This window comes from Dermochelys coriacea, chromosome 1 (assembly GCF_009764565.3).
Source record: "Dermochelys coriacea isolate rDerCor1 chromosome 1, rDerCor1.pri.v4, whole genome shotgun sequence".
NCBI lineage: Eukaryota > Metazoa > Chordata > Testudines > Dermochelyidae > Dermochelys > Dermochelys coriacea.
Window position 1 is genome coordinate 104,530,576 of NC_050068.2, and position 72,089 is coordinate 104,602,664.

Below are 72,089 nucleotides of genomic sequence, written 5' to 3' on the forward strand. Positions count from 1 at the left end.
TCCAATACTACCTCTTTGTTCACCAGTTCAGTAAATCTACTGTACTGAAGGAGCTCAAGCAAATTAATCATGTCCCTTACGAGTTATACACTATACTTTTAAATGACTCATAATCCTATCTCATTTGCTTCCATCCAAAACATTTCTCCCAACTGTAGTCAGTCTTTTAAGTCAGTAGATCTGAATATTCCCTTGATCATTTCTTAAATACTTCAAGAAAAATACATTAAGCCACTTCTGTTACTTCCTTACCCTTAGTGAGTTATCAAAAATCTCTACCAGGGCTTTTCTGTTTCCCTGAATATTCCACAGTGCAATTTATCTGAGCTCAGTGCTTTGTCATCCTTTAATTATTCTAATTTTATAAGCATTTTATATGATCTGGAGCTCATAAAACTCCTGTTGTATTTCACTTTCCCAGAAAATATATTCCAGACTTTGGGTTATGCCCTACAGCTGCTCTCATGAACACTGAGGCAAAGAATTCATTCATGCTAAATTACCTTCTAGAGATGTGCAGAGTTAGTCATACCACTCAGAAGAACTCCAACATTCATAATTCTGCCAGTTCTCCAAAATATGCTAAATTGCTGAATCAACTTCTTTGTCAATATATTTTGAAGTCATGGAAAAAGCAGTCAAACTTGATCCAAGGCTGGTTTTGAGTACAGATTCTAATATTTTGCACAGCTCTACCTGTGGCTGTCAAACTTTAGCACAACCACTTTATCATGACTATCTGTTCATTTTCACTCATAACCAAGGTCCTATAAAACTGAATACAAATTAAATAACCTCAATGAGTCATGAGGAAGTTACTGGAGAAACTCTATTATCACCATTGCAAGTATCCAAATCTTCATCCCTCCAAAAACCCCATCCAGTATTTACTGTGGTGTTCCGTGCCTGATAGGATTAGCCACTGGAGCCAGTGGCTATTGACCCTGCCATGTAACAGCATTAACAGCCTTTTGTAATCCCAACCCGTCTCAACTAATGGGAGCCAAGAAATTAAACCCAATCTCTTACTAGAACTCCTGTGTGTGTCACCTTCTTATTAATGGTGCTGGGACAGTTTTTGGAGTGGGGGAGCTGAGCTGCACATACACCCCTTATCCCTGTCCATGCCCCTTACCGCCCCCTACAGCTGGGTTTGGGTGGCCGGGACCCTGGGGCCAGCGGCCATGTGGGACCTTGCATGTGGGGCTGGCAGCAGGGACCCTGGGTAGTGGGGGCACGGGGACACTGGGTGCAAAACCTGGGGGCTCTGCAGCAGCCCCCGCACTCCTTCTTCCTGCACCTACGTCTCTTATTACCTCTCCTCCTGCCCACTGTTAAAATGGTAAATTTGCTAACAAATCTCCAACATGTGCTCAGTCTTCTCCCTGCTTCTGAATCAACCTGCAATCCTCCTCATTGTATATAACAGAACCACATTTTAATCCCAAATTACTGAAACTTGAACAAACAAACAAACAGAAAAATCACAGGAAGGAAAAATCCATGGTTTTCACAATAATGTACTCAGATGGGCCATACCTGGAACATCCATACCTAAAGTGTCATGGAAAACACTTCTATATAAGAGAGAGGACTTGTGCTACAGAGCAAAATAATTTATTAATATCACCCCTTTTCACGTAGGAGATAATAAAAATATAAGAAGCAAAGGGTAAATAAAAAGAAGATAATGGACAGTGCCAACATTTATTCCAAACTACAGAATATGTAGAAACAATACAAGTGGCTTATAAAACAAAAAAAAGAGCCTACTGGGGGCGGGGGGGGACTTGTTCTGATGTTAGTTTTCCTCTGCTCAGTGCTTTGCCTGGTTTTCATACCTGGAGCTTTGCCTTAAACAAAACTAAAAGAAAGAATTAACATATTGCTTAATGACATACATAGTTCACTATATACTAGTGAGGACAATTTATATAATCCTATTATTCTTATGGGACCATTAAAATGCTTATAAAGTAATAGAAGAATGGAGGGAGGAATTATTTCACATAAAAATAGCCCCAAACTTAAAAAGAAAAACCTTTGATGTAAGCTTCTGTGATATAATCAGCCTATTCATATGGTAGTGGATGGATTAGAGAGGAAAAGGTTAGCTTTTAAATATTAAATAACAGGGCTTTATATGAAGTGTGTGATCATGGGGTTCACACACTTTTAAAACCACACCTGCAATTTTTCCATGACTACAGGTGAGGCAAATCCTGTTCAGCAATAAGGCCAGTTAATTCCATGCTGAATCAGTTGCCCATACATTTAATGGTACTAAAGATTTATTTTTACAGCTCAGCTGCAGAACCATGTGGGTAGAAGCAGGAGTCAGTTAAGTTGAGTGGGAGCCTGCAGCTCTCTCCCTACTCACCTTCCCTAAGGTTGCTGACTAGGTGGCCCAATTTTCCCTCTTTTCATCTCTCTAGCTGCATCTATTTGCTATTCAAAGACTATGTCCTGTCTCTGCTACTCTCATCTGCTGCCACCTGACAGAACCACTCTTCTGCCTGGCTCCTTCTACTGTTGCTGCCTGTGTCTGGGTAAGAGACAGGTGGTAACATTCAGCTAGAGGAGGCAAAAAAGATACCAAAAGGGAATGCAATTTTTTTCCCCCTTGGTGCAAGGTATAGGCAATCCCGCTAACCAGAAGGAAGCAGAATAGGATGCAAAAGTAGAAAGTGGATGTGGCTCAGGATGGAAAAGGGAAACTAAAGATGAAAAATAAGGGTAAGGAATGAAAACAGAGGGGCAAACTGTGATGGGAGAGAAGAGGAAACAACCCAGGCTGTGGAGCCTCTCCACCTGGCCCAAATTAATCCCCTCTCATCTATAAGACTATGGAAGAAAATATTGCCATTCCCTCCAAAATCATGATTAACCTGCTGAAAGGAAATCTTTTCAAATTCTTCTCCCACCAAGGCGATCCTCACTTACTTACTAAAAAAATGAAATAAAAAAGGCAAATAGTCATATTATCCAAGGAGAAAGAGTAAAGTAGAAAAGGAGATTTAAAAAAAAAAAAGTATAGAGAAGCCAGTCAAACTTGAGAAAGTCCATAGAATCATAGGACTGGACGGGACCTCAAGAGGTCATCTAGTCCAGTCCCCTGCAATTGTGGCAGGACTAACTATCTAGGCCATCCCTGACAGATGTTTGTCCAACCTGCTCTTAAAAATCTCCAATGATGGAGATTCCTCAACCTCCCGAGGCAATTTATTCCAATGCTTAACCACCCTGACAGTTAGGAAGTTTTTCCTAATGTCCAACCTTAACCTCCCTTACACTCTTACACTTAAGCCCATTGTTTCTTGTCCTATCCTCAGAAGTTAAGAAAACCATTTTTTCTTCCTCTTCCTTCTATCAACTTTTTACATACTTGAAAACTGTTATCATGTCCCCTCTGAGTCTTCTCTTCTCCAGACTAAACAAACCCATTTTTTTCAATCCTCCCCCATAGGTCATGTTTTCTAGACCTTTAATCATTTTTGTTGCTCTTCTCTGGACTCTCTCCAATTTGTTCACATCCTTTCTGAAAAATGGCACCCAGAACTGAACCCAATACTCCAGCTGAGGCCTAATCAGAGTGAAAGAATTACTTCTCATGTCTTGCTTACCACACTCCTGCTAATAACAGCACAGAATGATATTTGCTTCTTTTTGCAAAAGTGTTACACTGTTGACTTATATTTAGCTTGTGGTCCACTATGACCTCCAGATCCCTTTCCGCAATACTCGTTCCTAGGCAGGCATTTCTTATTTTGTATGGTTTCAGAGTAGCAGCCGTGTTAGTCTGTATTCGCAAAAAGAAAAGGAGTACTTGTGGCACCTTAGAGATTAACAAATTTATGAGAGCATAAGCTTTCGTGAGCTACAGCTCACTTCATCGGATGCATTTGGTGGAAAAAACAGAGGGGAGATTGATATACACACACAGAGAACATGAAACAATGGGTTTATCATACACACTGTAAGGAGAGTGATCACTTAAGATAAGCCATCACCAGCAGCAGGGGGGGGAAAGGAGGAAAACCTTTCATGGTGACAAGCAAGGTAGGCTATTTGCAGCAGTTAACAAGAATATCTGAGGAACAGTGGGGGGTGGGGTGGGGTAAGGGGGAGAAATAACATGGGGAAATAGTTTTACTTTGTGTAATGACTCATCCATTCCCAGTCTCTATTCAAGCCTAAGTTAATTGTATCCAGTTTGCAAATTAATTCCAATTCAGCAGTCTCTCGTTGGAGTCTGTTTTTGAAGCTTTTTTGTTGAAGGATAGCCACTCTTAGGTCTGTAATCGAGTGACCAGAGAGATTGAAGTGTTCTCCAACTGGTTTTTGAATGTTATAATTCTTGACGTCTGATTTGTGTCCATTCATTCTTTTACGTAGAGACTGTCCAGTTTGACCAATGTACATGGTAGAGGGGCATTGCTGGCACATGATGGCATATATCACATTGGTAGATGCGCAGGTGAACGAGCCTCTGATAGTGTGGCTGATGGGATTAGGCTCTATGATGATGTCCCCTGAATAGATATGTGGACAGAGTTGGCAACGGGCTTTGTTGCAAGGATAGGTTCCTGGGTTAGTGGTTCTGTTGTGTAGTGTGTGGTTGCTGGTGAGTATTTGCTTCAGATTGGGGGGCTGTCTGTAAGCAAGGACTGGTCTGTCTCCCATGATCTGTGAGAGTGATGGGTCGCCCTTCAGGATAGGTTGTAGATCCTTGATGATGCGTTGGAGAGGTTTTAGTTGGGGGCTGAAGGTGATGGCTAGTGGCGTTCTGTTATTTTCTTTGTTGGGCCTGTCCTGTAGTAGGTGACTTCTGGGTACTCTTCTGTCTCTGTCAATCTGTTTCTTCACTTCAGCAGGTGGGTATTGTAGTTGTAGGAATGCATGATAGAGATCTTGTAGGTGTTTGTCTCTGTCTGAGGGGTTGGAGCAAATGCGGTTATATCGTAGAGCTTGGCTGTAGACAATGGATCGTGTGGTATTATCTGGATGAAAGCTAGAGGCATGTAGGTAGGAATAGCGGTCAGTAGGTTTCCGATATAGGGTGGTGTTTATGTGACCATCGCTTATTTGCACCGTAGTGTCCAGGAAGTGGATCTCTTGTGTGGACTGGTCCAGGCTGAGGTTGATGGTGGGATGGAAATTGTTGAAATCACGGTGGAATTCCTCAAGGGCTTCTTTTCCATGGGTCCAGATGATGAAGAGTCATCAATGTAGTGCAAGTAGAGTAGGGGCATTAGGAGACGAGAGCTGAGGAAGCGTTGTTCTAAGTCAGCCATAAAAATGTTGGCATACTGTGGGGTTATGCGGGTACCCATCGCAGTGCCACTGACTTGAAGGTATACATTGTCCCCAAATGTGAAATAGTTATGGGTGAGGACAAAGTCACAAAGTTCAGCCACCACGTTAGCCGTGACATTATCGGGGATACTGTTCCTGATGGCTTGTAGCCCATCTTTGTGTGGAATGTTGGTGTAGAGGGCTTCTACATCCATAGGGGCTAGGAAGGTGTTTTAGGAAGATCACCAATAGACTGTAGTTTCCTCAGGAAGTCAGTGGTGTCTCGAAGATAGCTGGGAGTGCTGGTAATGTAGGGCCTGAGGAGGAAGTCTACATAGCCAGACAATCCTGCTGTCAGGGTGCCAATGCCTTTTTGTATGTGTGCAACTGATTGTTCCTTTCTACATGGAGTGTTTTGCATTTGTCCTTATTGAATTTCATCCTTTTTACTTCAGACCATTACTCCAGTTTGTCCAGATCATTTTGAATTTTAATCCTATCCTCCAAAGTACTTGCAACCCCTTCCAGCTTGGTTTCATCTGCAAACTTTATAAGTGTATTCTGTATGCCATTATCTAAATAATTGATGAAGACATTGAACAGAACTGGACCCAGATCTGATCCTTGTGGGACCCCAGTCATTATGCCCTTCCAGCCTGATTGTGAACCACTGATAACTACTATATGGGAATGGTTTTCCAACCAGTTTTACACCCACCTTATTGTAGCTCCCTCTAGGTTGCATTTCCCTAGTTTGAGAAGGTCATGTGAGACAGTATCAAAAGCTTTACTAAAGTCAAGATATACCATGTCTACCGCTTCCCCCCCCATCCACAAGGCTTGTTACCCTATCAAGGAAAGCTATCATGTTGGTTTGACATGATTTGTTTTTGACAAATCCATGCTGACTGTTACTTATTACCTTATTATCTTCTAGATGTTTGCAATTGATCACTTACTTACGTGCTCCATTATCTTTCCAGGAACAGAAGTTAAGCTGACTGGTCTGTAATTTCCTGGGTTGTCCTTATTTCCCTTTGTATAGATGAGCACTACATTTTCCCTTTTCCAGTCTTCTGTGCCCTGCTGGCTATGTTATTGTCCCAACAGGTGTCTGGGTAGTTGAAGTGCCCCATCACCACCAAGTCCTGTGCTTTGGATGATTTTGTTAGCTATTTAAAAAAAGCCTCATCCACCTCTTCTTCCTGGTTAGGTGGTCTGTAGTAGACCCCTACTATGACATCACCCTTGTTTTTTAGCCCTTTTATCCTTACCCAGAGACTTTCAATAAGTCTGTTTCCTATTTTCATAAATGATCTGGAGGATGGTGTGGATTGCACTCTCAGCAAATTTGCGGATGATACTAAACTGGGAGGAGTGGTAGATACGCTGGAGGGGAGGGATAGGATACAGAAGGACCTAGACAAATTGGAAGATTGGGCCAAAAGAAATCTAATGAGGTTCAATAAGGATAAATGCAGGGTCCTGCACTTAGGATGGAAGAATCCAATGCACCGCTACAGACTAGGGACCGAATGGCTCGGCAGCAGTTCTGCCGACCTAGGGGTGACAGTGGACGAGAAGCTGGATATGAGTCAGCAGTGTGCCCTTGTTGCCAAGAAGGCCAATGGCATTTTGGGTTGTATAAGTAGGGGCATAGCGAGCAGATCGAGGGACGTGATCGTTCCCCTCTATTCGACACTGGTGAGGCCTCATCTGGAGTACTGTGTCCAGTTTTGGGCCCCACACTACAGGAAGGATGTGGATAAATTGGAAAGAGTACAACGAAGGGCAACAAAAATGATTAGGGGTCTAGAGCACATGACTTATGAGGAGAGGCTGAGGGAGCTGGGATTGTTTAGTCTGCAGAAGAGAAGAATGAGGGGGGATTTGATAGCTGCTTTCAACTACCTGAAAGGGGGTTTCAAAGAGGATGGCTCTAGACTGTTCTCAATGGTAGCAGATGACAGAACGAGGAGTAATGGTCTCAAGTTGCAATGGGGGAGGTTTAGATTGGATATTAGGAAAAACTTTTTCACTAAGAGGGTGGTGAAACACTGGAATGCGTTACCTAGGGAGGTGGTAGAATCTCCTTCCTTAGAGGTTTTTAAGGTCAGGCTTGACAAAGCCCTGGCTGGGATGATTTAACTGGGACTTGGTCCTGCTTTGAGCAGGGGGTTGGACTAGATGACCTTCTGGGGTCCCTTCCAACCCTGATATTCTATGATTCTATGATTCTATGATTCTATTACACGTGTAACTCAAAATTCCACCTTCAGTGGAGTACACAATTTTACAAAAGTATTTGTTTTCCTACCATGATGAAGAAAAAGGGGAAAGAAACATAATGAGAACACTTAAAGTCTTACAGTAGTTTGTTCCTCTTCAGAGTACATCTAGTTCAAGGGACTGGAGTAGATAATCTATTTAGGCCCCTTCCAGTCTTATATTTCTATTATTTCTATTTCCCCCAATGCATTATTATTCATAAAGCACCATACACTGAGATGGGCCAACGCTGAAAAGTTTGGGTCCAAACCCAGTTTGAGAGTCTCCAATTTGGCAGGAGATGATCAGAGATGAATGGAAAGAAATAATCCAGTCCATAAGCACACACCACAATTTTTACAAACACACAATAGGCAGGATCCCTACATCAAGGAGATTACCATCTCAAAGCCCAACCTATAGCCTAATGAGATCAACTGGAGTTTTTCCATTGACTCCAGTAGATTCTGTGTCAGTCCCTAATGAATGAATCACAAAGGTCACATTTCCCTCTGTAATTTGTTAACTAATGAATGGTTGGGGACCCACCCCCAACGACAATATGTGGCAAATCTTCAGCTGAGGATCTGAATGAAGGGAAAATAAATTGACAAATAAAGTGGTAGGATGGAATCTCACTTGGTAAAATGAGTATTTCTTTTACTTTGTCCAAGAATTTGGCTTCTGTAAATTTTGTTATGAATGTCCATATAACTACCTTTTTTTAAAAAAAAAAAAAGGTTCAAAGAAAATATAGGACCAAACCTAAATTATTTTTCTTAAGACTCTTTTTGTTATTATAAAGCTGGTCAGAAAATGGAATTTCCATCTCATAGGAATTTCCAACATTTGAAAATGGTTTATTCTTAATTGCGAGGAAAAGAAATTTCAAAATATTGCACAGAATGGAAGTGCTGAAATATTTCAATCTGGAAACTCTGAAATGACCTTATCAAAACATTTTGTTTCAATAACATCAAAACATAACAATATAAAATACAATATTAAAAATATAATTAAAAATTATACCATAATACAAAAGTAAAAAAGAAATGAGAAATTCAAAACAAAAGATATTCCATTTAATTTTCAATAGTTTCAAAAATTTTATAGAAAATGTTGAAATTGACACATTGTCACAAAACATTTCCATTTTGTTGAAACAGAATTATCCAATTGAAAAGTATTCCTTCAAGAAATGTACACCACCCCTAGTGACTTAGCACCGTTTGCTAGTGTTACAAATTCATTTTTGAACAACTGTGCCATAAGGATTCTCATTAGCTTTAATTTTTGTTTTTAAAATAACATTTAAAAATAGAATAAGGCAAAATTATAGTGTATATAGCGTAGTAAGTCATTAAATTGTTTATGAGCCCTCTAGTGGTACTCACAGTGTTCTGTGTTTTTAGAAGCTGCAAGAAACCAGCGTGTATGCAGTTAGTCCTTCGATATTTTTATATATTTAGTAAACACAATTATTTGGGACTCAGCTATGCCCATGTGGTTTCCTCATGTTGTTTTTATTTATTAAAAAGCAAAAGGCATTAAAAAACAGATTTTGTTTTTGTTATTTCAAACCACATCAAATATCCTATTACTCCTTTCTAGAACTCAGATTAGTTCACAGTTTCTCCCATAGTGCTCCCAGAGGGCAATAACTGGCCAAAAATAAACATATTATTTATAACCACACTGTATACAGAGCATCATCACTGGTCATAGGCAGCACATCTTGCTTTGCATGGGATCTGAGTTCTAGTGCAAATCGAATGGGCCTTGGAACACAGCATGACCCTTTCAACTTTGTAAATGAAAGTCTGGTCTCCTCCTCCGTAAAGGTGGCTGCCAAATTTCATGGTTTCCATTGGGGCTGAATCCAGGATGTTCTCAAAGAAGAAACATGTTCAGAGGGGCCAGGTGAAAGTGAAGCTGCAGGGATGGGACTGTAGGGATTAACAGAGAGGAAAAGTGATAAAAAAAAACACAACACAAAACTACAGAGAAACAGAGGAATTTGGGAAGCAGGAAAAAGACTGATGGGAATGTGGGGAGCAGGAGCCAGACTGAAGGAGGTTCAGAGAAATGTGGTGCAGCAGAGAAGATGGGTAGGAGACTGAGAAGGAATTGAGGGTCAAGGGAACAGAGATAGTAGGTAAGAGACAAAAGACTGGGTGAGCATTGAGACAGGTTGAAAGTTGAGTACCTAGATATCCTGCCTAGACAGAGAGGGTGACAGAATGGCAGCTCACCACACTTGGAGGGCTAAGAGAGGGAAAGATCCCCTTTAAAAAAATGTCCTTTGAAACTATGATGATGTCACAATTTCAAGATAATCATCCCTTTGACCACTTCCTTGGTGTGCTGCAGGAATGCCTATTCAGGTCTCAGGCCTTTAGTCTTCACCTATCTATGGGCAGGTACCAATGTCCCTCGTCTTTCCAGGTCAGGGTTTTAGGTTGCAGTTCCCTGCAGTTAATTATGATTCTTCCCAGCAAGCAGATCTGAGTGAGTCCAGTCCCCAAGCTGTGCTCTCTCTCCAAGAGCTATGAACAATGTATTCCAGCAGATAAGTTAACACACAGCTCTTCCAAAGCAGAGTACATTTATTCAGGATAAAAGCATACAGAGAAAACTTATAAAACAAAAAAAAAGGGGGGAGGGGGAAGGATTTGTGCACACATTAAACATACCAGAAATAGCCCATCTTCTGCATGGGGTCCTGGTAGGCCAAGTCCTTTCCATTTTTCAGCAAGACTTGGGACTTCCCCTTGGACAAAAGGTCATGTTCATTTGCTAAATCAGAAAGAAAGCACTGAGAGTGTTTAAATTCAACCTTTATATCTCCCAAACCTTTCCCTCTTAGCCCCTTAAAAACTGGTAAAACTCATTCATATTCCCCAGGTGATCAGGCTTCAAAGGCTGGGTATCAACATAAGATTTTGCATTAACCTCAGAATTTAGCATTAATCACCCCCCTAGTGATTCCAGTCATTCTGCAGGAACCCCCACTCCCCAGTGGGCAAGGAACACACAAATACACATCACCTATATCGGTTCAAAGGGGTATGAATATTGCACAGCTCATATTGTCAGGCCCATGTCATTTTGATTGTTTTTGGTTTTGAGGTTTTCACACTTTAGAGATAAAATACTATATGGTCCCCACAGATATTGCATATGGTTGCAATATCTGTTACATGTGGATCTTAAATTTTCCCAGTAGTGAAAATACTTATGCCCAGCAATGTACTTTATAGAAATATCCTGCAGTTTCTTATCACTATTGGTAGGTAATATATTTGATGTTACAACAATATGAATAAAAATTATTATAGTATTTGATATTGTTTGAAATAAGAAACATTGACTCTTCTCTATCCTTACTTTTAAGATAATTATTAGAGCTGTCAATTAATCGCAGTCAACTCAAGCAATTAACACAAAACAAATTAATTAGATTAAAAAACTAGTCATGGTTAATTGCAGTTTTAATCATACTGTTAAACATGTAATAGGATACCAATTTAAACTTCTTATAAATATTTTGAATGTTTTTTCTACATTTTCAAATATATAGATTTCAGTCACAACACAGAATACAGTGTGCGCACTTTGTATTTTTATTACAAATATTTGCACTGTAAAAAAACAAAAACAAAATACATTGTATTTCAGTTCACCTCATACAAGTACTGTTGTGCAAACTCTTTATTATGAAAGTGCAACTTACAAATATAGAAATTTGTTTTGTATATCTGCACTCAAAAATAAAACAAACTTTTTTTAAACTTTTTTTTGTCAAACTTTAGAGCCTATGAGTCCATTCAGTCTTCCTTCTTGTTTAGCCAATCGCTAATGCAAACAAGTTTGTTTACATTTGCGGGACATACTGCTGCCTGCTTTTTATTTACAGTGTCACCTGAAAGTGAGAACAGGTGTTTGCATGGCACTGTTGTAGCTGGCATTGCAAAGTATTTATGTGACAGATATGCTAAACATTTGTACACTCCTGCATGCTATGAATTCACTGTACACTTTGTATTCTGTGTTGTAATTGAAATCAATATATTTGAAAATGTAGAAAAACATCCAAAAATATGTATAATAAATTTAAATTGGTATTCTATTATTGTTTAACTGTGTGATTAAAACTGTGATGAATCATAACTATTTTTATTCTCATGAATAATTGTAATTATTTTAAAATTGTTTGACAGCCCTTATAATTATGAATATAACAATAACAACCAATATCATTTATGCAAATTTCAAAATTATGCTATACTCGAGACAAATAAGAAGAGAAATCCTCTGCTCCCAAAAGCATACATAGCTAATGTTCTTGTCCATCATGCCCTCCTAGCTTATTGTCAGCAGAGTGTAAATCATACAGAAGAGAATGCAGGTTTGAAGCTTAAGGCCTAATTCTGATTCTATCCGCATTAGATGCAAAACTGCCATTTACCTAGGCAAGAGAAGGATTGGGTCCTCCTCCTACAGTTAGATATAGGCACTATCCTATAAACCTTACTCATATGAATAATCCTACTGAATTCAAAAGGAGTACTTTCAAAATTGAAAACATCTCATAAGTAATAATTGTAGAATCATATTCTTTTTTTTAAAAAATGATTTTAAAATGTAGAGAGCTTGGAGTCTCGACACAGTGACTAGTTTTGAAACACTAAGAAAGAATAGAAAGAGAAGAAGAACTTTTAAATCATTTCCCAGGATAATTGGAATATTCTTTATAAATATGATGTTCTTTTCTATTCTCACTACACTCTTAGAATTGTGCTGTAAGTGAATTTATTCAGATGCCAGTATCTGTTCTTGTTGTCGTCTTTGTCATGAGAACGAGATATCATATTTCTGAAGCCTGATCTATCATGTTCTAATTCTCTGCCAAATACAGTAGCATGAGAACAGAAAGTGGAGAAGTGTAAATCCATTTTCATAAAAAAAGATTGTAAATGAGAAAAAAATGGCAAAATTAATCCATTCTGATGACAACTTTAGGACTGTAATGAGAACTGAAAATGGCACAAAATTCACCCAGTCCGTGATAAAGATAATAATGAGAATAAGAAGTTCTATAAAAGGAGACAATTCTCATGAGACTTAAGATTCTATTGGCATGGCCTTCATCAGTTGCCCTAATACAGAAGAGGATCCTTGAAGTTTTGTTGTCTTTTTTAAAATAAATAAAGGAACAGCCACTTCAGTGTCTGCAAATTATGGTTTTCCAATATTTAGGGATCTGCCAGCATTTCCAGTATAAACCAATAATCCAGTGATATATGATGCATCCAAACATTTCCTACAGCATTACATTTCATACAAAGTGTCTATTTGGGAGAGATGTTTCCAGAAACTACAACCGAAAAATTGGCTAAATTTGAGCAGCTGGAATGCAAAAACCAGCAGCAGCAGCAGCCATCAGAAGTTTCGAAGCATTGTTATACACATATGATTTATAAAATCCCTGTTTTTCTTTTTTTAATGATGCTTTGCAGAACAGTGAAAATACTGTGTTCAATCCTCATATGAGCCAGAACTGTGCTCTTTGCACCCAAGGACAGAGACAATGTGACTTTATGCCACCTCCCCAAACTTAGAACCAGCCATTGACCATGTGGGTCCCTGGGCAAGCTGAGGTGATTTAAGGGATTCTCTAATTTGTACCAGTATGGAGAAGAGGGGAAGGGTTTATGTCATTGTAGTTCACTAGAACAGCACCAGAGCAGCACAAAAAGGGATTAGCAAGGGCAGAGTCTGGCTCTAGACTTTAAAAATATCTGGAAAAAATCCACAAACAAGTCCAAATACGGGTTAAAAAAATCCATTTGCAAAATAAATGGTAATATTTGTTATTCCTGGAAGTGTTAAAATTTAGAGGCCAAAGATTTAATGCACTTTCTTCAGTTCTTACAAAATGCATATGTGTATTATTATTTGTAATGACAGTAGTGCCTAGGAGTTCCAGTCATGAACCAAGGCCCCATTGTGCTTGGCGTTGGAAGCAGGAGGAGAGAAGAGTTGGAAGGGAGAGGAGTTGGAAGCAGCAGGAATGGGAGTGAAGAAGCCCAACACTAAACAAAAAGATGGTTCCTGGCCCAAAGAATTTACAGTTTAAGTATGAGACAAGAGACAACAGATGAATACAGAAAAACAATGAGGAAAATGAGACAACATTGGTTAGCATGACTGTCTGTGGTGGTACACACCTGCAGCCTCACCAAGGTCAAGCTAGATGTGGGCATCACAGAAAAAGAGTTTTAAGGATGATTTTGAAGAAGGATAAGGAGTTAGATGTGCAGGTGCTTATGGGATATACTATATATTCCTACTATATACTATATCCTGGGATATACCACACACACACACACACACACACACCTACTATATATGAGGGACAGTATGAAGAAATCATGATGGTGCTTGCTTGAAAATTTAGCAAGTGGACAGTGGAGGCTGGCATCATGGGCTGAAACAGGAGTTGACGTCTCAATAGTAAATGTGAGATAACAGGTAGGGTGGGATAGGTTATGAACGGCCTTAAAAGGAAAGACAAGCAGCTTATGTCTGATGCAATGGAGAAGAGGGAGACAGTAGAGGGATTCAAAGAGAGGGTTGACATGGTGAAAATGATGGATTAAAAATATAATTTTATCAGCAGCAGAAACGGATGTTGCAGTAATTGACAGAAGGATCAGGAGAGCCTGGATTACGGTTTTGGTTGTGTAGATAGATAAGAAAGCCTGTATCAGAGAGATATCACGTAGAAATAATTTTCAAGATTTAGATATAGCCTGGATGTGACAATCTGGAGAGAGGCCCAAGTCAAAAATGATGCCCAGGTTACAAGTCTGAGTGACAGTCAGGATGATGATGTTATCCAGAGACAGGGCATGAGGGAGAGGGAGCTGATGCATGATCCTGTAAGACACCAGATAATGTCCAGAGATGGGGAACTCAGAAACAGAGAGATCAGAGAAAGAGCAGTGCTTGGTGAAGACCAACACAAGTGAATGGCGCTTCTGAAGACCAAAGCAAGTGTATGGTCCTTTCGGTGTGTGAGAGAATTGAACCAAGACTGCTGGTCAAATGAAGACAAGAGGGTAAGGAATCATGGGCCTTCAACATAGAAGCTAAAGTCAGAGAAGATGAATGTGAGAGATTATGAGGGGAAGAAAGAGAGAGAGAGAGCGAGAGAGAGAGAGAGAAAGAGAGCCAGGAGTCAAAATCAGAGAAGAATGCCAATAGTGAGGAATTGGGTAGACAGTAGATGACAGCAACATGGAGGGGCAGAGGAGAGAACAGTTGGAAGAGGGAAGAGTTGGAAGCAGCAGGAATGGGAGAGAAGAAGCCCAACACCCCCACCTGGTCTGATAGGGCAGGGAGTGTAAGAAAAGAAGAGACCTCCAGAAGAGACAGCAGCTGCAGACAGTGTCAGATGAAGGACTCCAGGTTTCTGTGAGATATAAACAGGCAATGAATGGTTCTGATCTTTTTAGAAATGGAGTGGGTATTCTAGAAACAGCAAGAAAAGGGGAGAAAGAGGAGGGACATGAGGTTAGGAAGGGTGATATGAAAGGTGTGGGAAGAAGGCAGGGGGATTTAAAGTTGGGGCAAATGTCACCAGAAGAGAGGAGGCAAAGAAAGAAAACTTGCCCGTTTCTGGCCCAGTTCTTTTGGCCAGGGATTTATAAGGAGACAGCTAACTTTTGTGCTTCCTTCACCAACTACCAAAAGGTTATACCAAAGAGTACAGCACATGCACCCTTAGTTCCCCTGCCTTTAGAAAACACACCTTTCAAAAGGGTAGGGTTTGACACTGGGATTTTTTTTTAAAAAAAATTCATTTCAGCTACCAAAAATTGATGTAACTCTACTAGACATGCAAGTGTGATAGACTGAGAAACCTCCCTGCCACTAGGGAATTACAGTGGTCTTCACTTTCAGTCCTCACCAGTGAAAAGCACTCTGCTTTTTCAGTTTCCCACTGGAAGTCACCTCCTTTCTTCAGTGGACCCCAGGAAATTTCACATAGAGGAAAAAAGGGCCCCAATAATGTGACCTGTAGCACTATCGCAGGTTGTAAGCTTTCAATTGCTCTTATTCTTTACTGTAGATTTTTTGCTGGTACTCACAGCGCAGAAAGAACAAAAACTAAGACAACTGATACAACAGAAATACTGGAAAGAGAGATTGAGAGAGAAAGGAATACATCCTTATTGTCTGAATGACCACTAAAGTTTTCTATTAGTTCCCTGCCAGCTGAATTAGCATAAAATACAAGTCATCCATTTATCTATGCCAGGACCCAGGGCAAACCAGGACCCAAAAATGTTAATCAATCATTAGATTATCAAAGGCAGAAAAAGAAATCCAGCTACACTATTAAGAAAATTTCATACTTAGCCTAATTATGCTTAAGGTACAGGATGAATCAGTAGCCAAAGGATAGGTAGCTTAGATACTACAGGCTGTAAATTACCTGCTGGAGCAAAATCTAAGAAAAATAAATCATATTCTCACTGTCCATGGAGATTGTGAAAATCTTTTTAAAAAAGGGAAAGAGGCCTAAAAGGAGCGCAAGACTCAACTCTTATAGTTAGAAATGAAGCGGGAATATCTGGAATTTAGAAACCATAATATGACACATATGAGAGTTACAGTAAGTATTCCAACTCTGTAGGGGCTGCACATTAATTACAAACATAAGAGCAGCCATACTGGGTCAGATCAATGATCCATCAAGCCCAGTATGCTGTCTTCTGACAGTGGTCAATGCCAGATGCTTCTGAGGGAATTAAGAGAACAGGAAAATCATCAAGTGATCATCCCCTGTTGTCCAATCCCAGCATCTGGCAATCTGAGGTTTAGGGACACCCAGGTCATGCATCCTTGACCATCTTGTTTAATAGTCATTAATAGTCTATCATCCATAAATGTATCTCATTCTTTTTGGAACCCAGTTATAGTGTTGGCCTTCACAATATCTCCTGGCAATGAGTTTCACAGATTGACTGTGTGTCGAATGAAGAAGTACTTCCTTGTGTTTGTTTTAAACCTCTTGCCTGTTAATTTCAGAGGCTTCTTATGTTATGTGAAGGGGTAAATAACACTCCCTTATTCACTTTCTCCTCTCCATTCATAATTTTATAGACCTTAGCATATCCCTTCTTAGTGGTCTCTTTTCTAAAATGAATAGTCCAAGTCTTTTTAATCTCTCCTCATATGAAAGCTGTTTCCATATCTCTAACCATTTATTTGCCCTTCTCCCTTTTCCATTTCTAATATATCATTTTTAAGACAGGGCAACCAGAACTACAAGCAGTATTCAAGGTGCAGACATACCATGGATTTTTATAGTAGCATTATGATATTTACTGTTTTATTATCTATCCCTTTCTTTATTGTCTTTAACATTGTTAGTTTTTTCAACTGCCACTGCACATTGAGCAGATGTTTTCAGAGAATTAACAATGACTCCAAGATCTGTTCCTTGAGTGGAAACAACTAATTTAGACCCCATCATTCTGTATGTATAGTTGGGATTATGTTTTCCAATGTGAATTACTTTGCAGTTATTGAATTTCATCTACCATTTTGTTGCCCACTCACCAAGTTTTGTGAGATCCCTTTGTAACTCTTCATAGTCTGCTTTGGACGTAACCATCTTGAGTAAATTTTGCATCATCTACAAACTTTGCTTCCTTACTGTTTACCCCTTTTTTCATATCATTTATGAATATGTTGAACAGTACTGGTCCCAGTACAGCTCCCTGGGGGACACTACTGTTTACCTCTCTCCATTCCGAAAACTGACCATTTATTCCAACCCTTTGGTTCCTGTCTTTTAACCAGTTACCCATGAGAGAACCTTCCCTCTTATCCCTTGATTCCTTACTTTGCTTAAGAGCCTTGGTGAGAGACCTTGTCAAAGGCATTCTGAAAGGCCAAGTATATTATATTCACTGGCTCACTACTTGTCCACATGGTTGTTGATCCCCTCAAAGAATTCAAATGAATTGGTGAGGCATAATTTCCCTTTATAGAAGTCATGTGACTTCCCCAACACATTGTGCTCATCTATGTGTGTGATAACTCTATTCTTTACTAAAGTTTCAATCTATTTATCTGGTACTGAAATTAGGGTTACTGCCCTGGAATTGCAAAGATAGCCTCTGTACCCTTTTAAAAAAAATTGGTATCACATTAGCTACCCTCCAGTCATCCAGGACAGGAGATGTTTTAAGTGTTAGGTTACACACCATAGTTTGAAGTTTTGCAATTTCATATTTGAGTTTTTTCAGAATTCTTGGGTGAATACCATCTGTTCTGGATGACATATTACTGCTTAATTTATCAAATTTGCTCCAAAATCTCTTCTATTGACACATCAGTCTGGGACAGTTCCTCAGATTTGTCACCTAAAAAGAATGACTAGGTAGGGGAATCTCCTCACATCGTTTCCAGTGAAGACTAATGCAAAGAATTAATTCAGCTTTTCCACAGTGCTCCATTAGAGGAACCACTGGATGATTGAGCTGCTGATTGTTTGGCAGGCTTCCTTATGTGCTTAAACAGATTTTTGCTGTTAATTTTTGTGTGTTTTGTTAGTTGCTCTTCAAATTCTTTTACACTTGTAAAATTATACTTTTAACTTGACTTGCCAGAGTTTATGCTCCTTTCTATTTTCCTCAGTAGGATGTGACTTCAAAATTTAACTCTCGTTTTTACTCTGTTGTTTAGCCATGGGGGCATTTTTTTTGGCCCTCTTCCTAATTTTTTTTTAATTTGGGATATACATTTAATTTGAGCCTCTGTTATGGTATTTTTTAAAAGTTTTTGAAAAGCTTGCAGGCATTGTGACTATACCTTTTATTTTACATTTAACTAGCTTTCTCATTTCTGTTTAGTTCCCCTTTTTTAAGTTAAATGCTACGTGATGGTCTTCTTTTGCATTTTCCCCTCCTCCCCACAAGGATTTAATTACATTACAGTCACTATTACTGAGTTGTTCAGCTATATTCACCTCTTGGATCAGCTCATGTGCCCCACTGTGGACTAATTCAAGAATTGCCTCTCTCCTTGTGGATTCCAGAACTAGCTGCTCTAAGAAGCAGTCATTAAAGATATCTAGAAACTTTATCTCTGCATCCCATCCTGAGGTGACATGGATCTAGTCAATAAGGCGATAATTGAAATCCCCCATTATTATTGCATTTTCAATTTTTACAGCCTCTCTAATCTACCTGAGCATTTCAGTCACCATTATCATCATCTTAGTTAGATGGTTGGTGGCATATTCCTACTACTATATTTTTAATATTCCATAATGAATTTCTATTCATAGACATTTTATGATACAGATTGTTTAATTTAAGGTTTTTACTGTATTTGTCTCTATGCTTTCTTTCACATATAGTGACATTTCTCCACCAGCACAACCTTTTCTGCCATATTCTGTACCCTGGTTTTACCATGTTGCATTGATTATCATCCTTCTGCCAAGTTTCTGTTATGGCTATTATATCAATATCCTAATTTAATACCAGCCACTCAAGTTCACCCATCTTAGTATTTAAATTCACCCATGTTAGTAAGGGAGATAGCTTCTGTGGGTAGAGATCCTGAGGGGATGAACTGTAGAAGAATTCATCCCTGGGGAGAAAGCACAGGCTGGAGTTCACGTAGTCAAGTATTTTGGAATTACTTTTTTTGTTTTTTAATAAAAACTGGACCCCAGGAGGGGTGACTCTTTAATCCACTTTTTACAGAGTATCTTTTGTTTGGAACTGGGCTGGTGTTCTACTTCTAAATGTTTTACAGAAAAGGATGGCATGGCATCTGTTTCTCCTCTCACACTAGTATACATCAGGAGAAACTCAATGGAGTTGAGGTGAGAGGAGAATTAGATCTAAGGTCCCTGCTCTAAGAGTTTACAATCTAAATAGACAAAGAGCTGGGGGTGAAGAAAGAAAGAAAAGCAATATGATTGAATGGTGAAATGAACCAGCTTTTTATAGTTTCTTGTAACTGGATTTTTAATGCATAATTTGTTCACTGGCTTAAGTTATTGGGGGAGTGAGCAAAGTGAGACAGATTTCAAAGGTCTTTCTGAAGAGGTTCATTTTATGCAAAACAGATCAAAAAGCAAGACTTGTCAATTTATCCTGAATCAGGATAAAAAGTTGAAATATCTAAAACTTTTCACAGAAACAGTTCAAAAATGTTGATCCAGAAGTGTCAAAACACTTTGTTTCAGGGTTGATGTTAATCTTGCATCTGTCTGAGCCTCAGTAGTGCCTCATGAGAGTTGTTGAGGAGTACTTGTGGCACCTTAGAGACTAACACAAGTACTCCTTTTCTTTTTGCGAATACAGACTAACACGGCTGCTACTCTGAAACATGAGAGTTGTTGTTCCAGGTCCTTCATCCATCATTCTCCAGTTTTTTTCCACCAAATGCATCCGATGAAGTGAGCTGTAGCTCACGAAAGTTTATGCTCTAATAAATTTGTTAGTCTCTAAGGTGCCACAAGTACTGCTTTTCTTTTTGCGAATACAGACTAACACGGCTGCTACTCTGAAACCATTCTCCTCTCTGAACCTTGTCCCTGGCCAGACTACATCTCCTATGATTTTCTAAGGCAGATCAGCCACAAGGAGAGACTACGGTACATAATGGGAGATATAGTTGGGCCAGACAATATGGCTCATAGGAAAAATATGAATGGGCACCTGAAGGAACTGGAACTCCTGTGAAGCACCATGACAGTCCAGGCAGATGCTCAGATAAAAGAGTCAACCTGAAATGAAACGGCTTGATTTGGCTCAACCTGAAAAAAATTTAGTTTCATAGAATCATAGCAGATTAGGGTTGGAAGAGACCTCAAGAAGTCACCTAGTCCAAGCCCCTGCCCAAAGCAGGACCAATCCCAACTAAATCATGCCAGCTGGGGCTTTGTCAAACTGGGCCTTAAAAACTCCCAAGGATGGAGATTCCACCACCTCCCTAGCTAACCCATTCTAGTGCTTCACTGCCTCCTAGTGAAATAGTTTTTCATAATATCCAACCTAAACCTCCCCCACTCGTTTCCATTTTCCCACGTTTCCTTGTTTCCATTTTCCTGACTGAAAATTTTGATGAAACCCCATTTTTAAATGGAAAATTGTTTAATTTCAAAATGTTTTCATTGGACCTACTTTTAAAGAAAGGCTGAAAGAAAAAGCTATGGAAACATGCAAGGGTTTGTCTACACAGTGCATTAATCTGCACCTGAGGGATGTAAATTCTAGCTCATACTAGTGTGTCATGCACTAACTGGCCCGTATTGGGCCTTGTTGGTATGCACTAAAAATTCCCTTGTTCACATGATTGTAGTCCTGTTTCAAACTGTTATATGCAGTAGGGAACTATTAGTGCATGCACTAGACACTTCTTTGGTGCAGACTAATGAACCGTGAAGACAAGCCCCTGATTATGTCAGGAAGAATGTCTAAGGGGTATGATCTGCAGAGAAAGAAGCCTGGAAATGAGAGACTGAAAGCATGTGAAGGAGGTAATTCGTTATGTGATTTGAAGAAAGTGAAGGGAGAAAAGAGAGCTGTAGGCAGGGAAGGGAATTGACAGCTGGGCTGGGGCATGGTTGTGCAGAATCTTCAGGACAAGGGGATAAAATTTTAATCAGCTAGTGAAGGAAGACAGTAAAGTGATCTGAGGATGGACTGGATGTAATCAAATCAATAGGCAAAATAGAAGATTATTGTGGCATTTTAAGAAGATTGAATGGTGTTATCTGGGATGCCAAAAAGAGAACAATAATTGAGGAGAGAAGTAATCAGGCTCAGCCTGAAGAAGGCTAGTTAGTGGGCAAAGGAAAGGAAAGGACTGATATAGGATGAAGAGTAAGGATTTAATAGAACTGATCAAATTGTTGACTCTTTGGAGTGGGGGATGGCAGAATTTTTTTTCTTAACCAACAATGGTTTTAAAAAAAAAGTATAGAATTTAAGTGATAGCGTGATGTAGAAAGAGAAGTCAAAACGCTATGGGGCAGTAGAATTGCCTAAAATGATCAAAAGTAGGGAGGATATAAGAGGAATTTAGTTTTCAACATGCTCAGTTTGAGCTGGTGACAAGTCATCCAAGAAGAAATGTCAGAGGAACAGTAAGAAATGCAAATCTAAATGTGGCAGAAAAGATTAGGAGTTAAGTAGATTTGAGACTCAACAGTGTATAGGTCAGAGATGAAGCCATGCAATTGGATTAGATTGCCTGGGATAACATGTAGCAGAAAAGGGTCTTGAGGGTCACCAGCAAAGAGTGGAAAGGAGTACAGGACAAAGCCCCAAAGATATTCTGAGGGAGTGGTGGAAGAGGTACGAAAAGCATCAGGAAAGTACATTATTTGATGAAGAGGAAGAAGAGTAACCAAAACTGTCTTGCTAAAATAGAAGAACTGACGGTATAATTATTGTGCCCAGTTTGCAATAATCAAAGACATTAATTAAAAAAGCTACAATATAGAAAAATGTTGGACCATGTTCAAACAGAGAAATAGGATAATGCTAAATTATCTGTAGCAATTACAAAGATAATTTTATATGTAGTGAACCCAGTTGAAAACCCTAATCAGTAATATCATGGTATTCTCTTCAAAAATTCCCTACAATTCTCTGTAAAGTGTAGATACATAGGCTATGTATTTAATTATATCTGAGTAAGGGTAACTTAATATTAAGATCTGGGTGGAATTGATTAATACACTTTTGTTAACATACAGGCAAAATCCTTCACAGATTTGCCTAATGATTTTGCATCCGAAATATTTCTAAGTTTATTAGAATAAAAATAGTTCATCAAATAAAAGGAAGGTTTTTCTTCACTCAGCACACAGTCGACCTGTGGAACTCCTTGCTGAGGAGGTTGTGAAGGCTAGGACTATAACAGGGTTTAAAAGAGAACTGGATAAATTCATGGAGGTTAAGTCCATTAATGGTTATTAGCCAGGATGGGTAAGGAATGGTGTCCCTAGCCTCTGTATCAGAGGATGGAGATGGATGGCAGGAGACAGATCACTAGATCATTAGCTGTTAGGTTCACTCCCTCTAGGGCACCTGGCATTGGCCACTGTTGGCAGACAGATACTGGGCTGGATGGACCTTTGGTCTGACCCAGTATGGCCATTCTTATGTTCTAAGGGAGACTGAAAAGGATTATCATGGAAACATAAAAAATGTAGAACAACATTTTTGTGCAAAGAAGGCCCCAAAGTGACTTTAAAACGTTGCAGTTCATCACACTGCAGGGAAAAATGGAATCATGGAAAAGATATCTCCAATAGTCTCTTAGGTCCACACCAGTATTGAGGACTTGGTGACCCTGGGCTGTGGCAGAGCATAGACAATTTTCTGGATCCACCAGGCAAAACTACATGTTGGAAAGACCAGAACTGGACTATCCAGCCTGTATGAGAGTTCATAGTCCAACTGCAAAGAAATATGATTGGTAGAGGCTGAAATATATGAAATCCTACATCCACAATATTTTTGCATATAGAATTGCCCTTTTATTTGGGCCTCACTCTAATCCCTGGGTTTGATTTTTAGCTACTTTAAGAAAGTAGTCTTGAACACAAAAAACTCTGAAGGAATCTCATGGTTATTGTTGTAAACTATGTGTGTGTGGGCAGGAGGGGATGATAATTTATTTAGTAAATGGAAGCATAGATTCCAAAGCATAATTATACAGCAAGAGGTCTATGGCCATGGAATACATTGGGCTCTGACTGTATTATGAGTCTAATTTTCTGGAGCAGAGTACCAAATGTCTTGACTAGTGATCAGTCAACTTCAAGTGAGTCAGAGGCTCAGCTAAAATAAATATCCAGAATTTCAGATGGTTATCCAAAGCCCAACAAAACAACTTTACAGTGAAAAGTCAGACTTTAAATCTTGAAAGAACACACTTTCTAATGAAAAGTCCAGTGTTTGCTGGTTTCAGATTATCCAAAAAGTGGAAGAACAATGACTCTTCTCAGAATATGCATGCATCTTCAGTTTTTACACAACACCATGAAATGCAGAAGTGAGTCAAATTATTTACAAACATTATTCAAATTTCAAAACAGCTTTAATTTGGGCTCAAATTTATTTATTTTGGAGTTTTGGATGATGTTTTGGTTTGCTTCTTATTTAATCTCAACTGGTTGGCCTCAAACCACTTTATTATTGATAGCACCCTTACACACACACACACACACACACACATTTTAACTTTGAACGTATGCTTAAAAGTCCCATTGCATAAATATATTTCTGAAGCAGGAACTACAATGTAAAAGTTTATAAATATGTTCCATCAGGTCATTATATAAAACTTTTAATAGTTCATAACTATGGGGCAAATTCTTCACTCACTTTCTCCCATGCACCCCATTGACTAGAAAAGTTGTATTTATCCAGGTTAACTTTGGGTAGGTCAATGTTTATGGTGGTGCGTAGAATACAGACACTGCACAGCCAGCTAGCATGGGTATAAATATAAATATGTAGACTGTGAGGTGCTACTTATGTGAGTAGAGTAGAGACACCCGAGTACCCTAGGGTATATACCCTACATGGCTTCCTATATGCCCAAGTAGTGCCTTCGACATCTACACTGCCAGAGCCTTTCACTACCGCATGTATCTACACATTGCACTGTGGACACAGCCTGCATTTCATTGTGGCATGTAGCTACATGTATTCTACATGCTGCCTTAATGTTAAATTAAGTTAAGTTGAACCTGTTGTAAAAGTATAGTCCATATGACATTCACATTAAACCGAGTTCATCATGATTTCAGTTCTTATAATACCAACATAATTAATAAGTATTAGGCCATGATTTTAAATTGTAACCAAAAATGAAAAGAAAGTGAACATGCATCAAAGAGAGAGAGAGAGAGAGACTGCAATACTAACTGACAAAAGTGTTGATGTACTGATATATTGTAGGTATTTCATGTGCATGATGTTATATACCATATGTTTTGCTGCTATCCTTCATACAAAATAATGGACAGTTTGACATAATCTTTGACACACTCTGCTTATGTGTGTATTTCACATTTAAACATATTTGTCTGTTGATATACAAAATCCCTTAGTGAACGATAGTCCATATTTATTATTTGTTATGTCTACTGTATATAAGGGATGTAAAATCTGTTAAGCTTACTTGTTCAAAGCTGATTTTTGAAAAAAGTTTTTGTTTTATCTAATTATCTAATAAATTAATACAAGAGAGCTCATTAAATTCAGAGCAAGGAAGAGGAAAAAGGTGTCACTAGAACTTAATTAGCAAGAAAAAAAGAAACCAATTAACACCTATGTCTCAAGAAGAGAAAAACTTTTTCATGTGCCATAGTCAAAAAATAAATTCACAGCTGGTTACACATATTTAAGTGGCATGCAGCTAAATTTAATTCTTGTGTTGATATTAAGGTGAAAGGATCATGTAAGGGAAAAAAACAACTTTCCTGGGCTAGCAATTGTGGTTCGATTTTATTAATATGAACACCGTCTGTTTAGGTATTCAGATTAACAGAAGTGTAGTTATGGAAAAATACGCTACAGAAATGGCTCAGAATGATATAATCTCTTTCTACCAGATGCACCACACTAATTTGTGCCAATAATAATTTTAAATATATAATTTGTAATTAGCACCTCTGCTAAGCAATCAAACAATTATTTTCTTTAAAAGATAATAAAGGAGCTGCTAAAAGTAAGATCTTTCTTAAATATAGATGTTGATATTTCTCCTCTATTTGGGGTTATGGCAACAAAGGTGCAAAGGCCATTGGATTTTAAGTAGCATAGTAAAACATATATAACCATATAGGATGAAAATGATTTTTTAAATTATTATTATTTATGTGGACATCAGTCAGTCGATTTAGGCTTCAAAATATAACTTCTTCAGACAATATGTCTACACAGCCACACAGGCTCTTAGGGCTCGGGCTGCAGGGCTGTTTCATTGCTGTGTAGAGTTCCAGGCTCGGGCTGGAGAATGAGCTCTGGGACCTTCCCACCTCGCAGTGTCCTAGAGCCTGGGCTCCAGCCTGAGCCTTACACAGAAATGAAACAGCCCTGCAGCCCAAGCCCCATGAGACTGAGTCAGCTGGCATGGGCCAGCTTCAGGAGTCTAGTTGCCATGTAGACATACCCAAAGAAAGATAAATCTTGAGCAGCATTCCAGTATGTATAAATGTGTTATGTTTATATAGTTATTAGAGTTAAATATTCTGCTCTTTGTTACTCTCATTAATCCCACTGAGATAGGGTTGCACTGGTATAACTGAGGGTAGATTGGGGGACTGAGTATCTAAAGGGATTTACCAATTTTAAGAAAACCCTAGATACATTTGAGGCAGTATCTCTACTCCAATCACAGAAAATTCCAATTAAATCAAACTTGTAAATGACTTGATAGCGTCAAGCAACATAAGCATGAGATGGGATTGCACTGGCATAACTGAGGGTAGATTGGGAGAAGGGTCAGTTTTTCAACAAAAAAATTGAACCAGAATTATTTGCCAATTTTTTTCATGGAGAAAAAAAATGTCCCAATAAGTTCTAATTATATAATAAATTTCATTATATATATTTTTGTTAATGTTTGTTTTCTATCTGCATGGGATTTTCTATTTATTTCTCAGTTTTAAATTTGAGCAATGTCCCTTCATTCTTGAGCTATCGGTTGTTGAAAAGAACTACATTTTTAACAGTCTGCATCTGAAACAGCGGAGGTTTAAAACATTGCATGAGCAAAAAATCATTAGGAATGAATGTCTTTACTTGGTTTAGTGGAGAGCTGTGGGGGATAAGTTTAATGGTTGAAAAGTCAATGTGCAGATTTTTTGCATTCTTCCCCTTTATTGAAGTCAAGGGGTGTCATACATGACAATCTGACAATGGAGTTGTAGATTCCAGCTCTCCAAATGTATCCAAAAAGTTAAGAATAATTGAACAAATTATTGTTGCGTAAACAGTTCTATACTGGGATGCTTCCCAAGAGTATCCAGGGTTTTGAGGCACCTCGCTACCACCTGCCTTTAATATGCAGAAGCTTTGTCTGTGCCTGATGTGGTCAGCTCCCCAGTCTCATTGGCTGTAGGTTAGAGATAGGCACACTCCTGCCCTTCAGCCTTCTGGTCATCTCTCTAGCATCTCCAGGTGCTATTCCACTGGACATTTGCAGGATTCACCAATTCGCAGCTTCCAAAGAAACAGCACATACCAGTTCAACTTCATATCACTGCTCCACTTAACTCACAGCACTTTGATTTGTTTATAGTGAAATAAAATATAAGTTAGCAATTCAAGTAATAGCAAGTAGAAATATTGGAAACAAATAATTACATATAAAATAAAATCATAACACACCTTCTGGAGTCTAGATTTAACTAACAAGATAATCTCATGTCTACTAGAGTAATGTTCACCCAAAATCCTTTTCAGCCAAGCTGACGTTACATTTTTTCCTCAGTCATGTGTGCTGTTAGTTAGCCTCATAGATTCCTACACCAAGAGGGATCATTTTGGTTATCTAGTCCTACCTCCTTCATAACACAGGCCATAGAATATCCTCCAAATACTTCTAGAGCATATCTTTTAGAAAAACATCCAATTTTGATTTAAAAATTGTCTGGGATGGAGAATCTGCCTTGACCTTTGATAAATTGTTCCAATGGATAATTGCATTCACTGTCAAAAAATTATGCTTTATTTTCAGTCTGAATTTGTCTAGCTTCAACTTCCAGACATTGAATTGTGTTATATGCTTATCTGCTAGATTGAAGAGCCCATTATTAATTATTTGTTCCCCATGTAGATACTTATAGACTAATCAAGTCACTGCTAAACTTCTTTTTGTTAAATTAAAAAGATAGACTCAAATTGCTCAGTTATACTACACTGGAATACAAGACCTGAGACACAATCATGGCTGGTGCAGGTCAGCTGACTCGGACTTGCAGGACTCAGGCTGTAGGGCTAAAAATTGCTGTGTAGATGTTCAGGCTCTGGCTGGAGTCCAAATCCTGGAACCGAGCAGGGGGTTAGACTAGATGACCTCCTGATGTCTCTTCCAACCCTAATCTTCTCTGATTCCATGAACTTCACAGAGGAAAGGGTCCCAGAGCCTAGATGCCAGCTTGAGCCTGAATGTCTACACAGCAATTTTACAGAATGCAGCCAGAATCCTGTGAGCCCAAGTCAGCTGACCCTGGCCAGCTGCGGGTGTTTAATGCTGTGCAAACATATCCTAAAAGCCATGTTTTCTAATCCTTTAATCTTTCTCATGACTCTTCTCTGAACTCACTCCAATTTTTCAACAACCTTCTTGAATAATGGACACTGGAACTGGACACAGTATTCCAGCAGAAGTCACACCAGTGCCAAATACAGAGGTAAAATAACTTCCCCGCTCTTCCTCAAGATTCCCCTGTTTATGCATACCAAGATCACATTAGCTCTTTTGGCCCCAGTATCACATTGGGAGTTCCTGTTCAGCTGATTATCCATCATGACCACCATATATTTTTCAGAATCACTGCTTTCCAGGACACAGCCCCCATTCTGTAAGTATTTCCTAGATTCTTTGTTCCTAGATGTTCCTTGTCCTACTAGGTGAAGGATTCTGTGTCTCTCTTTGCACTTTATACCAGCCCAGTCCTATGTCTTTTTTCATAAACACTGTTAGTTTCATCCTGTGGGTTCTCTCTCTCTCTCTCTCTTTTTTTTTTTTTTTAGATTTTGCAATCTCTTAATTCTCACATGACTCAATATGCAAATAGTCATAGTGTCTGAGACCTACAATACACGAATAGCAAGACAGGAAGCATGTACAAGATAGATCACCTCCTGGTGACATGCCTTAACTTCAAGACCTTAAGAGCATAATTCTCAGTATAGATATAGAACTTGTTAAATATTGTCATTCATTTTTCAATGACTATGATGACTAGTGGGCTACTGGCTCTCAGTAGAGACCTCACATACCACCATTCCATGAATTAGTATGCAGATATCTAACCCAAAGTATCTGTATAAAACCATATGGACTCCCTGTGCATTCTGCCAATTGGCACCAAGGGGTCCGTGGGTTACATCTGCCCTTTCAAAGAGCAAGAAAGCACTCTGAGAACATCACTAATTACTCTGTAATGGTACTGATTAGTCAGATCATTTAATTCAACATATATATTTAAAGAAACAGACTCTCTATATAAATATATATAAATACATCTGTGACCCCCAAAGGCAGGTAGCCAAATTGCCCTAGGCAACTGCAACCTGCTCCCATTCACTTTGAAGCTGGAAGAGATCAGAGACATCTTCTTCTGTTCTTGCTGTCCTTGGAGTACTGGACATAAATCCAAACCAGCACAAATCCAACTTCTTGCGCAGCAGAATCTCTCCTATACACCGTCTTTTGTTGAAGGAGTCTCTTTTCTTGGAGCACTTTATGGTGAGCAACATGGGTAGTGACTCACCCTCCCAAAACACACACACTCCATGGCACACAATGCAAAGTAACCTACTTACAGAACTTTAAATTAAAACCAACAATAATGCCACTTAAAATCAGTAGCCATTTCAGTGCCTTGGATAAAGATATTGCTAATCATTGCAGTCAAGTCCTCTCTTCCTTCTCTATGGAGTACCAACATTTTTTCCCTAGGATGCTTTTGGGAGCTTTCTTTGAGGAGGTTTTTAAGTCCAAATTGGAGCAGCACCTTTTCCTCACTACCAAGGTGAGGAACTTGAAACTTTCACTTTAGGGATATATTCACCTTATACTACTGAGTGTGTAGCTGATGGACTTTGGGGCAATTCAATGAGGGTTGGATTAATGACTTTGGGGCTAAGTTAAATTGTTCTGTGCCTATTATATTCTGCTGTAACCCTGCCTAAAGGTTGTGGCTAGAGTTTTGTGTGTTTGACAAATGGAAATGTTTATTTCAAACTCAGTGAATTCAAACAGCTCAAGGGATTTTCTCAAACTTTCAGAAAGACTCAGGGCAAAAGGTTAATATTTCAGAAAGGTAAAGTGTGTGAAAATAAAGTTTACTGAAATCTGTTTTTCAAAGTGCATTCTCCTAGGAGTTGGCTGTTAGTATAACTCCACTGTCCTCCTTTCTACACTGTTTTGCAGCATCTAAACTCATTAAAATGTATGAGCATTAGTATACTGAATAACTACTGAATGTCCTTCATGAAGCTTTCCTTTTTGTTGCCAGGTAGAATTCTATTCTTAAATATATTTAATGCACTAAGTAACTGGAGCACCTTTCAGAATTGTGCAAGGAAGACACAGAGCCCTGATTTTTGTTTAAATTAAGGCATCCTGTATTCTGCTGTAGAAAAGTAAACACGTCCTAGAGTAAATGAGAAGCTGGCCCATGTTCTCTATCTACTGAAATGTTACTGTTTATCATCAATGTAAAGAATTGTCTTTTTGAATGTATTTTATGGCATTCCAGGCAGGCCAACCTAGAGATGGACAAGTACAAATATAAAGGGAACAATAATTCTAAGAGTTCTCTGTGTTCACAAATTCGGTATTTTTCATATGCATTAGAAAACCTACATACTTATACTGAATAGTTCAAGGTGAATTAAGAGATGCTTATTCACAATTCTCATAGCTGGAACTAATAATATTGGCCAGCTTATGAGTTTTCACACACTACATGCTCCATATAGGCTCTAGTCACTATATTTTGTGCAAGATTAAATTCAGCTGCATATATATAAAACATGTCTTGATATCATTCAGCTACACAGGCAGGCAACAATATTTATGAGCCAACTATATTTGTCTCTAAATAATTCTACAATACAGTAATCAGTTTTAATTAATTTGATGTCACCCCTGGAGTTATACATCCACCGTTGAACAATATTTCAATAAAATATCACCAAAGATGAAGAATACTATCCCAGTTATATGTGGAAGTTGAAGACACTCAGCACATAGTAGGGTAAGGACTCAAATGCAGATCTGTTTCCTTCAGTCCAGAATTCCTGATCTTTTGCCTGCTCAGCAATATACTGATCCTAATGTTCTCTGAACATCTAAAACTAATCATAGAATATCAGGGTTGGAAGGGAACTCAAGAGGTCATCTAGTCAAAGCAGGACCAATCCCCAACTAAATCATCCCAGCCAGGACTTTGTCAAGCCTGACCTTAAAAGCCTCTAAGGAAGGAGATTCCACCACCTCCCTAGGTAACCCATTCCAGTGTTTCATCAGCCTCCTAATGAAAAAGTTTTTCTTAATATCCAACCTAATATCCAAGTAATGGCAACATGAGACCATTACTCCTTGTTCTGTCATCTGCTACCACTGAGAATAGCCTAGATCCAGTCCCTTTTGAACCCCCTTTCAGGTAGGGGAAAATAGCTATCAAATCCTCCCTAATTCTTCTCTTCTGCAGACTAAATAATCCCAGTTCCCACAGCCTCTCCTCATAAATCATGTGCTCCAGCCCCCTAATAATTTTTGTTGCCCTCCGCTGGACTCTTTCCAATTTTTCCACATCCAGTCTTTGAACCCTGGTACAGTTTTATACAGTAAAAGATTGTTGACTCTTTGTGTTGGTGCACCACATATTTCTTATACTAAATATTGCCAATGTCCGTTTCCCATTCTGACACAGACAAATAACAAAAACAAAATATGGACATTCATCAGGACCCAGAATGTATACTGCCTGCTGAATGAGGAGTATAGAAACATGAGAAGTTGCACTGATTTTTCCATAATACATCTGCATCCTAACAACAAATGTCAACTAAAGTAATATCAGCAAGTCTTATTTTAGTAAGAGACAGGGAATATTTTAAATTGCTTCTTCAACTAACAGTGCCAAATGCTTTAAGTACTTCTCAGGGATTATTCTTCTAGAGATTGTAAACTGGAAAACAGAAGTGTTTTCTAACATCCAAGGGCTATCCAATATTTCCTCTTACAATGACATGGTCCAGTAGTTAGGGCACAGGACTCAGCAGACCTGGGATAAAATCTTGACCCATCAAAGTCAATGGGAGTTTTCCCATTGATTTCAGTGAAGCCAGGATTCCACCCCAGTTTCTACTCCTGATTCTGTCACTGACCTACTGTGTGATGATAGGTAAAACACGTCATCCTTATGCTCCATCAGAATCTTTGCATGTCTTTGTCTATTTTCTCTGTAAGTTCTTCAGGACAGTGACCGTCTCTTACTTACTAACACAAAAGGGAACTTCTACTATTTGGGGCTTCAAGTCTTTACTGAAATATAATAATGATTGCCTCCAATGAGCCTTAGATGAGGCCCACAGTGCAAGACTCTTTGGAAGTGGGGCAAGGTTGATTGGGGATCCTCCTTTTGAACTCAATTCCATGTCCTTGAGTATTTATTTGAAGGGTTTAATATATTCCTCCAAAGGAACTAAGAATTTTACTTGCCCCAATACAATAATCTTCAAGTGAGAGTAAAATGAGGATAGATTGCGTACAGCTACTATTACATTCCCTTTTCTTACACTTCAGCATAACCATGCTGACACACAAGCCAGATTTCCACCTTCTCAGGATGTTTTGGAAAACATTATACAGAGTCAAACCCCAGGACTAATTTATTATCAATCTTGAATGTACATGTTAGCAAAAGTTCCCAGTCATCCTCAAAGGGAGTATCCTCAAAGGGAGTTGCTTGCTAAACAAATGTTTATATACAAACACAAAACATTGTAAAGAGTATTCAAAATATTCCCTAAATAACTTAAAACAAAAGGCTATTATATAGTAAATCTACCAGTGTTTATTGCTATACAAGCTTCCTTAAATCTGGTACGGATACCATGCACAAGTATAGAATGGAAGTTTGGTTTGCAGCTTCAGCATTACTGTGTAACATTTTGTATAGTATTTACTCTTGTATACTTTAGTGAATATATGTAAAACACATTCTTTCCCCTCCAATCTTTCAGAAATTATTTCTCAGTTTATAGTATGTGTCATAAATATAAAGGGAAGGGTAAACACCTTTAAATCCCTCCTGGCCAGAGGAAATACCCTTTCACCTGTAAAGGGTTAAGAAGCTAAGATAACCTCGCTGGCACCTGACCAAAATGACCAATGAGGAGACAAGAAACTTTCAAAGCTGGAGCGGGGGACAGGGGGGAACAAAGGGTTCTCTCTGTCTGTGTGATGCTTTTGCTGGGACCAGAGCAGGAATGCAGGTCAGAACTCCTGTAAAGAGGAGGCAATCTAGTTAGCTATGCGTTAGATTCTGTTTGTTTAAATGGCTGATAAAATAAGTTGTGCTGAATGGAATGTAGATTTCTGTTTTTGTGTCTTTTTGTAACTTAAGGTTTTACCTAGAGGGATTCTCTATGTTTTGAATCTGATTACCCTGTAAGGTATTTACCATCCTGATTTTACAGATGTGATTCTTTTACTTTTTCTTTAATTAAAATTCTTCTTTTAAGAACTTGATTGCTTTTTTTATTGTTCTTAAGATCCAAGGGTTTGGGTCTGTGTTCACTTATGCAAATTGGTGAGGATTTTTATCAAGCCTTCCCCAGGAAAGGGGGTGTAGTGCTGGGGGGAATACTTTGGGGAGGAGACATTTTCAAGTGGGCACTTCCCCTGTTCTTTGTGTAACACTTTGGTGGTGGCAGTGTTTAACCTAAGCTGGTAAGAATAAGCTTAGGGGGTCTTACATGCAGGTCCCCACATCTGTACCCTAGAGTTCAGAGTGGGGAAGGAACCTTGACAGTATCGCTAAAGTACAGTGTGTGCTACTTGGATTTCTTCAGAGCCTGCAAAGGAAATTACATAGCTTCTCAGTCAAAAAACTAAAAAGCTTGTGTTATCTGCCAACAAGAGTCTGGTAGCTCCTTATAGATAGCAGCATTCAGTCCATTGGTTAATAGATGCCTTGTTTCCTTCGCTTGTACTCAGATAAGAAATCTGCAGCTCAGTGTTACAGGTTTAGAGACCTCAGGCCTGTCAGACACATCTCAGGGTCTTATGTTGATCAGCTATGTTCACTATGCTTTCTTTAACTCTTGTGTCATTATTTATAACCTCACCCACCCCTCACCATTGGTTCAACTCACAGGCTGTAAATGTATAAGACATACAAACTGCCTACTTACAAGGGTTATTTTCTATATAACCTCAAGAAAAGTGAATCTGTGTCTTTTCATAAGTCCATACCTCCTCAAGGGGTTTTTCTTCTTTACTTTAGAATAAAATAAAATATTGCTATATAAAATACGCAGGTTACAGGAGCACCACCTGCATCTAAAGATGTTACATTTTATTTTATTTTATGTATACCTATTACACTATACAATGTACTACATAGGGTGCCAACTAAACTTCATAACAAATCTGTCTAAATACTAAACATTAACTTCCAACTTCATACAAATGGTGTTCTCATTTCTTTGAATCCATATATATATATATTTGGCTAATAACTCAAGCAGGCCTCAATACCACTGCTTTATGCTGGTCAGAAACCTACTTTTCCATTTTTGTAGAATCATGAACTTAAGAACTTTGATGGGAGATAAATTGAGTTCTATCATTGTACAGAGGCCTTCTGTTGACAAAAAAGGAGGCTGTTTCCTCTTGCCCATTCTGATTACTTTACTAGTAATGTCTACTGATGTCCAACTCCCTACACATATCGACCTATAGTTACAAGCTTAATTGTATTGTAAGGGCCCATATCTAAAACAGTTATTTGTTGAGCATTGTCTGTGTACACAATGCTCTACAAAAGCACAGAAGATATAACCTTTGTCCCAAGGAGTTTACAATACAGACCTTAACTCTTCCCTAAAAAAATTAAATTGTGATGAGCATAGCATTCCTTCACAAATTTGGTTGTGTTCCTTTTCCCCATTAAAGGGTGCTGAGTGTTCTTGGTTGGATGACTGATACACGTCCTTCTAGGTTTGCATAATCAAAAAATAATAGAATTTTTAAAAGCTGAAAATTCATCTGTCAAATTTATACACACAGAGTCTTAAATTTTAATGCTACAGTGATCAAAGACTTCTTTCTTCCCCTTACCCTAAATCTGAGATCATTGCATGATATTTGGGAGGGGTAAAACACAAAAAAAACATGGTTAGGTACAAAACATAAAGGGGAAAATCAGGCCATAAAAGAATTAGATTTATAGTAGCCTCATTACTTTGATTTAATACATTCAAAAAAATTAAATGAATTTATTGAAGTAAGACTGAACAATGTACTTTATTATTTCTTGCTGGCTTACTGCCAACTGCTTTGGGGGAAAAAATGAAACTCTTGAGTTTTCAATGCCTACTACTATAATACTCCTATTTATTAAGTAATGGCTTCCAAAATGATGAAAGGATTGATTGATTGACTCCACCCACCCACATGCACATTGCCACCAATATTTCTACTTCTTTTTGGGGGGTAAATTTATAGGCTGCCACTCCCAGCCTCAGCTTTCTGAAATACAGGTCCAGCTTTATCAGATAGCCTTGAAAAAAAAAGAATTCTCCTTCTAAAAATGGAAGATGGGTTTCTTGATGTCTCACTTTTCAGTTAAAAGAGATTCAGAATCTCCCAAGAAAGATAAATATCGGATACAATAATAACTTTTGGACATAGTTAAATGGCAGTCTAGTAGTTTGTTAGTGAAAGACCTAATGATGAAACATACAAAACCAACCTCCGCTCTTCTCCCTGCCCCAAGTGACTGTTAATTTGAGATAAGAAAAGTTGTTCTCAGGAAATTACACTATGACTTACATTGTGTGGCCATTTTAAACTCGTGACTGGTTGTCCCAACCTATTCAATTGTCATACGCCATTTCTCAAGAAGAAGTGTGAGAATTTAGTGCTTCCTTACCTCAAACTGTCTCTAGTAACTTCTATCCATCTCTCACTTTGAAGAGAAAAATCAATCAAGAAGGTTTTTTCCCCTCCAACATAGACATATATCCCACTATATTCCTCAGAATGTGTGATAGTCCCAGAGAGTGATAACTATTATGAAAGGTTAAGTATTATAAGAAACTAAGTGCTATGATCTGAACTGATTAGTATTTCTTAATACATAATTACATTGTTACAGAGATGTTAATAATTAAACAAAAAAATATGCCTCAAGTAATAATATCTATATCTTTGTACTGCAGTTCTACATCCTCAGACCATGTTTTGTTAAATCTTACCTTCAGTTCTTGAAAGTATTTGTTTATACAGATTAATGCTACACTTGGTTTCTTCATTAAGGGGAGCTATAGCTGCATAGTTATTCTCAACACAGCACGAGATATAAACAAGTTCAATAGGCACATGTGAAATTCTTTTTGTGATAGGTGATGGACTTTATCACTTCATTCTTCAGAAATCCGTGATCTAATGTCAGTAGCATGATCAAGCATGAGTCTATCCAGTTTTTAATAATGGAATCATCGTCTTCCAGATGTAGTTATCCTGTTACTATGCTCCAACAACATCCCTTCAGTTTCTAAAGACTTCGGAATAATTTGTTTTCTCTAAACTAATTTGTATCTTGTCAAAGTGAGATTGCAGTTTTACAACTACCCAGGGAATAACTGATCCCCTTCCATAAATAACAGAGTCATCCGCATAAATACATACAAAAAGGTTCCTGTAGACTTTAAATATATTATATATGGATAGAAAAATATAGATGCAATTAAAAAAGTGAGTTATGCAAGAGGCAGGCTTCACTTGATATATCTCATCCTTTCCAACACTAATGTTTCTATACCACCATGTAGACAAAGTTATATAAGCTCTTAGATCTGAGAGTATTGCAGAATTAGTGAGAGCAGCATTTTTGAAAAATCCCCCAAACTCCTTACTGCTCAAAATCTACAAGTAAGAGGTTTGAGGGATTTTTTAAAAATCCTTCTCTCTCTAATTGATCCCCAAACAAATAATCTTGGGATGGCCACCCAGGAAACCAGTACATCTGAAAAGGATGTTTTCAATATTAGTAAAGTACTCTTCTGGTTGTTAAAATGTTGTTTCTGAAAATGCTGCCCTCCTAAATTAGTGAGCTCAAGAATACAGTGCTTTGGCAAAAGGCAGGATGTTACAGCTACAATAAGGCAACAATGGTTCATGTAACGAATTTAAATCTTTAGAAATGTTCCACAAGCGGGAGTGTCTATTATTTGAGACTGGTCTCACATACTGGAAGGATATGGAAGTGGCAGTTTGTATAAAACTTAGGCTCCCCACCAAAATCCCTACAAAGCACAGGGCAGAGAAGAGGATGAATGGACAGGAGGGGGTGCTCCACGCTCAGGCCTCTAGATGGAAGTAGGAAAGGGACTGAAAATGTTATCAAGATGACTCCACATCTTCCTTGGCTCCTGAAGGAGACAAGGTGGAAAATGTCTCCCACAGTCTGGATCCCAGTATGGAGTTGAGAAAGGAAGTGGAGGACAAAGAAAAGGAGGATCTCTCTATCTCTCTGCAGGCACCAAGATGGAGAACATTCCCCACCTCCGGAAACCTGGCATGGAGCTGATAAAAAGGGGATAGGAAAACTTCCCTCACCTGTGAGAGAGATGAATGGGGAGACAATGGAATGCAGAAGATTCAATGAGTGCTCAGGAAGAGGGAACAGGTTGTTCCTCACTGGAACCGAAGGACACAAAGAATAGGTCATCCCTCTGGGTCACTCACATTACAGTGTATGCGGCAGAAGCAGTCAAGGATAGAAGGTCTGGTGTTCTCACTAGATTCAGGGACAGGAGGAGACAAGATGAGCACTACCAGGAAAGAATGGGGCATGGTATGCTCTCACACCCTTTCAGGGAACCAGAGGACTCAGCAGGAATAGGGAGAAGGGCAGATAGCTTGCCTAAAGCTAGCACAAGATGGGTCTCAATCCTAAATGCATGTCAGCAGATGTCTCCTATCAGGCTAACATCCACTCCCCTGATGTTTGATTCAGCCATGATCAGCAGCAGAAGAGAGAAAAAACAAAATTGGAATGTTAAAATAAAACAAAAAAAAACAAGCCACCACCCTGGAAAGCTTTTGAAGAGGAACTCAGAACAAAATCTGACATTAGAAACTCTCTCTCTGAGATATGGTTTAAGTGGGGATTTTTTGGCTGATGATAACCCTTTAAATTCAACTCCAAATGCCCAATGAATTGAGGTAGATCAGGATAAGGCCAGCACTCCTTTTTAATAAAAAGCAAACAGATTCCTAGATATCCATAGCAAACTTCAGTAGTAGGAAGCATTTGTGGTTTTACTGAACAGCAATTTGTCCAGAATGGTAAAAGTGACTGTCAAGGTGAGAAAGCAAGCAACATTGTAAATGTCAAACAGTAGAAAAGCCCTGGATTCCAGTACCCTGAGCTAAAGCCATGCCTCAAGCAAGTACTGTTCAGACCCGCTTTCCTCCTTTGGGCAGCATATGGAGATTTGTGATTTCATTGTTAAACTCCACTAGTAGTATTAGGTAAAAAAACAAAACAAAACAAAAACATAATCAAGAGGCACAATTTGAGGGCTTGACCCAAAGCCCCTTCAAGTTAATGAGAATTTTTCCATTTATTTCTATGAGGTTTGGGCAGGCCATGAGAGATCAATTATTGCAACACTAGTGGTTATATTGCAACACTAGTGGCTATAAATTCTGTGCAGAGTTTCAGTGTGGACTGTAGTGGTGCCTAACGCTGGGACTTAGGCATATTTGTGGATCAGATGTGGGTCACGGTGAGACTGATTTGATAGTTGAGTGGCTAAAGCCCTTCCCTGAGAGATGGGAAACCAATGTTCAGATCCCATCTCCTCATCAGGCAGGAGGAGAAATTCGACCAGTGGTCTTACCCATCCTTGTTAGGTGTTCTAACTGCTGGGTTAAAGGTTGTAAAGGAGGAATTCTTCCTTCCCTATCACCTTAGCTGTTTTGTGTGGAGTCAGGTCTTCACTGCCACTGTTCTTGCAAGAAATGGCTTAAGCACCTGATTCCAGAAGAGAATTCCCAGCTATGGATAGAAATTGTAAATAATCTAAGTCTGGGCTGGAAGGAGGTGCCTAACACCCCTCTCTTCAGCATCTGCTATTGGCTGACTTAGACAGCTCTCTGCCTAGCATCCTTGCTTTTGTAGATCCCATTCTTCAGTGCCTATCTCTCTATGTGCATTGTTCAGGAAGCCTCGGTGCCTAATTCAGGGTTAGTGGATTCCCCAGGGTGGCTAGGTATCCAAGAGTTGGTGTTGCAATTCCTAAATCCCTCTGTAGATTTTCCCCTTATTGCTTACAAAAGAAGAACTGTTACAACGATACTAACAGTAGAGGCAAGCATTTGAAATATCACACAGCCAGTTTATTTGTGAAAATGAACCAGCCTCAACCTGAGATGCTAAGAGAGAAACCCCAAGATATCACTAACCAACCATTTAATGGGCAAGAGCAGGCACAGGGAGGAAAGGGAGACTGGAACCAACTCCCCTGAAACCTCTACGAGAGTTAGAATCTATTGAAAGGATAGAAGAGATGAGTAATTATGAGCAGTAAGCTAGTGTCCATGCCCATCTGGACACATGCTCAAGCATGGATCAATATGAACAACCATTTCTTCTTCAATGAATGATGGAGCGACTGGTAAAACTGTAAGAATGACATTTCTGAATACATTTCCACCAGCTAACACTGGGCTGGGTGAATTCAGTATGGACTTCACTGTAGAGGACAGAGAAAGTAGGTGAAAAGTTTCAAGGTGATGTTTCACTGAAGAAGATTAAAATCCAAACAAAAACAAAAAATCAAAAGTAGCTGTGATCTGAGACATCTCACTTACCAGCAAACAGCCAATATTACTAGACCAGTTATTGAACCATAATGCCACTCAGAAGCTGAGAATGCGTGACAGGGGATGGATCACTTGATGATTACCTGTTCTGTTCATTCCCTCTGGGGCACCTGGCACTGGCCACTGTCAGAAGACAGGATACTGGGCTAGATGGACCTTTGGTCTGACCTATTAGGGCCACTCTTGTGTTTTTATGTTCTTATGTTCAGATACACTAGTAAATAACTTCCAAGAATAACCCTAACATTAGTGGTTTTTGGCAGCTGAAAGTAAATGTCTTTCATGGAAGGAAACACTGACCAAGGCTTACTCGTCCCTGTGTGACTCTCTTTTAAAAATATCCAGTGTTTGCTTTACTGGCACTGGGAGGACCTCTCTAACAAATTTAAGCCATGACTGATCTTGATTGACTTTGTTTCTATTGTGGGGAAAGATCAGAAGAAGAAAGAGAGAGAGGCAAACACAAAATGTACTTGGAGCAACATACGCTCATTAGAGAATGATAGAGGTTCTACAAAAGACAATATGACTCAGGACAGAATGATGTTTCTTTTTATGAACCACAGTGTATCACAATATAAGCCTACATTTTCAGCTTTACATTTTTATCCTCCTCCTATTTATAACAAAGATTTGCCTAAATCATGAAATTTGAATCTGAACTTCGCCCAAATCTGATTTTATTTAGGTCTGCAGTGAATCCAAACTTTTCCAGATTTGAGGAGTGTGGGGAGAGGGATTGCAGAAAGTTTCGGGAGTTCCGGTTTGGGCCACAAGGTCTCTTCTGGCAGAGATAAAAATAAAATTCAGATCTCTAATATAGCAGCCCTTCCCCATGGACTTCACCTATGCAGGCAGGAGCATAACTCCTGGTAGGACCACCCACGCCAGACAGGTTGAAGGGAGAAATCAAACTAAAGGTAGTCTGGTTGGTAGCCTAACATCCCACTTCTGTAAAAAACAAAGTTGTTTTGGAATGGCAGTACTGCTCAGTTCAACAAATTCAATCCAACTAGATTCAAACAGATTTAGAAGAGAGATGACAACACAAAATGGACACATTCCCAAGGAAACTATTCCACTCATGAATTTGCAGTCTCCTAAATACATTACCAAAATTGATACATGGAATATGCAGACACTATATGAACCTGGTAAAACAATCCAAGTAACATGCACAGAAATTGTGTGGGTCTGACACTGTGAAGCCCAAAAGCCTGATCCATGGGCACCAGTTTCAACAAGAATTATAACAATATGATTTCCATTGAAGTTCCAGAAAGTATCTATAATTCAGTATTATGCGGCAACAAATTAATGTAGCCAAGCAGCCAAACACACCTTTGTCATTCTAAAGCCAATCTGGAGAAACAGAAATCAAACCTTCCAAACTAAACTTTGAATACTTAAAACCATTATAACGTCCATCTTACTATACAGTGCTGAAACTTGAATACTTATTAAGAACTTACTGTCTAAATTCCAAGCTTTCATAAGCTGCCTTAGAAAAATCCTCAATATTAGATGGCCAGAAAAAAATCACAGAGAACTCTGGAGGAGGACAAAACAGAAACACATAGGACAGGAAATTATGACACAAAAATGGAGATGGCTACAACATAAATGGAGGAGAAAACTGAACAACATAATAAGGCAGCCAATGGACTGGAACTTCCACATCAAGAGACAATGGCAAAGGATTGACAAATGACAAGGATAACATGAAAATGTGCAATAGAAGCAGAATTAAAAGAAAAGGAGTACTTGTGGCACCTTAGAGACTAACAAATTTATTAGAGCATAAGCTTTCGTGAGCTACAGCTCACTTCATCGGATGCATCGGCTGCTACTCTGAAAGAAGCAGAATTGAAAGCAATCAAAATAACTTGGGAAGAAGCTAAGACTGCAGCAGGGGACTGGCAAAGATGGAAAGCAGTGCTGAAGGGAAGACATTGGCATGAAAAAGAGAGAAAGAGGACATAGCAGAGCCAATTTTCATATGATTTGCCATACTTCCTTTCAAAATGAAGGTGCCAAATGTATGTTTCACTGTGCTTAACAACAAAACTTACGTCTTTTATAGTGCTTTTCATCAGTAGATCTCAAAGCACTTCACAATCTTTAATGTATTTATACTCCCAACATCCATGTTAGGAAGAGAAGTAGTATTATCACCACCATTTTACAGATGGGGAACTGAGGCACAGAGAGACTGAGTGGCTCATCCAAGGTCCCACTGAAAGTCTGCATCAGAGCAGGGAATTGAACCAACGTCTCTGGATAGTAACCTAGCCACTAGACCAACTGTCCAGCCTCCCTTCCCTTAGCATCTGTAACTGCTAGGCCACATTCCCAGCCCAGCCTGATCCATTCTGATCCAATCCATCCATTGCCTAGCAGTTCTAGCAATTATAGTTCCACCACTTTTAAAAGTTTCCTCTGATACCTTAGCTTCTTTTAACAATCCACTCCTCATGTAAATTATGAATAGAGTACATGACCAACTTCTGCCCTCAGTTGCACCTACTACTGAAGTCAGTGCAGTTACAGGAGTGTAACTGAGGGCAGAATCTGATCCACAAGTATGTATGAACATGGATGAATGCAGAAAAAAATTAGTCTTCCTACATACTATGAAGGAAGTTAAAAGTCAAACAAACTGAGGCACACGGCTAACCTAATGACAGGTTTCAGAGTAGCAGCCGTGTTAGTCTGTATTCGCAAAAAGAAAAGGAGTACTTGTGGCACCTTAGAGACTAACAAATTTATTAGAGCATAAGCTTTCGAGAGCTACAGCTCACTTCATCGGATGCATTTGGTGGAAAAAACAGAGGAGAGATTTATATATACACACACACAGAGAACATGAAACAATGGGTTTATCATACACACTGTAAGGAGAGTGATCACTTAAGATAAGCCATCACCAGCAGCAGGGGGGGGAAAGGAGGAAAACCTTTCATGGTGACAAGCAAGGTAGGCTAATTCCAGCAGTTAACAAGAATATCAGAGGAACAGTGGGGGGTGGGGTGGGAGGGAGAAATGCCATTGGGAAATAGTTTTACTTTGTGTAATGACTCATCCATTCCCAGTCTCTATTCAAGCCTAAGTTAATTGTATCCAGTTTGCAAATTAATTCCAATTCAGCAGTCTCTCGTTGGAGTCTGTTTTTGAAGCTTTTTTGTTGAAGTATAGCCACTCTTAGGTCTGTGATCGAGTGACCAGAGAGATTGAAGTGTTCTCCAACTGGTTTTTGAATGTTCTAATTCTTGACATCTGATTTGTGTCCATTCATTCTTTTACGTAGAGACTGTCCAGTTTGGCCAATGTACATGGCAGAGGGGCATTGCTGGCACATGATGGCATATATCACATTGGTAGATGCGCAGGTGAACGAGCCTCTGATAGTGTGGCTGATGTGATTAGGCCCTATGATGGTGTCCCCTGAATAGATATGTGGACAGAGTTGGCAACGGGCTTTGTTGCAAGGATAGGTTCCTGGGTTAGTGGTTCTGTTGTGTGGTGTGTGGTTGCTGGTGAGTATTTGCTTCAGATTGGGGGGCTGTCTGTAAGCAAGGACTGGTCTGTCTCCCAAGATCTGTGAGAGTGATGGCTCGTCCTTCAGGATGGGTTGTAGATCCTTGATGATGCGTTGGAGAGGTTTTAGTTGGGGGCTGAAGGTGATGGCTAGTGGCGTTCTGTTGTTTTCTTTGTTGGGCCTGTCCTGTAGTAGGTGACTTCTGGGTACTCTTCTGGCTCTGTCAATCTGTTTCTTCACTTCAGCAGGTGGGTATTGTAGTTGTAGGAATGCATGATAGAGATCTTGTAGGTGTTTGTCTCTGTCTGAGGGGTTGGAGCAAATGCGGTTATATCGTAGCGCTTGGCTGTAGACAATGGATCGAGTGGTATGATCTGGATGAAAGCTAGAGGCATGTAGGTAGGAATAGCGGTCAGTAGGTTTCCGATATAGGGTGGTGTTTATGTGACCATCGCTTATTAGCACCGTAGTGTCCAGGTAGTGGATCTCTTGTGTGGACTGGTCCAGGCTGAGGTTGATGGTGGGATGGAAATTGTTGAAATCATGGTGGAATTCCTCAAGAGCTTCTTTTCCATGGGTCCAGATGATGAAGATGTCATCAATGTAGCGCTAGTAGAGTAGGGGCATTAGGGGACGAGAGCTGAGGAAGCGTTGTTCTAAGTCAGCCATAAAAATGTTGGCATACTGTGGGGCCACGCGGGTACCCATCGCAGTGCCGCTGATTTGAAGGTATACATTGTCACCAAATGTGAAATAGTTATGGGTCAGGACAAAGTCACAAAGTTCAGCCACCAGGTTAGCCGTGAAAGTATCGGGGATACTGTTCCTGACGGCTTGTAGTCCATCTTTGTGTGGAATGTTGGTGTAGAGGGCTTCTACATCCATAGGGGCTAGGATGGTGTTTTTAGGAAGATCACCAATGGACTGTAGTTTCCTCAGGAAGTCAGTGGTGTCTCGAAGATAGCTGGGAGTGCTGGTAACGAAGGGCCTGAGGAGGGAGTCTACATAACCAGACAATCCTGCTGTCAGGGTGCCAATGCCTGAGATGATGGGGCGTCCAGGATTTCCAGGTTTATGGATCTTGGGTAGCAGATAGAATACCCCAGGTCGGGGCTCCAGGGGTGTGTCTGTGCAGATTTGTTCTTGTGCTTTTTCAGGGAGTTTCTTGAGCAAATGATGTAGTTTCTTTTGGTAACTCTCAGTGGGATCAGAGGGTAATGGCTTGTAGAAAGTGGTGTTGGAGAGCTGCCTAGAGCCTCTTGTTCATACTCCGACCTATTCGTGATGACGACAGCACCTCCTTTGTCAGCCTTTTTGATTATGATGTCAGAGTTGTTTCTGAGGCTGTGGATGGCACTGTGTTCTGCATGGCTGAGGTTATGGGGTAAGCGATGCTGCTTTTCCACAATTTCAGCTCGTGCACGTCGGCGGAAGCAGTCTATGTAGAAATCCAGGCTGCTGTTTCGACCTTCAGGAGGAGTCCACCCAGAATCCTTCTTTTTGTAGTATTGGCAGGAAGGTCTCTGTGGGTTAATATGTTGGTCAGAGGTGTGTTGGAAATATTCCTTGAGTCTGAGACGTCGAAAATAGGATTCTATGTCACCACAGAACTGTATCATGTTCGTGGGGGTGGAGGGGCAAAAGGAGAGGCCCCGAGATAGGACAGATTCTTCTGCTGGGCTAAGAGTATAGTTGGATAGATTAACAATATTGCTGGGTGGGTTACGGGAACCATTGTTGTGGCCCCTTGCGGCATATAGTAGTTTAGATAGCTTAGTGTCCTTTTTCTTTTGTAGAGAAGCAAAGTGTGTTTTGTAAATGGCTTGTCTAGTTTTTGTAAAATCCAGCCATGAGGAAGTTTGTGTGGAAGGTTGGTTCTTTATGAGAGTATCCAGTTTTGAGAGCTCATTCTTAATCTTTCCCTGTTTGCTGTAGAGGATGTTGATCAGGTGGTTCCGCAGTTTCTTTGAGAGTGTGTGGCACAAGCTGTCAGCATAGTCTGTGTGGTATGTAGATTGTAATGCATTTTTTACCTTCAGTCCTTTCGGTATGATGTCCATCTGTTTGCATTTGGAGAGAAAGATGATGTCTGTCTGTATCTGTGCGAGTTTTTTCATGAAGTTGACAGATTTCCACTCTATACGGCTAAATTCAGTGCCTTGCATAATGACAGGTTTCAGAGTAGCAGCCGTGTTAGTCTGCATTCGCAAAAAGAAAAGGAGTACTTGTGGAACCTTAGAGACTAACAAATTTATTTGAGCATAAGCTTTCGTGAGCTACAGCTCACTTCATCGGATGCATTTGGTGGAAAAAACAGAGGAGAGATTTATATATACACACACACACAGAGAACATCGATCACAGACCTAAGAGTGGCTATACTTCAACAAAAAAGCTTCAGAAACAGACTCCAACGAGAGACTGCTGAATTGGAATTAATTTGCAAACTGGATACAATTAACTTAGGCTTGAATAGAGACTGGGAATGGATGAGTCATTACACAAAGTAAAACTATTTCCCCATGGCATTTCTCCCTCCCACCCCACCCCCCATTGTTCCTCTGATATTCTTGTTAACTGCTGGAATTAGCCTACCTTGCTTGTCACCATGAAAGGTTTTCCTCCTTTCCCCCCCCTGCTGCTGGTGATGGCTTATCTTAAGTGATCACTCTCCTTACAGTGTGTATGATAAACCCATTGTTTCATGTTCTCTGTGTGTGTATATAAATCTCCCCACTGTATTTTCCACCAAATGCATCCGATGAAGTGAGCTGTAGCTCACGAAAGCTTATGCTCAAATAAATTTGTTAGTCGCTAAGGTGCCACAAGTACTCCTTTTCCTTTTGAGGCACAGTTAAAGATATGTTTTTTTCTAGAAACAATTCTTCATCAGAAATTGCATAAATTTGATTTGGAATTATGCCAGTTCTGACTGTTATCACTTTACACAAAGACTATAAATGAATATATAAACTGGACAAGTCATATATTCTCTGATAACATTGTGCCTGCTGGATGCTAGTGATAAGTGGCAGAAGCTTCATTAGATTAATTTGGTATTGTCATGTTATGTTAATTATCCTGATCATTGAGTATTTAAATTAAAATGAAGACATTAAAAGGTAACTAATTACTGAAAAGATGAAAAGAAGATACTGAGAAGAAAAACTATTTCTGAAGATGAATTATGAGAGGGTTTAAACAGAGAGCATAAAACAATGCGTTTCAACTGTCCAACATCTTGTCAGTTTGTTTATTTCTAGTGATCACATTGGAAAAATCAGTATGATTTTGTTTTTCAGAAAATGTGAAAAATGTAAAGCCTCGCTCAGCTAATTGCATCTTTTACTGCATTTTATCAAATATAATGGCATTATTAATAAAAAATAACTTCTGACTCATCTGTACATTAGCAAGCTTAAGTAAAGGTCACAGTCCATATGCAGCTGATTGATAATAATGAATTTCTAAGTAAAAGATGAAAGTAACATATATTAGAAGCTCAGTGATAATGAATTACAAAAACTGCACTTCATACAAGACATAAAAGCATATTTTATATTATAAGATTTCAAAACAAAAAATTATAACCATTCAAGGCAACTCTTCTTGAAGAAACTAACAGATAGACGATCTTATTGTTTTATGATAAAGTATTGTTCTCATGATAAATTATTCGCAGGTATCTGGACAAATGTTATTGCTTTCCTTTTATTATTCTTTCAGTCTCATCTGCTCCAGTCTCCCACAAAAGTACAACTTATAAAAGTTACCCTAATTTTCCAGCTCCATTAGAAGAGATGTTTTATACTGCTTTGGAGGAAAGAGGTTATAAATGATTAATACAGTTCATGCTTCCATTCCCCACTGCCATTGATGGAAAACAAGTGTGTGAATTTCACAATCAAATGCACATGGTCTACAGCAACCAGCTTGGTAAGCATGCCCTTGAAGCTCATTCTCAATCCCAGCTCTTCCCCACAGCAATTTGCTGCAATAATACACTGCCAGACCAAGATAGCAAGAATAAGAATCGCAAAGGATTGAACAGCAGAGTGCTAAGACTTTAGTTTGGAAATTCTGATATTGGGAACATTGACTTTCCACTTCACACTTCATATGTTTTGTTGAGTTCACAAGAAGCTACAGAAATTTGTACTAATATTAATTACAAAAGTTTATACACCTCTGTGCTGACTGCATCAAATATACTTGCCAAGATATTCTGCCTTGGAGAAGGTGTTTTTTGTGTCAGAGGAGCTTTGCTACCAGAGGATTCCTGGGAGACAGGCTAAACCAGTGCATCTTCTGGCTGTCATATCCCTGTCCCATTCTAGATTCCCTGTCCCTTTAGGACAGGATCAGACAATTCCAGACCCTCCCAGCTAAACAAGGTTTGCAAATAGTGTGTATTGTGTCTTCACTGGGATTTTCTGGCCATGCAAGCTAAATAGTCAATTAGTCTGATGGTTTACCATGCAGGTTGGTAATTAGAAGCTGTAATTTATTTCACTTGGGATGAAAAACACCAACAAATATATACGTTATTCAAATCTTAGAAGGGTTAGGCAAAAATCAGTGGAATCATTTCATACTGGAGAAAAGCAAAAGTCTTCCTGAGAGAGCCTAACATATGTCATAATAGGGTTTTTTTTTGTTTTGTTTTTTTTTTGGTGGGGTGGCAGGTGGGGTCTGCTTCTTTTTAGCACAAACAAAAGAACCCCCACATTATGAAGATCCTTCTTCTTAGTAATTTAAATATGGGCTATACTTAAACCAAAAGTAGCTCTATGATGGCAATTACTTTTCATAAAGATGTATTGCATCAAGAATCCAATCATTCATAGGAAACAGAACCAACTAACTTTAGCAGTCTTGAAATGAAAGAATTGATCTGGCAGAATCTAACAGTCTCATAGGTAAATAATAGAGGGATTCTTGTTTGTTTGTTTTTTAAGAAAGGCCTTGTGGCACATGTGATTGGCAGGGAACACACTTTTTCTTTGTGTTCTTTTTTTACATTCTTCTGCTGCTGTTAGCTAAGTACAGGAGCCTGAGATGTAAAAAATAATTAGCAAATTTGCAGTCTTTTAGAGATCCAGTTTGACACTATCTCTTCATACCTCTCAAGGTATGACGTTTCTAAAAAACTTATTTTTTCAGCACTGCTGGAACTCAGAATTACTTAGAAGTTAATTTTCTGATGAACAAATACAAGCTTTATGTTCAGTCTTGCAATACATTTTGATATGACTGTTACCCAGTAATACTAAATGAAATTTGTCATGCATCCTTAACCACATGGATTTTGGTTTACTTTTGCAGCAGGTAGACTAGTGTTTAAAAAGAAAACAGAGCTCTGGACTCATGAGAGGCATAAGTGACTCTGTTCTCTGGAATAGCTGGCCCATCCTGTTCTCTACAAATGGCTACATATAATCATATTCTAACTGATAGGAAGTGTAGACCAACAACTGAGTTTTGTACATGTCTGGTTCTATAACATGAGAATCCCACAGAAGCCAAACATTTGCTTACTTGAATAGGTAAAACCTGCAGACTGATGGTGATTCATTTGAGGTTCACTATGGATTTGTTACCAAATGATCACAATAGTGCAAGTCACATAATAGCACTTCTGGGTCCCTATTGACCAAACCTTCCCCCATGTGATTGGGAGAACCATGCTAATGACATTATTCTTGTTGCTAACATACCTGAAGAAACCATTCTTGTTACTCCTAATATCTCTTGTTAGCTGCAACTCCAAGTTGTGATTTGGCCTTCCTGATTTCACTCCTGCATGCCTGAGCAATATTTTTATACTCCTCCCTGGTATTTGTCCAGTCTTCCATTTCTTGTAAGCTTCTTTTTTGTGTTTAAGATCAGCAAGGATTTCACTGTTAAGTCAAGCCAAATATGGTTGCCTGCCATATTTACTATTCTTTCTACACATCGGGATGGTTTGTTCCTGTAACTTCAGGATTGTTTACAATACAGCCAGCTCTCCTGGACTCATTTCCCCCTCATGTTATTCTCCTCATGTTATAATTCACAAAGCTCCTGCTCAGAAAGATGCCTAAGTTCACCCAGAACCTAAGATTTTGCAATACAAGTTCTCTTGGTGACTATGTTTCTGCCTCTGAGCAAGTGCAATGCAGTGTCATGACAGGTATTCATATGTCAGTCTCCTCTTTTTAGCCCCAGAGCAATTCATGAACCAGGGTAGATAGGCATTCAGCCACCTAAATTGCATGCGAGGCCCAATCTGGTAGGCATGTTCAGGGCCACCTATCTCCACACAAAGCAGCTTGGGCAGGGAAGGAAGAGGATTTCCCTCATAACCTTTAGCCAAGTGGTCAAGACACTCACCTGGAATATGGTGGGTGGGGCTGCTCTACTCCCATGTATGGGTTTCCTGTTGACTAGGGTGACCAGATGTCCCGATTTTATAGGGACAGTCCCAGTATTTGAGGCTTTTTCTTATATAGAAGCTTATTACCCTCCACCCCCTGTCCCGATTTTTCACACTTGCTGTCTGGTACTGTTGATTCAGAGCCAACCCCACTTGGTCACATGGTGCCACCAGGCCTCCTTCCTGCACGGCAGCTGGTGGACCCACGCTAGTCAAGTGATCTCAGAGGCCTGGTGATCTGTGCTGTGAGCTGTGCCATGTGGGGAGAGGCAGGAGCAGGGTGCTGCAGGGAGGGTTTGCTGCTTTCCAGGAGGGGACACTGAAGGTAAGGAGGGGGGCCTGCCCGGGAGGTTCCATGACTTGAGCTGTTTGGGGGGTGGGCAAACCTTTAAGTTGTGCCCCCTGCCCCATCAAGAGTTACATGTCACCTCTGCTACCTAGGCAGCCTAACGCTTATCTTCCCCTGGTTTGTGGTTACTAGCAGAGATAGGTGCCTCCCTGCAGCCCAAACTCAGGCACCAAACTGCAAGAGCAAGACCTCTCTCAGCAGCATCTCCCATTGGCTAGAGTAGGCAGTTTTCCACCTAGTGTTCTGGCTGTGTGGATCTCAAAATAGGTGCCCGTCTCTCCCCATTCATTGTATAGGAGCCTAGGTGTCTAACTCAGACTTTGTGGATGTCTGTGTTGTTCCTGTGATTTTCTAGGTGCTGAAAAGCTAGGCATTACAATAGCTAAGTCCCCTGATTAATTCCAGGTCTTACCTCCCATTGAAATCAATAGGAGTTAAGCTCCTAATCACCTTTGAGGATCTAGGCCAGAGTTTATAGCACCTGTACTCCACTAGAATTGCTCTTTCCAAGATCTCCAATTACTTTTATTTGGCCAATTTTAATAGACTCCCTCAGTTCTCATCATCCTCTATCATCTTTGAAACAGATGAGACAGCATAATGCTTTAGAACTGTAAAAAAGGAAATCCTTGGTGAGATTTCATCTCTCACTTACACACTTTTTAGCTGGAGTGCTAGAGGCAGCTATCGTCCAAGTTGCCTAAGCATTTATATTGTACAATCCAGACTTTCATTGTGTTTACCTTCCAAAATTTACTCTTTCAGAGCTAAAATTCCCTAGGCCTGGTCTGTGGCCAAGGATATTTTTTTCTGGAAAGTGTGAACAACAACAACAAGGTGTGCTGGGAATAAGATCGGGGTTCAATATTTAGAAAACTGCCAGGCTTCTTTTGTCTCTGGGGTGGTCCCGCTTTCCTTCAGATCTTATAGCTCCATGTATCTAGATTTAGGAATGTTTTCTCCAGCATTGTTCCAGAGTCTCTTTCTAAGCAGAATGCTTCACAACAACTTCTTCCTTCCAGTTAATTCTGTATGTGTTCAAAAAGAAGCAAACTAAGGCTCCACCTGGGAAGTCATTCTTAGAACCAATGTAACATTTAAAGAGACAGGGGATCCAATACATTCCCAGCAATATATAATGTAAATATCTTTATTCTTCTATTACCCCATGTTTGATTTACTGTTCGTCTATGCAGTGTGTTATATATACATATACATAGCAATCAATCAACCAATCCTTTGAAGTCTACAAGGTCTATAGGGAAGGCCCCTAATTTGGTGCATAACATTTAGTAATAGAATGAAAACTAATTTTCCTTTACTTCTTTCTTTCTAAATAAAATCTCTATCCCTTTTCCTTGCATTGCTAGGCTTGGAAGCAAAAACTAATCACTGGGGTCAAATGCTTGTCACTATTTTGTTTCCTAGACATCACATGTTATTCATAAGAAAGATAGGTGGGAACAACAATTCCTACAATGTTTAGATTCCCATCGGAATTATAAGCTCACCAATGGGCCCCAGTAGCTCTATTCTAGATCAGAACACAAAACATAGAGACTGGTTCAGGTACCTTAACATTTTATTAAAGTCATCAAAATTTGAGGGGGAAAGAACTTGGATAACAAGTTTTGATTTTGTTCCATCTCTGTACTTCATGTCTGATAACTTATTTAAATAATGAATCTGAATCATATATGCACCAACAAGTTAGATTTCAACTTTCTCAGATAGTTTTAATGTTTAATGTTTAACGTAGTTTAACGTATACAAAGGAGTTTTGGAATCAACCGAGCAGAAATCCCATATTCTTCTGTTTTGACATGTAAAACATCCTTTTAATAAAACTATAACTGTTACATTGACAGACACAGCTAAATGGACACTTTTCTAGATAAGTACAATCAGCACTTCGGTGAGCATAAAGCCTGCTCCTTTTCATCTCCAGCAAATGATCCAACAAGTGAGCGATTAAGTCTTCCAAGTACTGCTAAAAAGTTACAGATCAAAACAAAAATAAGTAAATAAAAACCAGCCCCTAGAAATGAGCATATTTTCTCCCACTTAACTCAGACATTCCTTTGAATATTACAGAGTGAACCTTGTTCACTCTCACAAGAGAATGGTTCTTTTATCTAACAAGCATGTTAGGCTCTTGTATTCTGCTTACCATCTCTGGCAAAACTGGAGAGTGAATGATTCCTGCTGTAACACAAGTTCAATTATGCTCTTTGTGGTTTGGCACTAGTATTTCTAACTGGAGCTCAAAAGTTTGGGAGAGTGGGTTCGGAGGTGTTTAGAGTGCTCACTATTCTTGATTTTAAAGTAGTAATAGGAGATGAAAGAAACCCTCATATTTCCAAGTCAATATTTTTAGATCTATGAAGTTGTGCCATTTGGTCCTCACTCCAGTTTAGCTGGATTAACTCTTTTAGATCTCATTTGTGTCTATGTCCTTAGCAAGTTATTACACTGCCTCTAGAGCAGACAGGAAGGCAGACTGTTACTAAAAGTCACAGTCTGCCATCCTGATCCCCCCTGTGTCAGGCCTATACTTAGAACAGCTTATATATGCCCAGAGACATCAGTGTAGCTATGCTAGTCAGTAGATGGGGAGGGAGACAGAGCCCTGGTTTCATCCATTCCTCACCCTATATTTGTGTAAGGAGGTGATGGAGTGGCTGCATAGAGACTGCTCTTCTCACTGTACTGCTACCCACAATATGGATAGCTAGCGGATGGAATCTGAGGGCACCTTACTTCACCATAGCCCTTTCCACCACTGCTCCCAGTGGGCTCCTAAGGTTACTCAACAATGGTGTGGGAAGAATAGGTCCAAGAATCAAAAGCCATGGAGTGGAGGAGAGTGACGACAGAGCTGGACAAAAGTTTCTTAATGAAACCCACACCCAGGTGAAAACTGCCTGGTTTGGGAATTTTTTATAAAAACTTTCAGCTCTGCACAGGCTTGCCAAAAGATTTGTCAAGGTTCACAAACCTTTCAGTGAACTTTGGCTGAATCTTAAGTGAGCCAGGACACTTAATGTTTTTTGAATGGAAACACTGTGGTTTCACAGTATTTTGACCTGCAATGGGGCAAAACTTGGCAGTTTAGGCTGAGTTTGGCTTGAAATTTTGTGGTTTGTTTCATCTCAAATCTCAAAGCAAAACGCTGGGGATGTCAGATCACATGAACTGAAACTTTTAAAGGTTCACAAAACTCACTGTAACAACACTGCTGTGTCTTGCACAGCCCTAGAAGAAGTTCATTTTCATGGGCTCTCTGTCTTTGTGGCAGCTATGGCATACCCAGCCATGGTGCTGGTTTCATTTAGATAAAATAGCCTGCAGCAGAGCCAATGGAAGTCACATGGCATTTAGTGGCTTGCACAACTTAGAAGGTCATAGCTAGTTGTCACTGTGTTTAGAATCTTTGCAATGGGTAATCTTAATGCATGGGGTTTTGTTGCATCACTGTCATAAACCATAGTGGGGAACATACAAGATAGTTTAAGTACTGTGGTAGAAGGTTAAAACCCTAAGTTTAGAGTTAAATATAAATCACTTGGTAGATGACAGTCTTGAGATTCACAGATAACTCAGAAGTGCAAAGACCATCTTATTTCATAAATGGATATTCCATTCACACTATCACATTTTAGTGCTATTTACATTTCCCCTCTAAAAGAAGATAATTCCAAATATGTTTGAAGAGGTACTAAATACAGTCTGAAGAAACACTGCTACCTGTCTCAAGTTATTAATTTAAAGTACCAAAAAACTTAATCTTAGGATATTTGCACACTTTTTAGGTACAAAAAGAAAGATGATGTACTTTATTTGTTCATTTTGGTAAAGGGCATGAACCTGGATCTGTAAAGCGTGTTCTTCTAACTCTCCTCACTAAAACCACAGAATCTCCATTTCCTTTGAAGTTTTCAAGATGAGGTATCCCATTATGATTTATTCTGGAGGTCTGCTTCCCCTCCCAAGAACATCAATTAGATGTTGTGGCTGCTTCCCTATCTGTTATCTTTCTGAAGGGAACTAGACAGTAGGCTGGTTAATCCCCTCAGAATTCTGCCAAAGATCCTCTAGAAGCAGGAAGATCTCTTTCCTACCCCAACTGAGTAGCAATGGACAAGAAAGTCTTGTCGTTGCTGTAGCTACTGGATGTAAGAGCCAGGGATCTGAGAAATGCTCCAGAAACACTGGAGTCCCTTGCATGGTAGCAAAGAACTGCAAGAGAAAAGATATCTAGGGTATTTCTATACTAAAAAGAAAAACCTGTGACACTGAACCCCAGAGCTTGGGTCAATTGATTCTGGCTTGAGGGGCTTGGACTGTGCGGCTAAAAATAGCAGTGTTAATGTTCCCACTCAGGTTGGAGTCCTAGGGCTCTGAAACCCGGCCAGGGGGTGCAGGGTCTTGCAGCCTGGGCAGGATCATTTACACTGTTATTTTTAGTAACACAGCCCAAGCCCAAGTCAATTAACCCCCAGCACTGAGCCTCAGAGTATTGGTCTTCTTTGCAGTGTTGACATATCCTAGTGCGAAATCTAAGCAGTCCTTTTTTGGGGTTCAGGATGGACCGGGGATGAAGAGAATTCCATGTGTTTAGGGACAGAAAGTACTCATTAGGAGCCAAGGAGGAAGAGTGACAAATGAAACAATATAAAGTAAGGGGTGTGAATGGTTCTATTTATCCACCATGTTTTGTTTTGTTTTGTATAAACAGAATATATAGTCAGGTCACCTTCAGGACCTTTCTAGAGACCAATCCAGGTGATGCTCAATCTGCAAGGAGGCTGCCTCTTTTTGGAATTTTCCATTGATGATGATGAATCACTATGGTTTCTACACCATATCTAGCATGGGAGTATGTGTAAGTGAAGTAGGAGGAGAAATAACAGAGTGAAAAGCACTCTGGAGTAGAGGGACACAAATGTGGGTTTCCTACATGAGTGCCCTCACCATCTGGCTATAGAGTCATTCTAATTGTGCCTCTGGTCCTATGCGTACTTAATTGTTTATACATACTGGAACAGACTCAACAGGGAAGATTGAGCAAGAGTTACCCCCAGAATATCCACAACCATATCCACAGAGTATGGGCAAGCTCCTTGGAGGTAGGAGACCCTCATTCAAATCCTTTCTCCATATCATGCAGCAAAGGGAACTGAATGCATGTCTGCCATATCTTGGGTAAGTGGTGTAACCACTGGGCTAAAGGTTATAAGTGAGGCTTCTCTTGTGGCTATTTTGAGTGTCAAGCCTGGATCAAACGAAATGTTTCATTCAACTGAAACAAAAATTTTATCAACTTTTTCAGTTCTCAGAATTATGATTTTCAGTTCTGACTGGAATTGGCCATTTTCCCCCCTTTGGAACTGCCAATTAATTGAAAAAAAACCCAACAGTTATCTGACCAGCCCTAGGTGCATTTTTCATAGTAGGAGCCAGTTGTGTTCTTACCATGTCACACCCTGTCCACAGGGAATGAATGACTTGAAATTAAACAAAGATCACCAACATGGAAGCCCAGAGCACTACCACCAAAATAACTCAAGAAAGCAAACTTTACAGTCCCTTCTTATGGGGTTGAGGTGGGGAGAGGGCTGAAAGTAAATTCTTCCCTCCCTCCAATAAAAAACACAGTGTCTGCAATTTTCCTTATTTATTCCTGTTATTCAAATATGTCCAAATTATAACCTATTCTGGTACATTAAAAACAAACAAAATCCCACAAAACTTTGCCAGAGGCAGGAATCACTTTTGTAGTATTACCTTATCACTGCTTCATTGCTCTCCCCCCAACCCATAAATTGTATTTACAATAAGTGGGAGCTACATGCAAATCAGAGATTTTTATAAACATTCTAAACACATGTTGTGCATGCCCCTTCAAATTTATCAGTAACAGTACAATATTTCTATCAAATATTCTTGGGAAATTTGCCAGACTGCATCAAAGTCGTGGTTTAATAATGCTTCAAGCTTTGAAACTTCCAGGACTTTAATAAGCACACACATAATTCTGTAGATAAACATTTTATTTTTTTCTGCTTTTCATCTAACAATTTAACACATACCAAAATATAATTTTTCAATCTGAACATTTAATTTAACATTTTTTCAATGGCTTGTGATGTATGATACATTGTACGTCCCTCAGAACATGCTGGTGAATGATACACATACATAAGGATTGATTTTAAAATGACAGGCCACAACTTTATTAATATTAACCAATGAAGACAGGTATACCAGGCATTTTATTGGGTTCAGTTCATGTTATATATATATATATATATATATATTATATGCAATAAATACATTTGATTGGTCCTCTTCAATCAAATTTCTAGGACTCAGCCATTGCTGATTTCTACTGCCTGTCCCCCAGAAATGGATCTGAGGTTATCTCCAATCTGCGAAGGCTTAAGGGTCTCCCCCTTCTCCCTATAGGAAAATAGGTCCACCAGGAATCTTCTGCATCTCTTAATCATGTTCAATTCTGGGTGCTGAACACCTTCAACCTTTAGCCACTGTAATGGCATGGCACCCACCTCGCACAAATGCCCCCTTCTGGTCGGGTGTGTCTGCAGTCTTTAAACAGTCCTGGCCCTGGAATCAGGCCATACCCCCAGGGATTCCTCCCTGGAGACTTGTTGTCCACTCTGCTCTGTTCTGGCCCCAGCTCTCCAGTTGGGCCACTAACTAGTTCAGATCACCTTCTTGGGGGGTTATCACTGTCCAATTGTAGGCTGCTTCCGCAGTGGCCTATGCCGGGGGGGGGGGGAGCCAAGCCTGCCCACTACTCCGGGTCCCAGCTCAGGGACCCTAAGAATAGCAACCATGTGCCACCGTGTCCCTTTAACAAAATTGCTTTCAGTTCCCTGAGCCACTTCCCCGTGGCTCCAGCCTTCACCAAAGCTTCACCTTTGCCCAGGACTTGTCTGTGTCCAGACCCAGATGCCAGCCAGGAGCTCTTTCTCACTCCCCCAGTCCCTCCCAAATCTGAGCTGTCCATGGTGCTGCAATTCCCTTTGTCTAGCCGGAGCACCATCTGCACTCCTCTGACTCCAGCAAGGAACTGTCTCGGGATCTGCAGCTCCTTTTTATTTGGCCCTCCTGGGCCCTGACTGGCTGCTTCCTGCAGTCTCTCTGATTAGTTAGCCCTTCTCAGTCTCTCTAGGCTGCTTGGAGGACTTAGCGCCTCTGCTCCTTTCCTGGGACGGGTGTGGCAAGACCCTGAGGCCTCCAGTGGGGAGACTCTGAACCTAGTCCACCCATTACAGCCACAATGGAACCAAACATTGCAATGAACTAATAATTTCCATATAATTTCCTAACATTAAATTCCTATTCTTTTTCTTTTTAACCAATAACTGAGTGTCTGGAATGCTATATGGATGGTTGAATGCCCTGGACATCTTGCCAATTTGGCTCAAAGGGGGAAAAGGACCCTTCCTGATCCCTAAGCAAGTTTTCATACCCATAATATCCTGAACCCACATCTCAGCAATATCTCAACTATAAAAGTGAGGACAGGGAAGCAAAAGTGGACACCAATTATAGATTTAGGTGGGGGGGGTGCTGAAATCTGTGATAACCAATCAACTCTCCCAAGCCATGTCCCACTGGCCAACAGGAAGCAGAGAGAGATAGAGAAAGCTCCTTCACTCCACTAAGACATAATCTGCACATATACTCTGAGGCATTAGAAGGAGTGCAGGGAGGGGAAAGTCTCCATTATGTCAGAACATACATTGCTTCTGATGACCGAGGTGTGGGCAGAGTCAAGGGTCAAGGTCAGAGTCAAGTGTCAAAACCAAAGACAATTTCTGGTAGCAAGCCAAAGGTCAGAAACAGAGTCAGGTGCCAGGCCAGGAGTCGGAGCCAGAAACAGCATTAGAGGTATCGCAGAGGAGCCGGAACCTGGAGTAGGGCAGGACAGCAGGAACTGGGAGTAGACAGGAGTCTGGAATAGGAGAAGGGAACCAGGAACAGGTTCCTGGGAGCAAGCACGAATGTACAGCTCAGAAGTCAGGTAAGCAGGAGGGTTCAGAATAGCAACCAGCCAGAGATTCCTCTAGTTGCTTGAACAACCTCTCATTGTTACTTCCTGGGGGGCTAGATGGTGTCCCCAGTTGGGATCTTTGGGGTGGGGCCATCATTGGACCCTTCCCTGGTTATTCAGGTAAGCTTCTGAGTGGCAATCGCAGCCTGGGAACCTACCAAATTCACGGCCAGGAAAAACACGTCACGGACCAGGAAATCTGGTCATCTCCCCCCACTCCACCATGAAATCTGATCTTTTGTGTGCTTTTACCTTATACTATACAGATTTCACAGGGGAGACCAACGTTTCTGAAATTGGGGCTACTGATCCAAAAGGGAGTTGCCGGGGGGTTGCAAGGTTACTTTAGGGAGGTCGTGGTATTGCCACCCTTACTTCTGTGCTGCCTTCAGAACTGGGTGGCCAGAGAATGGCGGCTGTTGACCAGGCACCCAGCTCTGAAGGCAGCACCCCGCCAGCAGCAGCTCAGAAGAAAGGATGGCATGGCATGGTATTGCCACCCTTACTTCTCTGCTGCTGCCTTCAGAGCTGGGTGGCCAGAAAGTGGCGGCTGATGACTGAAGGTCCAGCTCTGCAGGCAGCAGCGCAGAGTAAGGGTGACAATACCATATCATGCCATCCTTACTTCTGTGCTGCAGCTGGCGGCAGCTCTGCCTTCAGAGCTGGGCTCCCAGCCCCCAGATGCCGCTTTCCAGTTGCCCATCTCTGAAGGCAGTGCCACCACCAGCAACAGCTCAGAAGTAAGGGAAGTAGTACCGCAACCCTCTCTCAACAATAACCTTGCGATCCCCTCCCCTACAATTTTTGGGGGGTCAGGACCTTTACAATTACAATGCGGTGAAATTCCAGATTTAAATAACTGAAATCATGAAATTTATTATTTAAAAAATCCTATGATTGTGAAATTGACCAAAATGGACCATGAATTTGGTAGGGCTCTACTCATAATCCTTCACACTGTTCCCCTGTCCTCAGAACCACTGAGGCTGGCCATTATCCTGCCTGTCCAACCAAGCTTTATCCCCCACTAGGACCAAGTAGAGCATTGAGATAGGTCTAGCACTGTCGTGAGCACTGCACATCCTAACTGACAAAAGGAACAGTAGATAAATGTATGGACCTGGGTATGAATGAGGATGCTTCTGAGACTGTTTTAGCCCATGCTACCATAGAGCTTCCTGGAATGTTCCACACATAAATTACACTCAGTGAATTGGTGGCTACTGAGGTCCATGACATGGTTATGCTAAAAAAGAATATGGAAGTGTTATTTCTATATGTTTTATGGATATAGGTTTGGCCTTAAGCATCAATGTATAAGTGTTTAATTGATGAGGCAGAAAATGGCAACTCCAAGCATGTTTATCTTTATAGAAACAGGACACAAAGATAGATAAAGATATTCACATACAATACCTAGTCTTTGTGGAAACTGAAGTTTGCAGCTGATTACATGAATAGTTCTAAAATCAGATCCAAAGAAGACTACTTATAGATTAGCTGTATATCACTTACAACTTCTCACTTTTTACATGACAGTTATGCATATCCCCGTTTGGTGGATTTGAGAATTTTCAGGCACATATTACAATATCCAAATTTTCCATACCAATGAGATTGGCACATTTTGCAGTTAAAAACACTTATTTTGATAATCAGAATATTACATAAAACAACTAAACTTTCCATTCTTATTTCTCTCAATAAAGGTCAAAGATCTTAATTTCATCAATCTAAATTACTATCACAAAGTATTCTTAAAGATTGGTAGGGGTTTGGTTCACTTTACAATAGGTCTTTACTTAGCAATAGGTCCTTTGGTTTCATGGTCAACAGGAGAATGACCTGTCGTTTTAGTCTTACAAATGGCATTTTTGCCATCCTTTTGACTTCTTAAGTAAAGGCTTGTAAAATCCTTCCAACAAATCAACTTAATATTCATTTATTTGTGTTTCTGATACACACATTCATTATATCCAAGCATATTTTACAGAATTTTGAATTACATTGATTACTCATGATAGACAAACACTCTTTTCCTTTTCTCCCTCCTCTTTTTAAATAGAATCAGCTACAGAAGTGCCAGTTTAACTTCACAACTCAATTAGTTGTGCAGAAAGAGATGAGTCTCACACTGTGCTTGAAGCTGGCAAGACTTGGGCTCAGCTCTGAACTCCAGCAGGGGTAAATTCCACAAGAAATGTAATGTGAGGAGTTGACAAAAACAGTCTGCCCCATGTACATCAGAAGGTATTGTGCAGCTGGCTGCGAGATTTTGTTCCATGCAAATCACTGGCTGTGTCTGTGGTTGGCCTTCATGACAACCATTTTTTTCTAAGGTCAGATGTTTCACATACAGATTAAACAGGACAGTAAGGTAGTGGCCCCTGTGTACATCATTTGCATGCACAGGGCTGCAGTTCCCAATCTCTCAACCCCCCTCTAATTTTGACTCAATCCAAAAAACTTGTGTGATCACTTAAGATGAGCTATTACCACCTCACCCACTTTATCTCTCTAATATTGTGGGACCAACACAGCTACAACAACAGGTATTAGCTGGTAATAGCTCATCTTAAGTGATCACTCTCCTTACAGTGTGTATGATAAAATCCATAGTTTCATGTTCTCTGTGTGTGTATATAAATCTCCCCACTGTATTTTCCACCGAATGCATCTGATGAAGTGAGCTGTAGCTTACGAAAGCTTATGCTCAAATAAATTTGTTAGTCTCTAAGGTGCCACAAGTACTCCTTTTCTTTTTGCGAATACAGACTAACACGGCTGCTACTCTGAAACCTGTTAAAGAATGTACGTGTATAAAATATTAAAAATTGAAATGTTAGTAAATGGAATATTCAATTTTAAAAATGTGACTAAAATAGTAAACCTTTGGCTGAACTTAAAAGTGTATCTCAAGTCAGATGTTCTGGATCAACTTCTGTTAGTGAAAGAGATATGGTTTCCAGTTTACATTGAGCAATTCTACCTGAAGAAACTCTCTATGTAAACTGGAAAGCTTGTCTCTTTCATCAACAGAAGTTGGTCCAATAAAAGATATTACCTCACCCACCTTATCTCTCTAATATTGTGGGACCAACATAGCTACAACAACAGTGCAAACAACCCGTTGCTTTGTAATTCTGTACTGCATGTCTATCACCGAAAATATATATTATACATGTAAATCAAAAATAATCTTAGAAGCAGTAACTGTGATTTATAAAATTCACTGTGGATAATGCCATAAAGTGGCAGATTAGCCACTGGGCCAAGGGTGCCCATCTACAGTGCCCCTGGCCAACTGTGGGTGCCCAGAAGAAATCCACTGTCAAGTGTGTGGGAGGGGTGGGGGAAGCCCCCAAACTGCAACCCCACTTTCCGGCAGCAGCATCAGGTGGGCAGGACAGAGGAAGCCTCCACACCTCGACCCCACTCTTGGGCAACAGCACTGAGTGGGCAGGGCAGGACGGGGGAAGCCTCAGTGCCCCCTAACCCCATCCCTGGTTGAAGCCAGGGGAGCAGGAGAAGCCCCAGCCTAGCACCCCCTGACAACATCCCTGGCAGAAACCATGGGGGGGCAAGGGAAACCCCCTGCCAGCACCACAACCCTGTCCCTGGCAGAAGCCGTGGGGCAGCAGGGGAAACCCTCATGTCTGATCCCACTCTCCGGAAGAAGTGCTGGGCGGGCAGGGCGGAGAAGCCCCAGCTCCCTGATGCTGGTTCCTTGCAGAAGCGCCGGGGGTGGCAGGGGAAGCCCCAGCATCCAGACCCCTGTTGTGGCCCTGGGACTGGAGGAGCTCTGGCTACCTGCCACAGCCTCAGGGCTGGGGGAACTCTCACTCCCCCTGGGGCCGTGCGGGGGGACAGAGTTTCTCCAGTCTTGGTGCCATAGTGGTGGGCGTGGGAGGAAGCAAACAGGTTGCAGGGCTGAAGTGTGGGAGTGCAATGGGGGACCCTGGGTGGAACAGGGGTGGGGCCCAGGGAAAGGGTGTAAAAGGCTGGGACTGTGGGTGGGACCGCAGGTGGAAGGGGTGGGAAGGGCCCCCCTTGCTCTGGCTCAGGGCCCCAGGAACCTTAATCCAATTCTGATGCCATTCACATAAAACCAAACAATTAAAGTGAATTTCTGTTTCCTAGACAAAAACAGAAAAGTATTACATTTCGCTTTCTCTCATTACACTCTTTAGAAGTTACAGAGATGGCAAAGTTCAAGTTTTTTCAGTGCACATTTTTTTTCAAGATTTACTTTTAATTTTAGAATAAACTAAACTGTTCTTAAAAAAGAAAACTTTTATAAGTCACAAACACTTTAAATCTTCATGAGAAATTTTAGAAGTATCCTTTAGTTATACTTGAAAATTTGAGATATGTTATATTGCATTTTATACTGCTCTCTTGACTCTCTTATAGTCAGTTTCTAACTGTTTAGACCCCTCTTTAAAATTTAAGATAGAGATACCACACACGGTAAGAAATGCTGTATAGTTAAAAAAAAGGGGAGATAGTGGCATCTGTTAGATATGAAACTTCTGGCCCAATTGTCCTCTCACATCAGTGTAAATCAAGAGAACTCTGAAATCAGTGGAGTGACACCAGTTTTACACCAAATGTGAGAATGTGAGAGGAGAGCCAGGCTCTTTATTTATTAAGTAATTGAGTCTCTGTACACACTGTTTAAAGGCTACCTCTGCTGTAAACCTGGTCACTTGCTGTATGATATTTAAAAGAGGAACTCAGATACAATTATAATTCATAAATATTTAAGCATGAACAGTGTGTGATCAGTTTTTCAAAGGGGCAGGTAATATACAGAATTGTTCATTTTATAAAAACTAGAGAGAAGAGAAAGTTCTGTCAAATCATCTTGTCTGTGCCTACTACAAGTGTGAGTTTGTTCCACATAGAATGTGGTATTGTATAGTGCTTCGTATAGTCTACTCGATCAATGTTTCAAGTAGTGGTGCCTCCTGATTTTTTTAATAATTTTGGTCTGAAATTTTCCGAATATTGTGCAAAAGTGGCCTGGCAATCTAATCCAATTAAATTGTTGTATATCATACATGCCTGAGGTGAATAAACAGATGTATTACTGAATGAGAGTTATGTACATTTCTTTTTTTTTAAATGTAAAGTTCCCTCTATCTATTCTTAATTATCAATAAAAAATCATATAATTAAAGTCAAATAATCAGAAACTGCTATATTTAATGGTTATTTATAGGAAGCCTTTAAACTCTCTCTCTCAAACAAGAATCATACAGGATAGAATGATTGTAGAGACATACTGCAGACTAAGTGTGGACAATTTATTTGCTGTAATCCTGCATTCCTGTAATGTTTCTGTGTGTGCCCTTTAGAGTAAAGTGGAAACACAAACAGGAAAGTGACTTGCTTTGTGATAAATGAATGTGTCTGAAAACATGAGACAGCAAGACCAGCCAAAATAACTGATTCAAACCTGTCAAGAACAACATGAAAGAAAATGTGAGAGAATTTCTTATTAATGCTAACTCAGTCAAAGCTTCCGTCCTGATAGCCATAGAAGCCAATGGTCCAGAACTTAAGATATTGAGCTGTTATTCATGCCTGGAATGAGATAAAGGGTTGGGAATGGGAATACTTCTGTTCTATGATGTAGTATTATATTTAGCAAACATGTAAATAAAACGGCAGCATCCATTACCAGGGATCTGGTAAACTGGCACTTACCATCATATGAATGCTGAGCTCACAAAAGTCTTCTTGCTCCGTCATGTTAGCTTCTGGAGGGTCAAGATAATAAATTTATGATGGTAGCCACAGTAGGGATTAATGTGTCAATGAAGGAATTTATACAGTGTAGTGGGAAGTTTAATCCTCATTCAATTTATTCTTTAGGTTTTAAATTACATTCATGTATATATGTGCACACACAAACACATAAAATAGTGTTTTATTCACTTTTTAATAAATTTGAGGAATGGAAAAAAAATGAACATTTAAACCTGCCAGTAAAAACAAATATTGAACAATCTCTTCAGTGTAAAACAAAAACACCCCCAAAATCTCTCTCTTCTTCCCAACTCTCCCCACTCTCCCCCCAAAAATAAGATCTATATTGTCTTAATTATACAGGCCCAGTTTGTGGCCTGTCCTATGTTCTGGCAAATGGCACATAAGGTCCATCCTTACACCACACCACTACTTTCTGTGCACATAGAGAAGCAGGAACCACAAAGTCATTGTGTAAGTGAATGGAAGTCAGTGAAGATTGGGCAGAACCTCCAATTTAGTGGTACCACACTGTGACAATGTACTCCTTCCATGGAGCAGCATCTTAAGCCAGAGGGAGCACAATAACGCTTAGCCCTTTCCTATGGACTAGACAAACTGATAGCCTAACTCATACCAAATATATAGAAATCAGTTTCCACTGAATGCATCCGATGAAGTGAGCTGTAGCTCACGAAAGCTTATGCTCAAATAAATCTGTTCATCTCTAAGGGGCCACAAGTACTCCTTTTCTTTTTGCGAATACAGACTAACATGGCTGCTACTCTGAAACCTGTCATAGAAATCAATGGAAGCTACCTGAGGAAAACATTTGGAGTCCATTGCAATTCCCTCTGAAATTAATGGAAAGATTCACACTGATTTCAACCCAAAAGCCCTAGGCCCTAAGTAGAATCATAGAAGGGACTGCAAGGGTCACCTAATCTAACCCAGCCCTCTTCCAAGATGTAGATTTTGCTGTCTATAGACTTCACTTCATATTCATTGACACAAAATACTTTGCTTGAGCTTCCCAAAGATGTTTTTCTCTATTTTATAAACATGCTTGCCAGAAGCGTAGACTGGGTATATAATAGCTTTTAACAGTTACTTGTGACTTTATAGAAGTCATATAATGCTATATAATGCTTTATAGAAATATGCAGTTATAGAAATATGCTTATGTGTGTAAATATGACATAACTGAAATGTTTTATGCTAGATATGCCACGTAACATATCTTTGCAAAGGTTATGTTCTGCTGCATGTATTCATCCTATTCATACAGGTGTCATTTTTATATCTGAAGTTATGAGTGTTGGCTCTATGCTTGTATTTAAAATGTTTGTTGTAGAAAACACCTAAGGCAGATTTGGTCAACATAATGTGAAGGGGTTATTCAAGTAAATGGAAATACTTGTCTAACAATGGACCTTCATAGATGCCAATTCACATCTGAGCTTTCCTGTGAATGTTTGGGCTAACATGTGGGCAATGGCTCGGCCTGTAGAGAACTGAGTCATGCATGGACATGTGACTTTCCCATGTGATTCCAAAGCTCCATCTTGTAGCTGTGATTCTATACAGGGGAGAGAGGGGTTTCCATCCACAAGAGAAAGACTATATAAGCCCCTGGAAACCCCTCCATTTTGTCTTCAGCTGGCTCAAGAGATAGCCTCTCCACCCCAAAGAGATGCCTGAAAGAAACAGGAACAAAGGACAGTAACTACAGGGGTGTGAGTGATTACTGGACCCAGACTAGGAGGAAGCCTGGTCTGTAAAAGAAGCTTATTGGAACATCTCTGAGGGTGAGATTTACCTGTATTTAGTTTCTTAGTGTATTAGGCTTAGACTTGCATGTGTTATTTTATTTTGCTTGGTAATTGACTTTGTTCTGTCTTTCATTACTTGGAACCTAATTTTTATATTTAATAAAATTACTTTTTACTTATTAATTAACCAGAGCAAGTATTAATTCAGCTGTGCATATTTCTCTATCAGTGTTATAGAGGGTGACTATGTATGAGCTTACCTCTCTATAAGGTTTTATACAGAGTAAAACGATTTATTTGGAGTTTGGATTCCATTGGGAACTGGGTATTTGGGTGTTGGAGACAGGAGCACTTCTTAAGCTGTTTTCAATTAAGTCTGCAGCTTTGGGGCATATGGTTCAGATCCTGGGTCTCTGTTGGAGCAGACCCTGCATGTCTGCGTTCCTCCCATCTCGACAAGGTAGGATTCTGAAAGCCCAACTGGCAGATAAAACAGGCTCAGAGGTAGTCTCAGCACATCAGGTGACAGTCCCAAGGGGGTTTCTGAGATCAAACCCATCACAGTACATGTAAGTTTGAAAGAGAACAGAATTTTAATTTGCTTTTTTGAACCTAGTAGTGCATACATCATCCTATTTTCCCTTTATGTCTGCTTGCTCTGACCTGGAAATTGAAATACACAAGAATGTTGCTTTTGATGCACATGCATGGCTATGATCACCATCAGAGCTGGGCAAACAGAGGAGAAAAGTTATTTGCACAACAATTTGGGGAGTTAGCAGTTTAATTACAGTTCACCATGTTTGCACTCCTTTTGTAACCAGTGTGCCTGTCACAGCAGAAGATGTGCTAAATGATCCTAAATGGTGGTCCTTCTGGCCTTAAACTCTATGACTATGCTAGATTGTGAGAATGAAACAATGCTGATGGTCCCACATTCTGTGCATCAGAAGAAAGTTGTGATGTTTCTTTCTGGAAAACCACTTTCAGCTTCTGCAGCTGCTTCTCTTTGTTGTGTTTGCAGAAGTTGTATTACGTGTGAGTGTAAAAGGCAAGGTGCAGTACATAAACTGAGCAATGCTTAACAGATGATTGTTGAATTTTTCCCTACACTTTTGGACAGAGCCATGACATGGGAGCTATTCTGCAGACTTGACCACACTCACCTTAAGTAGGGCTACACTTGTATAACCCTTCTTCTGTTACTAATTACTAATAACTAAGTTGAGTGGTAATGGATGACTGAAAACCACTACAGAAAAAAACAAATACAGTTGGTGTATTATATATGAACTATTGTTGTAGATGGTGTGACAAAGTTCTCCTCTGCCTTGGTGGTGTCCTGTGCTTATTGGCGGATTTCCTTGCCTCAGAGATTCATGGCAGGTCTCGGTTTGGCCACTTTTGCAAGTGGCTCAGACCTGCCATTCACTCAGCTAACCTCATCACTGGCCAGCATGGGGAAAAGGAGGAGAACAATCCCCACAGTCTCTGCTGACCCCCTAGTGGTCAGGGGATAGGCCAGGGACCTTCCCTCTGGTGGACCCACAGTCCAGGTCACTCCTCCTCCTGTATCCAGTAGGGAGTTGGGGGGATGGGAGGAACCCAGGCCCGCCCTCTACTCTGGGTTCCAGCCCAGGGTCCTGTGGATTGCAGCTGTATACAGTGTCTCTTGTAACAGCTGCGTGACAGCTACAACTCCCTGAGCTATTTCCCCATAGCCTCCTCCCAACACCTTCTTTATCCTCACTGCAGGATCTTCCTCCTGAAGCCTGATTACGCTTGTCCTCCTCAGTCCTCCAGCAGCACACCTTCTCACTCCCTGCTCCTTACACACACATCCTAACTGATGGGAGGTCCTTTTTAAACCAGATGTCCTGATTAGTCTGCCTGCCATAATTGATTCTAGTATGTTCTTAATTGGCTCCAGGTGTCTAATTAGCTTGCCTCTCTTAATTGGTTCTAGCAGGTTCTTGATTGTTCTAGTGTAGCCCCTGCTCTGGTCACTCAGGGAACAGAAAACTAAAGCCCAGTGAGTTGATAATCATCTCTCTTCCCTTTATTATAATTATGGTTGTCTTGTCAGGGAGCAGAAATTATACCATCTGACCAAAGTAACCAATCACAGAGCAAGATGAAGGAAAGCTTATGTTATGGGTTGGGTTAAATCTTGTTATGGTGGGTTGCGCATAACCACTGCCTTACATTCTGCATAACTTTTGGAAATAAGACATTGTAAAAAAAGGGGCTGAAACAACATCAGTGTCACATATAAACATGTATGAAAGCTTGAGTAGAAGCTGGACCATGTGACCCAAGGAGTTACAAATGCAGGTTTGGGTTAGGATTGGTAGGTGAAGATGAAGCAGGACAGAGAGACAGAAAAAAAACAGAAAACCAAGCAGACATGCCAATCTGCTCCAACACAGACCCAGGGTCTGAGTCTTTGCTCACTGTCCCCTACTGTTTGACTCCTACTGTGTTCAGGGAAAAAGGTTTTATGTATAAACTTTGCAAATAAATACGATTACATCAAAGAAAATAACTGGCTCTATGAGTTTCTCCTAACTGGAACAACCTAAAATGCCCCAAATTTGGCTAACCTGTTTGGTCAAAAGAGGGAACAGTAATAGTGAAAAGACATAGCAAAATACAATTTGTGAGCAATCCGTGGACTAAAAAAAACTATTCAAATTAAACATTCATTAAATAATCTTGAATAGTTAAGAAATCTGGAAGAATCCATCTGTTCAACAATGTGTGAACAGGGAGAAAAAGGTGAACTTTGTCTTCTGTGAATAGTTTCCGTAGCTCTATAATCCATTGAAATGGTTCACCCATCTCAGAAAGATGGCATTTTATCTATGTTTCAAACCTGGCTAATAGAATTTTTTCAGGATCAAAGGAAATGTATACACTTGAAATATTTTTAAGGGGGAGTTCAATTTGGGTGTACCAAGCATGACAGTATGTTGCTTTAATCTGTCCTTAACAAAAAGCCAGTTATTCAAGTGCAGTAAATACAGCTTGCTTGCATACCATGTATTTTATTTCCCAAGAGCTACATTAGTAACATTAAAGACACTGTAGGAACAGACACCTTTTATTCAAAAAGGATGGTGGGTAACCTTTCCGCAGAGATAAATGTAATGGAAAGTATATATTATTCAAATGCATGCAAAGTGCACAGAATGAAAATTGTTATAGCAGCCTCCAAAATGCATTTAGCTTTAGGTAGCCTTGTATATTTAGAATTAATCCTCTAGTATCAACTTATTCCAAAAATCAAGTACAATACTGCACATAAAGGCTGAAATCTTAATGCAAGTTGCAGAAAATGGATGTTGCTACTTTGGCTTATACAGGCATAGTTACTGATTTATACAACGTCTTATATTGTTATCTATTTAGTGACAAAATTTACAACTTTAATGGTAATTCTGGCTAAGATTCAAACATTAAAAACTTCTTACTAGTTTTCTGCTTTCTTGTTGTGATTCCTCTGGTTGATTTACAAGAGTTTTAAAACTACTTAATAACTATTGTAAAGATGTGTAGACTTCTAAATATGCATGTGCTTATACATTTCAGCTATGTAGCAGAATTATATAACTAATGAGCAAAGTATTTGGAGAAAAGTTTAAAATTTAAGAAAGACTTGTAAATGGATTGCTTTTAATAAAGACATTTTCTGAAAAGTAAATAAATAGATTTTATGTATATTTGATGGCAGTTTTATTCTCCACATGATTTTGATTTACAGGCTTTCCTTGAGGTTTTAAGCAGCAGTTAACAATAATACGTACTTATATAACAGAATAAACGTTACCTGAAATCTGAAAAGACCAACATGTCTAGAGGTTACAAATTAATGAGGCATATAAAGAAAGTTAGGGAAAGTATCATATACATGTCAGATTTACAGAAATAAAAGGAAGAGAAGATGACATTAATGTACAAACAATTTTCCAAGTCACCAACCACAACCATTGAAGCTACCAAGAGTGAGGATACTCAGTATTCACTGGAGATGTTTGGTGTCATGGTTTCCCAAGCTCCATACTGCCCAATTCTGTGAAATGCAGACTGCCTGTAGCACCTACTGAATTCAGTGGGAATGAAGGGCTCTCGATGCCTTGAAAGGAGAGACTTCTACAGAGTAAGGGAAAAATTAGATTGTAAGATTGTTGATTGAAGATAGGGCAGTGACATTGTTTTGTTCTCTGTATGTACAGTGATTAGCAGAATGGGATCATGGTCCATGAGGGGGTTTCTAGGAGCTAACAGAACACAATAGAAAGAAAGAAAGAAAGAGAAAGGAAAAAAGAGAAAGAAAGAAAGAAAAGAAAGAAAGAAAGAAAGAGAAAGAAAAAGAAGAAAGAAAGAAAGAAAGAAAGAAAGAAAGAAAGAAAGAAAGAAAGAGATGATGTTGACAGACTACCAAAAAGAATGTGATAGCATCCTACATTTGTGGATCATGAAGACACTGAAAATGGAGAAGATTCATCCAGAAATCATTTCCTTTCTGCAGTAATCTATGGTTAACGGGAAAACTTGACTGTACGTGGAAGGGGCTCTCCTTGATGAGATCTAAATTAAAAGAGGAATCTTCAAGGGGACTCCTTATCACCAGTGCTGTTCATGGTAATCATGCTGCTGCTGACACAGGTGCTCCATGAGATAAATTGTGATTAACATATCAGCAAAGAGCAGTTAGCAGTTTATTATACATTGGTGACCAAAACTATATGAAGGATCACAGAAGGAGAAACAGAGATTGATTATATCTGTAGAAAAGTCTGGTAAAGCTATAAAACTACAGGTTGGCTTGGAAAAATGTGTGTCATCTGTAAAGAGGGGCAAACTGGTACAATAATGGCATACAAGTTAACGAAGGTATTATCCAAGCTATCTCTCAGCCTGGCCCCTACAAATACCTTGGAGTTAGGGAACTGTTGGAGTCATAATATGAGGAAGTCAAAGAAGAAATGAGGAAAGTCCATTACAGATTAAAAAGACCTACTCTAAGACAAAATTCAACTAGAAGAAATTGAGAATGTGGGTGATACCCACAGTACACTACACTTCCAGAGTGATTAAATGGAATCAAGAGGAGAAGAAAAAAATTGACATCCAAACAAGACAACTCTAGTTGATGCATAGCGTTACTAATATCAATCAAGACTTGGGGCAGAATGTACATCTGATAGTGTGATGGAGGAAAATGCCTGCTATCTGTGGAGGAAGCAATTGACAAAGAAGAATATCACATCAACATACATAAGAAGTCAGCCAGAGTAAAAGATCATCTGATCATGATAAAAAGTGATGGCTGAATGTGCATCCCAAGCCAAGAAAGCATAAAAGAAAGGATACACTGAATTGCCAAAAGATTTACATAGAAATCAATGCAGAGACAGTGGTGGAGAGAGACCGAACCCATTAGTGATAAAAGATTAACAAACTCATGAGTTGAAGAAAAATACCTCAAAAGAGAGGCAGACTGCCTCATTATTAGTGCATAGGAGCAATTCTTAATGCTTAATTAGGTTTGAAACAAAGCTGGCCAACAGAACTGCTCCATCAACTCTAGAATGCATTCTAAAAAGGAAGAGAGATGGTGGTATACACGTTACACGCCTGCAGGAGCCTGGCTGGAAGAAAATACATGAACAGACCACCAAACTGAAAGAACTCTAGAGAATAAAGAAGCTAAGATTATATGGGATCTGAGAATTATCACAGACCAAACGGTGCAGGCAATCAGGCCGGACGTAGTTGTCATAGAAAAGACAAATAAGACCATGTTAATTGATATCACCATACCAACAGATGAAAATATAATAAAAAACAAACAAAAAAACGAAGAAGAGAAGATAGTAAAGTATGAAGAACTCTGCCACAAAGTGAAACAATTACGGAAAACTAGAATGACAATCCCAGTGATTATTGGAGCACTTGGAGCAATCCTTAAGGGTATAAATGTTAGGAGTTCAAGACATCACAATCAGTGACATCCAGAAGACAATGCTTTTAGGCACTGTGAAAACTGTAAAGAAAATCAATGGAGAATGAGTGCATTTGAGCCTCTAAAATGCAGGTATTCTGTGAAGCATTTACCAAAATTCTTGACAACCCAAATCTACAACCTATCCTGAAGGACGATCTCTCACTCTCACAGACCTTGGGAGACAGGCCAGTCCTCGCTTAGAGACAGCTCCCCAACCTAAAGCAAATACTCACCAGCAACTCACACCACACAACAAAAACACAAACCCAGGAACCAAACCCTGTAACAAACCCCGGTGCCAACTCTGTCCACATATCTATTCAAGGGACACCATCGTAGGACCTAACCACATCAGCCACACCATCAGGCGCTCATTCACCTGCACATCTACCAATGTGATATATGCCATCATGTGCCAGAAATGCCCCTCTGCCATGTACATTGGCCAAACCGGACAAGAATAAATGGACACAAATCTGACATCAGGAATTATAACATTCAAAAACCAGTAGGAGAATATTTCTGTCAAAGTTCCCTCCCAATTCTGAACTCTAGGGTACAGATGTGGAGACCCGCATGAAAGACCTCCTAAGCTTATTTCTACCAGCTTAGGTTAAAAACTTCCCCAAGGTACAAATCCTTCCTTGTCCTTGGATGGGTACTGCTGCCACCACCAAGTGAG

The 72,089-nt window shown here is 39.8% G+C and overlaps 1 long non-coding RNA gene across 1 annotated transcript; it reads right to left on the reverse strand.

Moving 5' to 3' along the window:
- Positions 1–8,622: 8,622 nt before the first annotated feature.
- Positions 8,623–46,883, reverse strand: LOC122455433. The gene is made up of 3 exons (XR_006277692.1): positions 46,798–46,883; positions 10,257–10,359; positions 8,623–9,509 (listed from the first exon to the last, which is right to left on the reverse strand). It is a non-coding gene; the product is annotated as an uncharacterized LOC122455433 (long non-coding RNA).
- Positions 46,884–72,089: the final 25,206 nt, after the last annotated feature.